General features: G+C 38.2%; 3 protein-coding genes across 5 annotated transcripts in view; 2 read left to right on the top strand and 1 right to left on the bottom strand.

Moving 5' to 3' along the window:
• The window catches only part of fkbp11 (FKBP prolyl isomerase 11), a 4,244-nt gene extending 685 nt beyond the window's left edge, over window positions 1-3,559 (bottom strand). The window contains exons 1-4 of the mRNA XM_052129774.1: window positions 3,140-3,559; window positions 2,841-2,903; window positions 892-979; window positions 103-136 (exon numbers count right to left, since the gene is read on the bottom strand). Coding sequence (XP_051985734.1) covers window positions 103-136; window positions 892-979; window positions 2,841-2,903; window positions 3,140-3,253 — 299 coding nt within the window. The 5' untranslated portion in view covers window positions 3,254-3,559. The remainder of the gene's footprint in view (window positions 1-102; window positions 137-891; window positions 980-2,840; window positions 2,904-3,139) is intronic.
• Window positions 3,560-4,294: 735 nt separating this feature from the next.
• arf3b (ADP-ribosylation factor 3b) lies at window positions 4,295-16,307 on the top strand. Of its 3 annotated transcripts, XM_052129776.1 has the most exons (6): window positions 4,369-4,399; window positions 5,253-5,304; window positions 8,809-9,096; window positions 10,949-11,059; window positions 11,361-11,485; window positions 12,766-16,307. In XM_052129776.1, exons 3-6 carry the CDS (start codon window positions 8,949-8,951, stop codon window positions 12,925-12,927), a joined length of 546 nt encoding a protein of 181 aa, XP_051985736.1. In that variant the 5' UTR covers window positions 4,369-4,399; window positions 5,253-5,304; window positions 8,809-8,948; the 3' UTR covers window positions 12,928-16,307. The 3 variants fall into 3 exon arrangements, with proteins under 3 accessions (XP_051985735.1, XP_051985736.1, XP_051985737.1); XM_052129775.1 differs by lacking the exon at window positions 5,253-5,304 and having other exon boundaries at window positions 4,295-4,399; XM_052129777.1 differs by lacking the exons at window positions 4,369-4,399; window positions 5,253-5,304 and adding an exon at window positions 5,787-5,968.
• Window positions 16,308-30,334: 14,027 nt separating this feature from the next.
• Window positions 30,335-70,078, top strand: erbb3a (erb-b2 receptor tyrosine kinase 3a). Its single transcript, XM_052129745.1, has 29 exons — window positions 30,335-30,854; window positions 45,097-45,254; window positions 46,699-46,885; window positions 51,216-51,341; window positions 51,713-51,775; window positions 52,843-52,961; window positions 53,067-53,208; window positions 54,157-54,270; window positions 54,711-54,828; window positions 55,301-55,374; window positions 57,086-57,176; window positions 57,371-57,388; window positions 57,711-57,922; window positions 62,009-62,141; window positions 62,261-62,354; window positions 62,441-62,598; window positions 62,884-62,937; window positions 63,023-63,164; window positions 63,253-63,372; window positions 63,505-63,603; window positions 64,532-64,717; window positions 64,957-65,112; window positions 65,302-65,377; window positions 65,469-65,615; window positions 65,775-65,872; window positions 65,979-66,146; window positions 66,259-66,327; window positions 67,449-67,701; window positions 67,838-70,078. Exons 1-29 carry the CDS (start codon window positions 30,788-30,790, stop codon window positions 68,680-68,682), a joined length of 4,287 nt encoding a protein of 1,428 aa, XP_051985705.1. The 5' UTR covers window positions 30,335-30,787; the 3' UTR covers window positions 68,683-70,078.
• The last annotated feature ends 2,011 nt before the right edge of the window (window positions 70,079-72,089 follow it).

Below are 72,089 nucleotides of genomic sequence, written 5' to 3'. Positions count from 1 at the left end.
TCTTGAACATTCAGTATTTTCCAAAATATGTGCTTTCATCTCTGCCTACATACATTGCCACAATTGTGCATTCTGAAAGGGAAGACATTCACTTCAACTTACCCTTCACATACTCCAACCAGGGCTTGCTCTAGGCCTGCAAAATAAATAATAATAAAAAATGTTTTAAATATGTATTTTGTTTAATTGTTTGAATAGTTAATTATTACAGTTTATAACATTGTTATAACGAGATAAACATCTAAAATGAAAACATGGCCCAAAAAACAGATGACCCAAACTCTGGTGCATGGTATATCAATCTTTTTAAACACTTAATAAAACATACCAAAGTGTCATAAAGGTAATTCCAGGTAGCTTGTGTGTCATATACCAAGTCATCTGTAGGCATACAATTGCTTTGTATGATGACTAGACCATAAATGAATGTGTTATTCGCTCTCAAATAAAATCGAATCATTAATAAAGTCCATAAACAGTGCTGAAATCCAGAGATCCAACAAATGAGGGTCCAACAAGGAATTTATTCACAAGACACATAAGAACAAATAAGATTTGATGTTATCAACGTAGCTGCCATATTGGATTTCAGCACTGTTTATTGAATTTTGTATGATTTCACAAGTGTATAACACCTTAAATTATGGTCTGTTGCCTTCAGAAACTTGGAATTCAATGCACAAGTTGCATGGACTACTTCCTTTTGTGTTCTGCTGAAGAAAGTCAAACACGTTTGGAGCGACATTGAGGTGAGAAAATAATAACAGAATGATCATTTTTGGGTGAACTATTCCTAGTAATATAGGATAGGGTTCATATTGGGGCCAGTTGGGTCAGTGGTAAATAAACCTGAAGCTGCACTGGTTCCATTTTAGTGACTGAGCCCCATACCTGTGATGACAGACCTCTTCCCCAGCTCTACGACCAGAGGCTCACGAGACAGAGAGGTGTCAATCACCTTCCCGTCCATTAATCGACCCTGTTGAGCACCCAAAAGAGAGAAATAAATTCTGTGGAAATTTCAAATCCAAACGCATTACAGGTTAGATGCAGTAACACCCAAATAGGAACATTCTCTCATCATTTACTGACCCTCTTGCCATCTCTGAAGTGTACGACTCACTATTTTTTCAGCTGAACACAAACAAAGATTTTTAGAAGTATATCTCGGCTCTTTTGGTCTATACAATGCAAGTGAATGGATATCAAAATGTTTAAGCTTTAAAAAGCATACAAAGGGAGCATAAAAGTAATCCATACGACTCCAGTGGTTAAATCTATACCTTCACAAGCAATATGATAGGTTTTGGTAAGAAACAGATACATATTTAAGTCCTTTTTTTTACTATAAATTCTCCACCCTGCCCAGTAGGTGGCAATATGCACAAACAATGTGAAATGGCAAAAATAAAAGAAGAAGAAAGTGAATATGAAAGTGGATATTTATGGTAAAAAAGGACTTAACTATTGATCTGTTTCTCACCCACAACTATTATATCACTTCTGAAGACATGGATTAAACCACAGAAGTCCTATGGATTCTTTTATTCTGCCTCTATATGCTTTTTGGACCTTCAAAGTTCTGGCCACCATTCACTTTCATTGTATGGACCTACAGAGCGGAGATATTTTTCTAAAAATCTTTGTGTTCAGCAGAAGAAAAAAAGAAAAAGCACTTCTGGGATGGCATGAGGGAGAGTAAATGATGAGAGAATTTTCATTTTTGGGTGAACAATTACTATAACCTAAAAATGTGCTTTATGTGGTAAAATCTAAATGAACTGGCTTAAGTGAAGTATTACTTAACATGTCTGAATAAACCTAAATCCTTCAGATTACACCAACAAACTATTTTTAAGGGTTAGATCAGGTAGAAATTGCTTGATACAGTAACAATGGCAGGTCACCTCTTTTACAGTGTAACGACATTATTAATTACATGATGTACTTCATTTTGGATCACTAACAAAATTAAAATGTTCAGTTTTTAATGGAGAACTTTGTGCAAGTGACTAAATACACTCAAAAGAGGTAACCTGCAATTGTTACCTCAAGGATTACTTTCGTTTGGTGAAACCTAATTTGTCAGGTAATTAAATAAAAAAAAATTTATAAATAAAATTTAAAAAAAACACAACAACAAAAAACTGTTTAAACTAATTAAGATGTCACAATTTATAGCACATTAGTGCTTTATTGGTTACCTGACAAAACATTTTCTGTAAAAAAAATATATATATATTTCTTGTCATCTAAATGAACTGGTTTTGTTCGAGTCAAAGATATTAACATAACTGAATCCATAAGGTAACATCAACAAAATTAATTGTAAGTGTCAGATCAGGTAGATATAGCTGTTACCACTTTTTAGTGAATATTTAAAAAAAACTTTGCTACACACAAACTAGCATGCGCGCCCACGCGTTTCCTCGTGTATTCTTTCTGCAGCTGCTCGTGTCCGCGACTGACTCAACTGCTGACGTGTTGCTCCGCCTCCTCCAGTGACAGTACAACATTTGGTTTCGCTTAAAACTAAACCACCATTTAAATGAACTGCCTTACCAAACAAAGAATTGACTCAGTGATGCACTTTCGTGTTATTTGTACTTTAAAAGCAGATGTTAAATCTCCCGGAAAGCCGTGTCTTCTTTTACACACATCGAGGAGCATACACTCTATTTTCTATCATGTCTGACGTGTCCAGATGTCAGATTGAGTCTGCCACATCGCTGAGAGTCGATTTAATGTGCAAAAATGGCTGAAGAGTCACATATTCACACAATGTAATAACATAATTTGTGCGAGGAAAAAAATATTTAAAGGCGCGTTTTATGTATTACCGTGTAGTGGATTTGAAGGGTGTCTCCCATCGTTGATGTAATCGTGCATGTGTCCGGCATCACCTATAAAATGGTCAAACGGCATATTAATCAGAGATAATACAGAACAATCATCGTACATCAAAGGAGATGAAATGCGCATATTGTATCAAATACGACGCGACACTGTAAATATGCCCAATGTGATTTGTGTTATTATAAATGTGTGAAAAATGCATGCAGTATGCAGCTACGTGGACTGTAGTAGTAGTAGTAGTAGTAGTCACTCTAGCCAAAAGTAGTAAAACTTGACAACTTACCAATGTCTCCACAACCAACTGTTCGATCACACTTTCTTGGCTTTCTTCGTTCTCGGCTGCCACAATTGCAAATGCTACGAGACAAATCAAACCGATGCTCGTCCGAATCCCCATTGTGTCTCACGTTATAGCACTAATAATAACCACAGAAAGGACAAACTACTCTAACAGACTCACTTCCGTCAAGAGAGTCTCCACACTGCTGCATGCAGCGTTAAGGGAAGCAATGAATACTCGAAAGCTAAATGTAAGCCCCTCAAGCCGAGACGCCAGTTAAAACTGATTATAGCTTTAGTTAATATAGCAAAGAAGAGATAACGGACGGGTTACACGACCCTCGAACACTGGACCAACACCTGGGTCACTGGAATCCCCGCCTCACATTCCGCCAGCATCCCAGAAGTCTCTCCCAATGGCCTGTAGCTGCTGTTGGAGATCTTCACCACTAGTTAGCGCACGACATTCGGAGCTTGAGAGATCGGATTCGATTAAGAAAAACACTTGCAACATACAGTAATTGATTTACCTCTTTTAACTCATTTACAGATATTTAAAACATCGTTCATGACCTAGGAATAGACCTTAAGTAATGAGGAATGTAATTACATGTTAATAGTAAACCAATATCGCCTGTTCTAAACTTGTTATAAATCTCATGTAAGCAGTGTGAAGGAAATTGACTTATATTTATGGTTTTAAGGACTGAGTAAATTCTTATTTAATTTTTAATTACAGTACCAAAAGTTTGGACACACCTACATATTCTTTATTAATGCCATTTTCCAACATTAGTAATTAAATCTATGAAATAACACAAATGGAAGTATTATGTGGTAACCTAAACTGTTAAACAAATCAAAACTATCATATATTTGATTTTCAAAGTCAGGGCATTTTCTTTATCTAACTTTATGAAGGATCCACCTGCTGCACTAAAAACAAGGAATTTCATGTTTATAGTCTACATACAGTATTCCTATTATATATATATATATATATATATATATATATATATATATATATATATATATATATATATATATATATATATATATATAAATTATTATTATTTTTTATTTATTTATTTATTTATTTTTTTGGTAAGGCCAAGCATTTCCTTGACGTGTCATTTATGACTACCTGGAATGACAGGACGCAGTCTCGAGATGCGAAAGCCAATCATCGCGAGACGAGTATTAAGAAGACTTATGCTGTCGGCGTGAACTCTCGTGAGATCTCCTCTCTGTGTCAGCTCGCAAGGTAAAACAAATATGTATAATTGTTTGATTTTTACAGATCGAAATGGGTCTGAATGGTAAAAAAAAAATATGCTTCTTTTACACTTAGTAGAATTGGACAGAGCGTCTTATATCGCTGCTGGAAAGGGAGAGGCGACAGGCTGTCCGTGGGGCGAACGGGCACGTAGCGTCTCTTTAAATGAATGGAGGAAGATGATATTACAACTTACGCCTCTTTATACATTATGACTGCATTACACTCGGGTTGTGATTGAGAACGATTTGCTTTTGCATTTATATAGGTGATTATGCATAATTGTACAATTTTCACCCATCTGCTCTTCGTGGAGAAGCTGCGATCTTTGTATCCTACGCCGACATTGTGAAAGGGTCGTAGGCCTTTTTGAGATCCAAATTGTTCTGACTGACCGGAAATAACTGTATTTATGTCCATATTAATGTTTTTGAAAAGGACCATCGTATCAAATCAAATAGACATCCGTCCAGGGCTGTATTTCGACGTGAGGCGAGATTTGGGGTTTGGGGAAAAATCATGGGCTTTTTGAATCGTTTAGAGACAAGAAAGCGTTTACAAAACGATGAAGTTTGTTATAAAATAAGTGTGAAAAATTATTCCTGGTGGGCAGCGTGGTTCAGCGGAGTGTGTTTTTTGGAGGTGGGTAGGGGCTTCAGCACCATGGACAGCGCAGTCTGAGCAAGACCCCCTGCAGCTTCCGTAGATCATCATCAGATTATTAATAATCCAGACGAGAGTCTCTAATGACAATCTTCGTGAACAGAGTGTAGATGAAGCAAAGTTTATGACTGGTTGTGAACCTCAAATTGTTATTGCCTTTTGTCTTGGTTTTATGTAGGCTAGTCCGGGGCATGTTGTCACAGTTTTTACTTCAGTGAATATTTCTCAGGGTATGTATATTTTTGAAACTCAATTTCCTTGTAATCATACACCCCAAAGTCGAGGCTACAAAAAGGCATTGAGTGTTTCCACCGTTATTGCACAGGGAGAAAGATACAGTTAATTTAACACACATTGATGCTTTGAGACAACATGTCCCACTCTATGGGTCACAGTGGAAACTTGGCTTTATATAGCCTGTTATAAGCTTTTCAGCTAGATTCAATCATGAAAAATAATTTTAAAACACAGAAAAATTCATGGAACAGCAAGAATGTAAGAATGTTTTTTTTTTTCTCCCCTTTTGTCCCTAATTTGGAATGCCCAATACCCAACGTGCTCTAAGTCCTCGTGGTGGCGTAGTGACTCGCCTCAATCCAGGTGGTGGAGGACGAATCTCAGTTGCCTCCGTGTCTGAGACGTCAATCCGCGCATCTTATCACGCGGCTTGTTGAGCGCGTTACTGCAGAGACCTAGTGCGTGTGGAGGCCCACGCTATTTTCCACGGCATCCACACACAACTCACCACGCACCCTGGGCCGGAGTGGTAATCTGGCATACCGGGCATTTCGACGCACTTTTGGGCCGATCAGGGTCGGACTGGCCATCGGGAGAACCGTCAACAACTTTTGACACCCCACTGAGAGCGAACCACATTATAGCAACCACGAGGAGGTTAGCCCATGTGACTCTACCGTCCCTAGCAACCAGGCCAATTTGGTTGCGTAGAAGACATGGCTGGAGTCACTCAGCACACCCTGGATTCGAACTCGCGACTCCAGGGGTGGTAGTCAGTATATTGAGCTGCACAGGCCCTCTCACATTCGACAGAAATTTTGATTACCACAAAAAATTATTTTGACTCGTCGTAGGTCACAGTGAGACACTTACAATGGAAGTGAATGGGGCCAATGTTTGGAGTGTTTAAAGTCAGAAATGTGAAGCTTATAATTTCATAAAAGCACATACATGAATTCTTCTGTTAAAACTCATGTGTTATTTGAGATGTAAAGTTGTTTAAATACATTTGTACAGTCATTTTAGGGTTTTACAGTTTGTTGATATTACATTGCCATGGCAACGAAGTTGTAAATTGGCTATAAGTTTACACAGAAAGGTTAAGTAATCAATTTTATCACACTAAAATGTTATCACGCATATTGTTTATGTGTTGTGGTTATAATTTTGAAAAAGTGAGTATTTTAACGTTTAGGGATTGGCCCTGTTTACTTCCATTGTAAGTGCCTTACTATTACCCAGATTAGCCTTTTAAAAGAAAACGAGCGGCAAGTCAAAATAAATTATGCCACACATGCATAATGCATTCATCAGCATAACTTTATTGAACCCGGAATATTCCTTGAAGATGAATCGCTTATGTTGTATTCTTCTGCATTTTTTAAGTCACTTTGGATAAAAGAGTCTGCTAAATGAATATGTAAATGCAATCAATTGTATACAATTTACAAATTTAAAACACAAATACCTCGTCTTAAATTTTGTGTTTAATTTTATAGTTTACACATGCCTTAATATATGCTATCGCTGTTTTATTGTGTTCACTCACTTACTCAACAGCAATTACAATAATATGATGAAACTGGTGAAAAGATTCTCAAAAATGATAATAATTCAAGGAAAGTGTTTGAAACCAAGATACAAAACCACTGCTAAAAAACAAGCATTTGATTAATTAGATTCTGAGTCAAAACCTACGTTAAATACATCAATAAACTCTTGTGGCCAATTTCCTTTGTGACAACTAGCCCCTATACAACAGCTCATGTCAGGTATATACTGTATTTAATTGCTATGTACCACAGACAGAACAATATGTTTAATATCAGTTATGAGCTTTATACTTTGACATTAATGAATTAGAATGGCATGATGAAATGATAATGTGTGTGCTGTGAAGGAGGGGTATAGAGAGATTAATGAACAGATTGCAGTACAGCCTGAAGAAATGGCAGACCCATAGTTCTTCAGCTTTATATATATATGTGTGTGTGTGTGTGTGTGTGTGTGTGTGTGTTTTGTATGTTCATTACTATTCATTCGTAACACATACAGTACACACTCATATTCTCATTACTATTCATTCGTAAGTGTGGTTCTAGAACATGTACATTTCTGTATGTTTGGATAGACACTGAAATGTACAATATTAACTTATTAAAAGTATATACAATTTAAACCTTTTATACTGGATCAACATTAGGAATGTACTTATGTTTACAAATCATTTGAGGGTCATAGAATATTTAATTTATATTCCGGGTTCAATACAAGTTAAGCTCAATCAACATCATTTGTGGCATAATGTAGATTACCACAGAAAACTATTTCGACTCGTCCCTCCTTTTCTTTGAAAAAAAGCAAAAATGGAGGTTACAGTGAGGCACTTATAATGGTGACAATTTTTCGAGGGTTTAAACACAGAAATGTGAAGCTTATCATTTTATAAAAGCACTTACATTCCCTCTTATGTTAAAACTCATGTGTTATTTGAGCTGTAAATTTGTTTAAATCATCATTGTTGTATTTTTTTAATTTTAGTGTTTACTGCTTTATGTCATCATGACAACAAAGTTGTAAAATTGTCTGTAACTGTACACAGAAAAGGTTAGTAAGTGATTTATCAAACTAAGATCATGTTAACACGCATATTGTTTATGTCATGTGGCTATACTTTTAAAACGGTGAGTATTTTAATGTTTACTGATTGGCCGCATTCACTTCCATTGTAAGTGCTCACTGTAGCTGCCATTTTTTATTTTTTAAAGAATTTTTTTTTTTTGCTAATCAACATTATGCCACACATGCTGTCAAATGAGCTTCACTTGTATTGAACCCAGAATATTCCTTTAATTATGCAGTAACCTTTATGTAACACAGCTGACACATGTACAATGTAACGGTTTAATGCTTTTCTGTGTGATTTCTGCAGACTTGTTGGAACCACTGTTTTACACCGCAACATCAACAGTGTTTAACTTATATTTATACTTGTTTAACTTTAATGATGATTCAATTTAGCCATACAAAGAGAGCAAATAACTTTACTTCTATTTCAAATCCCATCTGGATTTTATTTTTACATACATTTGCTGTTTAAAAAGGTCTTTCTCAAACAAAGTTTCTCCATCATTAAATGATAAATGAGAGTTACGCTGTGGGATTGTGTCTGAGCATTGAACTCAAGTCAACTGCGGCGAACGGTACCCACACAAAGGTTTTAACAATTTCACTCTTGAGTAATCACCATATTATATTCACCATATTATACAAATCTGAATATACAGTACGTAAAGGGATTTACTTTGATTTTTATACCTTTTTTACTATCCAAACGTACAAACATGCACATGTGCGCTTTACGCACCTATAAATACGAACTGCATCACCCTGTTCTGGCATCTTACTAAGGATAAGAAATGTATATACAGTACATGTTGTACACATTGTGATTTCGAGTGAGAGTTATATTTTCATATTGTTTTTTCCTTATACAGGATTCCAGACTCTTTCTCAGTTATATAGCCTAACGCTTTTTTCGCAAGACATTCAGTCTATTACCTCAGTGGATTATTCCACACAACAGACTCACAGCTTTCTGGATTGTGATTGGCTAGACGAAGCAAAACACTGAATCATGGGGAATATTTTTGGCAACCTGCTGAAGAGTCTGATAGGAAAGAAAGAGATGAGGATTCTGATGGTCGGATTAGATGCTGCTGGTAAAACCACCATCCTGTATAAACTGAAACTGGGAGAGATCGTAACCACTATCCCAACCATTGGTAAAGTGCTTCTCGTCAACTGTTATTATTGTTGTTGTTGTTGTTGTTGATGTTGTTATGATTGTAATCTAAACAAGAATTTGTACATCTCCAAGCACACTGCAAGGTCTAAAACAAAATTAAACCATCTGTTTCCATAGTGAGAGAGCTGCTCTAAAATGATTCAGATTTTGTTTGAGATACAGGAGATATACTACCAACACATACTACATTACATTATAAATAAATACAGGACATATAAGGGAGAATGGAGATGGGCAATTCATATTTTTCAAAGTGATATATCTTCGTAGTATATATATATTGAGATCTAATTTATTCTTTGAGTGTCCAGTACTTTTCTTGAGCTGTCTAAAGGTTTGATTGAAGTTTGGACATTGGGAGCAACTGTAGCAACATTTACGATATTATATGAACATTATTGAATCTTTAAAATATTTAATGAACACTATTTAAAGTATCTAGTTGAAGACAGTTAAATTCTCATCAGATGATCAATATATTTAACTATTTTCAAATAATTATTATCTACATTTTAAATTTATGCATTTGGCAGACGCTTTTATCCAAAGCAACTTACAGTGCAATTATTACAGGGACAATCCCCTGAAGCAACCTGGAGTTAAGTGCCTTGCTCAAGGACACAATGGTGGTGGCCGTGGGGTTCAAACCAACGACCTACTGATTAACAGCCCTGTGCTTTAGCCACTACGCCACCACCAAAAACATAATTTGTTATTAATTTGAGGTGAACTCTTATTTATGGTACAGAGGGTTAATAAAACCTTACAGTTTGCCCCTGTTATGGTTGCGATCGTAACACTCTGACTTTATCTTTTTAACTTTTGTATTAAATTAAATATTACGATCTAGTCTTTCTTAAAGGGATAGTTCACCCAAAAATGAAAATTCCCTCATCATTTACTCACCCTCATGCCATCCCAGATGTGTAGGAGTTTCTTCTGCTGAACACAAAGATTTTTAGAAGAATATGAATCGTGAATGGTGGCCAGAAACTTGAAGCTCTATAAATGCAGTATAAAAGTAATCCATATGATTCCACTGGTTAAATCCATATCGTCAGAAGCGAGAAAATATGTTTTTTTTTTTACTAGAAATCTTCACTTTCACATTTCTTTTAATTTGGCAATTTGCATTCTTCATGCATATCGCCACCTACTGGGCAGGGAGGAGAATTTATAGTATAAAAGAACTTAAATATTGATATGTTTCACACCCATACCTATCATATCGCTAGTTGACGATATGGAATTAACCACTGGAGTCTTATGTGCTTTTTGGCTCTTCAAAGGCCTGAACACCATTCACTTGCATTGTATGGACCTACAGAGATGAGATATTCTTCTAAAAATCTTTGTTTGTGTTCAGTAGAAAAAAGAAAGTCATACACATCTGGGATTGCATGCAGTTGACATTTTTGGGTGAACTATCCCTTTAATGTAGATATATTCAAGGTACTATTACTGTTGGCACGTGTGTGTGTGTTTGTGTGTGTGTGTGTGGGGGGTCATTATACTAAAAGTTATGAAGAAAAGTAAATAATGTTACAATCCCTACATATATCTGAAAGCATTCATTTTTGCAGTTGATATTGTTTATTGTAGTTTGTATGTAATTGAATAGAAAAAAAAACAGCAAGAGTACCTGACCACCAAAACTTTTTTCTCAAACAAACACTTTCATGCTCTCAATTGCATGGGCAAAAGTAAACCCTGTTCACAAATCATTCATTGACTGCATTCTAAGACTACTTTGACATGCTAACACTCACTTGTAAAATAGTATCATCTGAAATAGCAAAATTATGTTGTGTTTTTTATGTTTGTTTCAGGGTTTAATGTTGAGACTGTTGAATATAAGAACATCAGCTTCACTGTATGGGATGTGGGCGGTCAGGATAAGATCAGACCACTCTGGAGACATTACTTTCAAAATACACAGGGTGAGATACACATACACTCGAGTTGAATTAAGCTGTGTGTAATTCAGTGGTCCTGTGTAGCTTGCATCAATTGCAGCTGCAAACACACACTGCTGCTGTCGCTGTGCAGAACAAAGCGTAGAGCCATCTTTCAAACGTGTATATGTACAAAATAACTCAAATTATGACACAATATTCATTTAAAAACATTTTCAGTTTATAGAAAAATAGTGTATAGCAGAAAACAACCCCTTTATTTTTACATGTTGTGTGTGATAAAGATTGTTAAGTCTTTTTTCTATATCTCTGCTCCCATTTTTAGGGCTTATCTTTGTGGTTGACAGTAATGATCGGGAGAGAGTTAACGAGGCAAGGGAGGAGTTAATGAGGATGCTTGCAGAGGACGAATTGCGTGATGCCGTTCTTCTGGTTTTCGCTAACAAACAGGTGCTCCACCTTTTCTTGAGCTGAAGTTTTTAAATTGTGCCAGCATCCAAGTATCGACAACCACTTGAAGAATCCTTTTGCGCATTTGTGTTAGCTGACGTGTCCAGCCTGATCTGATGAAAAATAGGTGACTGTAGCTACATTTTTGCTAAATGATATTACATGGTTCCATACACATATCACAACAGTTCCAAGGTGAAATGCCCACTGTGTGGTGCTGAAATTTAATTACATTTCTCCTAAAAAGGGCTTTAAGGCTCTATCAAGTTTTAAATCAGCAATACTTAAAACAACGTGGATGAAAAGGGCAATTGATAGAGCAACTACGTCATTCTGTGGTGCTTCTTTGACACTTCCAACTCGTGTGACGACTTAACCTTATGTATTGACTGTAATACATTAGGCACTGTATCATGAACTAACAGTGAACAATTTATATATATTTTTTTTTTTTTTTTTTTTTACAGAATTTATTTATCTTTGTTGATGTTAGTTAATAAAAATACAATTGTTCATTGTTATTTCTTGTTGTTCAACCAAACATTTGGCTGAACATATATATTTTAGAAGAATATCTCACCTCTGTATGTCCATACAATGACCTTTAAAGCTCCAAAAATTACATAAAGGTAGCATAAAAGTAATCCATACGACTTCAGTGGTTAAATACATATCTTCAAAAGTGATATGATAAGTGTAGGTGAGAAACAGATCAATATTTAACTCCTTTTTTACTATAAATCTCCACTTTCACATTCTGAAAGTGAAAGTGGAGATTTATAGTAAACAATTATTGAAATATTGATCTGTTTCTCACCCAAAGTGATTGCATCCCTTCTGAAGAAATATATTAAACCACTGGAGCCTTATGGATTACTTTAACTGAGACTTTTTGGAGCTCTAAAGTTCTGGTCACCATTCACTTGCATTGTATGGCCCTACAGAGCTGAAATATTCTCATAAAAAGTTTAATTTGTGTTCTGCAGAAGAAAGAAAGTCAAACACATCTGGGATGGCATATATTTTACTATAGGTTAAAATTAACATTAACCAATATTAATAAATGTTGTAAAATTATTGTTCAGTGTTAGTTCTTGTTAACTAATGTTAACAAATGGAACCTTATTCTAAAGTGTTACCAAATTTACTAATTCTGTCAATAATTCTGCTGCCTGAAATTAATTCGGAAATGAGTAGGGAATGGTCCAGATTAAAGGCAAATATTCAGTTTCGCAAAACATTGAATGTAATAAACTTATCCTATTCTGCTTTGATAATAGGATCTGCCAAACGCCATGAATGCTGCTGAGATCACAGATAAACTCGGACTCCACTCGCTCCGCCATCGCAACTGGTATATTCAGGCGACCTGTGCGACCAGCGGCGATGGTTTGTATGAAGGGCTTGACTGGCTCGCCAATCAGCTCAAGAATAAGAAATGAAGGGTGGGATTTCCATTATGTGGGCGTATCTCACATTGGGAAAGGGGTGGGACTAATTTGGCCTTTGGAATCGGTTTCTTTATTTTTTCTTTGTTTATGTTTTGTATTATTTTGGCAAATATGTGGTTTATAGAGCCTTCTATACTCTGTATATATCCACACACAGTTACAAACACACATGCACACCAACGTGTGTCTGATTTCTTTTGTTGACTTTTCCATTTTCACTGTATAATGAACCGTCTGATAGTACAGTGTCAAAAACTAGCATCAATGTTTGGTCAATATCTCTCTCTCCCTTCCTTCCTCACTCACTCTCTTTCTGTATTTACAATCGGCAATCAGTGTTTTCCTTGACTGCCATGCAAAGATTGCTATGCGACTGACCATGCTCATGTATAATGTAATATGCTGATACGTTTCCTCGTATTGTCAAAATAACCTCTCTACACTCTATTTTCAGTAAATGCAACAATAATGTAGTTTGCCTCCTCACGAATACAATAATCTGTGGTCTGTGATCAGGTTAGGTACCCTGCTGTGCATGGCTCTTTCGCTCAGTGTTGTGATTAAGTATTAGAGGATAGAACTGCATGTGTGTCACAAAAGAGCTACTCGGTGTTGCATGCTGCTTTGCGGCTGAGCTGTAATAAAATGGATAAAGTGACTGGACACTGTAGAATGAATGTAGAGTCTTGAGCTTGTCTTTAATCTGTTTCTGCTGATATCCCTTGGGGTTATTGTGTGAAGAATGTACATGTTTCCATTGATAATTTGTTTAAATATTGGGTGGGGGGGGTTGTACTTGCTTATTTTGATAATTGGAATCTACACCACTGGTTATTTCGCTGTAAATAATGCTTATGTTTCCAACCAAGTGCCCAATTGTTTAGATATAGAATTGACTTGGCTAATTGTTGCATGGGTAAAACGGTATTGTTGAGTTAAACTAACATTGTGTGCATGGCTTGCATGCTGTTCTGTTAGTCCAATAGAGAGAGATAGATAGATAGATAGATAGATAGATAGATAGATAGATAGATAGATAGATAGATAGATAGATAGATAGATAGATAGATAGATAGATAGATAGATAGATAGATAGATAGATAGATAGATAGATAGATAGATAGATAGATAGATAGATAGATAGATAGATAGATAGATAGATAGATAGATAGATAGATAGATAGATAGATGCTACCACTAATTTGCCACTGATATTAGATTATTATGAGACAAATTGTTGTTTTTTGCTTTTGCACTGTGAGAATAAAACAGAAAGTATACAGTAGAAAAGCAGCACGCACACTTGTACACGAAACTCGGGCATATCAGTGGCCTACGGCAAACTGCATTATTATTCATCTCTTTCTGTTTTCTTTGTATTGCATGATGCTTTGCAGTGTTTTATGGTCGTAACGTGATGTTTTGTGGGTTCAGACTAACATAACACACACATACCTAACCCTAACCCCATTGAATGTAAATCTTATTTTTATCTGGTGTGCTGACATATTTTGGCTTTATTTATGCTATTTTTGATTAGTAGATTTCAGAGAATGTACACTCACTGAGCACTTTAATTGGACTACACTATGATCCTAATAAAGTTCCCGACGTGGTCTTCTGCTGTTGTAGCCCATCCGCCCCAAGATTCGACATGTTGTGCATGAGATGCTATTCTGCTTATTACAATTATACAGAGCGGTTATCTGAGTTACCATAGCCTTTCTGTCAGCTCAATCCAGTCTGGACATTCTCCATTGACCTCTCTCATCAACAAGGTGTTTCCGTAACTGCCGCTCACTGGATGTTTTTTGTTTTCGGCACCATTCTGAGTAAACTCTAGAGACTGCTCTGTGTGAAAATCCCAGGAGATCAGCATTTACAGAAATACTCAAACCAGCCTGTCTGGCATCAACAATCATGCCACGCTCCAAAACACTGAGATCTCATTTTTTCCATATTATGAAGCGCCTGACCCGTATCTGCATGATTTTATCCATTGCACTGCTGCTACATGATTGGCAGATTAGATAATCGCATTAATTAGTAGGTGTACAGGTGTTCCTAATAAAGTGTTCAGTGAGTTTATATGAATATTATATTTTTGTCATGCTGCTTTTTCCATTAATGTTGGATACTCTTATTCCATTCACATACCAACATTTCAGGTTGCATGAAACATCACTAACACAGCCTGTATGTGTTACTATAATACATACAGTATATCATGGATAATTGGAAAATCAAATGCTAACATATTTTACCATAGTAGCTCGTGTAAATACAACAAACGCATTTATCCTGCATTGTGTAATTGTTAAAAATGATTTTTCACACAAATCTAATACTAACACTGTATGTGTTTTGTTTCTTGTTTGTTCTGTGGGTATAGCATCGGTCTTGCATTGCTTTGCATATTATTTCAAGCTAAAACTACCTACCACAATCTAAAGTGTGTATATATGACAATTCAGACCAGTTTGAAGGTTCAGTTATGTAGAGTGTGGGTGATGCACGAATGAGAGAGTTACCAAGACAATTGTGCTATTGAGCAAAATGCTTAACATCTAATTGTTCAGTTTTTCTATGGTACATAAGCATAGTTAGCTTAAAACACCCTACAGTTCATCAACCAATAGTGGTTCAGCATCTAATGTAAATATCACATGGCTATTTATACACAAACCTCTGAGTCTACAGTGTGAATTGCCCAGTCTGTTAAGTTTTGTGGCCTTATCTTCTTACAAAAGTATGTTTTCACAAGGTTATTTATTAACTAAGTTATTGGGTCACTAAGTTACTTATTAGTTTTGTGTTGATATGGGAACAATAGGGGGTTAAAATCTCAAATACATTGTTTTGCTTGAATTTAAGGCTGGGGGGTATTTATTCTTTGCATTAGATTGTGTGCATATTGAATAGCTATAGGACTGATCTTTTAGAACGTTTAAAAGTCAATATTATATTTTATTAATGTATTTATTTTGGTGAGTGTTCTGGTGAATGTGTTTTTACCTCTGTGTGCTTATGGTTTTTCTTGATTATTTAACATGTTGGGTAAATAATTTTGATGGCTTACAGTGTCTGTGAACATAATCAATGCAGGGGAAAACAACTTCTCATTGAATTATTAAATGAAAAAATAGAACTCTTAGAAATCATGGAAGAAATGTGTAACCGTCTGTTATAGTAGATGAAGAAAGATTATTGTGATTATTATGATGTAGACACCAATCTTTCTCTCTCTACAATCCTTTGACTGTAACACTACACTCAAATAAATACTTGGAAATTACCATCCTGTTGTGTCTATTATTTTCTTTAGCATCTATATTCTTCTTTTCAATATTTTTTACATAAGTTTTTCGGTGTTCAGCTGAGCAATATTGGTGGTGATACAAACATACACTCACCTAAAGGATTATTAGGAACACCTGTTCAATTTCTCATTAATGCAATTATCTAATCAACCAATCACATGGCAGTTGCTTCAATGCATTTAGGGGTGTGGTCCTGGTCAAGACAATCTCCTGAACTCCAAACTGAATGTCAGAATGGGAAAGAAAGGTGATTTAAGCAATTTTGAGCGTGGCATGGTTGTTGGTGCCAGACAGGCCGGTCTGAGTATTTCACAATCTGCTCAGTTACTGGGATTTTCACGCACAACCATTTCTAGGGTTTACAAAGAATGGTGTGAAAAGGAAAAACATCCAGTATGCGGCAGTCCTGTGGGCTGAAAATGCCTTGTTGATGCTAGAGGTCAGAGGAGAATGGGCCGACTGATTCAAGCTGATAGAACAGCAACTTTGCCTGAAATAACCACTCGCTTACAACCGAGGTATGCAGCAAAGCATTTGTGAAGCCACAACACGCACAACCTTGAGGCGGATGGGCTACAACAGCAGAAGACCCCACCGGGTACCACTCATCTCCACTACAAATAGGAAAAAGAGGCTACAATTTGCAAGAGCTCACCAAAATTGGACAGTTGAAGACTGGAAAAATGTTGCCTGGTCTGATGAGTCTCGATTTCTGTTGAGACATTGAGATGGTAGAGTCAGAATTTGGCGTAAACAGAATGAGAACATGGATCCATCATGCCTTGTTACCACTGTGCAGGCTGGTGGTGGTGGTGTAATGGTGTGGGGAGGTTTTCTTGGCACACTTTAGGCCCCTTAGGGCCAATTGGGCATCGTTTAAATGCCACGGCCTACCTGAGCATTGTTTCTGACCATGTCCATCCCTTTATGGCCACCATGTACCCATCCTCTGATGGCTACTTCCAGCAGGATAATGCACCATGTCACAAAGCTCGAATCATTTCAAATTGGTTTCTTGAACATGACAATGAGTTCACTGTACTAAAATGGCCCCCACAGTCACCAGATCTCAACCCAATAGAGCATCTTTGGGATGTGGTGGAACGGGAGCTTCGTGCCCTGGATGTGCATCCCACAAATCTCCATCAACTGCAAGATGCTATCCTATCAATATGGGCCAACATTTCTAAAGAATTGTTGAAAACCTTGTTGAATCAATGCCACGTAGAATTAAGGCAGTTCTGAAGGTGAAAGGGGGTCAAACACAGGTATATATATGAGTGAGTGTATATATATATGCATTTCCTTCCACGCTGCAGTTTCTGTTGTTTGCCATAAGATGGAAGCACTTCAGACAAGTTGCACTTTAGAAACGAAAAAAAGGAGTGTCCAATAACAAACAAGTGCTTTGATAGCTCTTTTTCTGGCCATTTTCTCAGAAATACTAGATTCATCACAAAATACTGTATATAATATAATCTAATTTATATGATTTATCTTATCAAAATCCCTCAACCTGTTCAGATGAAAGAGAGAGAGAGAGAGAGCAGGGAGTGTTCTGGCCTGTAGTGCTGTTTGCTGGTGAGGTATTAACAAACCGGGAATGTGCCCCAAAACCATAAAAGACCTTGTTATTGTCCAGCGCATGGCTGTCTGGGAAAACAAAATCAGGTTCATCAGAGCATTCGATATAGAGCATAAAAAGATTTCTTTGGGCCTTGTTGAGTGTGAATGCATCTGTCTGTCTGACTTCCTGTCTGTATGACTGTCTGTGTACTGTTTGTTCAATCTGTGCCTCACACAGACCGGTGGTGCAGGAAGAGCTGGTCTGAAAAACCCGTTTCCCAACTGTAACTACTACACTCAAGCGCTGAATGGAGAAAAACAAGGGAAAAATTGTTCAAAGTGTACCAACACTAACTCTTTATGTATATGTATTTGCTGTGAATGGTGAAAATACTCACATCACGTTTTCATTTAGTATAAAATAAAGACGTAAATAAAAAAAACACTTTGTATATTGTTGACATTATTTTGACAGTAAGCCACACTATAAATGCCATTTCATTAGACAACAAAATATCAAACTAATTCCCAATTGTGTCAGCTACAAGCTCACTTTTTTAGCAAATAATTTCTCTAAAGAACTTTGTTAGATTAAAACGTTAGGACAAAAAGTATTTGGAACTTTCTGATTGTCAAACTTAGTGGAACGCAGTGAATAAAATGATTTTGTGGTGAAGTAAATATAGCAGAAAAGATGAAGTACTCACTACAATGAATAAGTTAAAGCGTGAACTTGAAAATATTTAGTAAATTCTACATTTATCCTCCATTTCAACATGTAAATATTACTGCTTGCATGGTTTACAAGTTTATTTATACTGTCTTTATTGTTGATTTTGTTGTTACGTTTGGTAACGTCTTGTTTTGTGTCTGAAGCTCAAAATTACCCATTCATGATAAAAAACTAATTAATAATTTATTTATTTTTAAATCATTGTGTTATTTTATTTTATTGTGTATATTTTTGTTTCTATTGCCAGTAATGCAAGGTAATGTTGTCTAATTGTCTACATAGCATGCATAAAGCTTTCCTGCAGATGACTTCCATATGTCATGTGATACATGACTTAATGTGTTTATAAGGAAAGTTATACAAAACATGAAATATTCCAAGAAAATATTCATTTACATTTAGTAAATTTAGTAAAAGTACCATCTAGATCTAATTTTTAAGTAAAAGTTACTGTAATAACTGAAATTTTAAGTTACATTTACTCACCCTCTCAATTTAATCAATATTATATCATGAAGTTAAGTAGATTTGACATAATTTTACCATTAAAAGTTGCTTTAAAACAGAAAAACTGTGTGCAAAAACATAAAAGTAACATTAACATTAAGTAAATCTTACAGGTCACTGTTTTCAGTGCATGTCTATATTAATGTGATTAAATACTCCTGTGGTTTCTCCAATGAGACACCTTGGTGATTTTGAGGGGAAATTACATATGATCCACTAAAAAAGATTTTTGCAAAGAAGAAAAGATTTTTACTCTGTGAAAAGGTCTAGAATCATTTGCAAAATGCTTTGATATATTGTTATCTAAAAATCATGTTAACACACATATTGTTTGTCATGTGGCTATATTTTTGAAACAGTGAGTATTTTAACATTTACTGATTGGCCCCATTCACTTCCATTGTAAGTGCCTTACTGTAACTCATATAAAGTTTTTATTCGTGTATAGTAGCTATTCACTGTTGGGGCATTTATAGTTTGAGAAATTACTGGTACACTAGGCTATTATAGTATTTATAAATTTTTTACATTTTCTCCCCTATTCTCCCTAATTTGGAATGCCCAATTCCCAATGTGCTCTTAGTCCTCGTGGTGGCATAGTGACTCGCCTCAATCCGGGTGGTGGAGGAAATCTCAGTTGCTTCCACATCTGAGACCATCAATCTGCGCATCTTATTACGTTGCTTGTTGAGAGCGTTACTGCAGAGACATAGCATGCATGGAGGCTTCACGATATTCTCTACGGCATCCACGCACAACTCACCACACACCCCACCGAGAGCAAGAACCACATTATAGAAACCACAAGGAGGTTACCCCATGTGACTCTACCCTCCCTAGCAACCGGGCCAATTTGGTTGCTTAGGAGACCTGGTTGGAGTCACTCGGTATGCCCTGGGATTCAAACTAGTGAACTTGCGAACTACATGGGTGGTAGCCAGCATCTTTTACCTCTGAGCTACCCAGGCCCCCTCGAGGAAACATTTAAATAAATGCCCTAATTAAATACTCTGGACACTTTTGTCCATACCGAGTGCAAATGTGAAATAACCTTTTAGTTTAATAGAAAGGCTTTGCAATGGTGAAATGGGGCAAAAACTTCCTGTTCAATACAAAACCAGGGAGGGGCTCTCTCAGGTGGAAGTGACCAATGAGCCAAATGTTTGAGACTGAATGCATAATAATATAACTAAATCTTGGGTAGGCCTAGCCCACCTTTGTCAATTGGCCTCTGTAACTTGTTGAAATGTAATCTAGGACGTTTACATTTGCCAATAAAGGACTTCACTATGCTTGAAATAAGTGCGGGGGACATCCACAGGGAGAGATTGTAACAGGTAGTTGAATTTTGGAATACAATTAATTTTAATAACGTGAACCTTCCCAATCATAGATAAATGTAATGAAGCCCACCTGCCTACATCACCCAAAAACCTTTTTATTAAGGTGTCAAAATAACTCAATTAACTGCTAGGAATAAAATGCCCAAATACTCTTAATGCCCTGTTTGGGCCAGTTAAAGGCACCCAGCTAAAAAGCTGTTACTGGGCAGTATGCTGTCAGAGCCAAAGCTTCAGATTTAGACAAATTGACTCTGTATTATGAGAATTTAGAAAAGGAAAGAATAATTATGTGTAGGCAAGTCATAGATCTAGTTGGGTCAGACACAAATAATAAAATATAATCTGTGTATATGTAACCCATATATTTCCAAATAAGATAATCTTATTCTACCATATCAAACGCCTTTTCGGTGTCAAGTGAGATGGCAGCGATCGGAGTCTGATTATTTACACCTGACCACATGATATTGATGAAACGCTTAATGCTATCAGAAGAGCTGCGGCCCCGAATTAACCCCATCTGATCTATAGGTATAAGAGATTTCATAACTTTACTTAATCGTTTAGCCCAAATTTTTGACAATATTTTAACGTCTAGCTGGATCAGGGAAATTGGATGGTAACTCTTGATGGTAACACTCGCTTGGATCTTTGTCTATTTTAAGAATCAGTCTGATCCAGCTTATGTCATGGTTGGCAGAAGCTTTCCATTCTTTTATGATTCCGTATAAACTTCTAACAAAATTGGAGCCAGTTCATAGTGTAAGATCTAAAAAATTCAGCTGCAAAGCCATCTGGCCCCGGAGCCTTGCCTGTAAGCAAGGCATTAATTACCTCGCAAAACTCCTCCAAGTTTAACTTTCGGTGCTTCAGCTCTGCCTCGGTACTTTTAATATTCCCTTCCAACTCCACAAGTTCTCGCACCTTTAATTTTTTGGTGAATGAGGCATACTGTATGATCCGACCCCTAAGAACCACCTAAAGTGTCTCCCAAGCCACACCCACAGAGGATACTGAGGACCAGTTGGTCTCCATATAAACATTGATTTCAGCCTTTAACATTTGTTGGAATTCAGGATTTTGCAAAAGGGATACATTAAAACTCCAACTGTATGATTGCTTTTTCTCTCTAAGTGGCAACACCTCTAAACTCACCAAGGCATGATCTGAGACTAAGATGTTTCCAATTGTCCAATCAACAACAGATGAAATTAGGGACTTAGATATTAAAAAAAAATCTATTCTAGAGTAAACCTTATGGACTGATGAAAAAAAATTATAGTCCCTACCAGATGGGTTCAAAAGTCTCCAAATATCTGTAAGATCAAGATTTGTACACATCCTGTGAAGCGTCAATGTTTCTCAAGGGCGCTTACACACTTTTGCTTCACTATGATCAAGGACTGAGTCCATAAATAGATTAAAGTCTCCTCCAAATATTATATCATGAGGGGTGACAGCGGATTGCATCATCCCTTCAAGATATATATAAAAAAGCCCTGATCATCAGTGTTAGGTGCGTTTATATTATCCAAAATAAGACTTTGTCCCTGAATTTCTGCTAAAACAATAATGACTTCTAATTTATCTTTAATCTGTTTGAGACATTTGAATTGTAGACATTTGAATTACGGTGATGGAAACAAAATTCTCTGAGTTGGTTACAAGAGTGACAGATGTTGAGAAGTGGATAGATTATCTGGAGTTATCAGCGAGGGAATTATCTGATAATCCGCCAGCGAACAAAGTTGATTTGGAACATGTTCTTGAAAAGCTTGAAGATCTTGAGAATAGGAGCTGCAGGAATAACATCTGAATTGTTGGAATTCCTGAGCATGAGGAGGGCAGAGAAATGGTGAAATTCCTAGACCAGCTCTTCATGAGTCTACTTGACATAACAGGCCATAAGATGGAAATTGAGCGAGCTCACAGAGTCCTGGCTTGCAGATCGTCTGAGGGAGACAGACACTGATCAATCCTGGCCTAATTCATGAGATCATCCGATAAAGATCTCGTGTTACACGAGGTGAGGTTTTTTCTGTTTGTTTTGTTCGGGGTGAAGTTTGTGGTTTATTGTTGCACTAATGTTGAAATGTAGTCTTTATCAATTTGTTTTGACTCACAATTTATTCTTTATATTATATCAAAATGTCAAATGTTAATACGAGTGGATTGTCTCTCTCCACATGGAATGTGAATGGGTTGGGGCACCCCACAAAAAGAAGGAAGGTTATTTATTTTCTTAAACGTAAGAAATATGATATTGAGTTAATTCAAAAACTCATCTTTGCCCACAGGAAGCTGGAAAATTTGGGAAGATATGGGGTAGACATGTTTTCTTTAGTGCTGGCTCAAGTAAGAGCAGAGGAGTCATTATATTGGTAATAAACATCTTATACAATTCAAATTTCTCAAACAGATTAAATAAATTAGGAAGAGTCATTATTGTTTTAGCAGAAATTCAGGGGCAAAGGTTGATTTTAGCTAATCGTTACCCATCTGATGATCAGGGCTTTTATATAGATCTTGAATGGATGTTGTAAACCATTGGCACCCCTCATGATATAATAATGGGAGGAGACTTTAATCTGTTGATGGCCTCAGTCCTTGATCATAGTGAAGCAAAAGTGTGAAAGCCCCCTAATGCAACATTGACGTTTCACAGGATGTGTAAAATGTCTTGGTCTTACATGATACTTTTGAACCCATCTGGTAGGGACTATACATTTTTTTCATCAGTCCATAAGATTTATTATAGAATATAGATTTTTTTATACGTATATCTAAATCCCTCATTTCATCTGTTGTTGATTGCTCAATTGGAAACATTTTAGTCTCAGATCATGCCCTGGTGAGTTTAGAGGTGTTGCCATATATGGAGAAAAAGAAATCATATATTTGGCGCATTAATGTATCCCTTTTGCAAAATCCTGATTTTCAACAAAGGTTAAAGGCTGAAATCACTTAGAGGTTATTACAGTATGCCTCATTCATCAAAAAATTTGCACGAGAACTTGTGGAGTTGGAAGGAAATACTAAAAGTGTTTAATATTTAAAATTCCATCAGTGAAATATGCTGGTGGTGAAATATTTACCTCGGTCACTGATATTAATAATCCCTTGAATGATTTCCATCTTGATCTTTATAGTTCCACATCTTCGTCTACTGATGAACATTTTAGAAAATTTGTGGACCCATTGACGACTAAATTGACGACTAAGCAAAAAATTATTTATTCTGAGATAACCTTGGAGGAGTTTGACAAGGTAATTAAGGCCTTACCTACCTACAGACAAGGCTCCGGGGCCAGATGGTTTTGCCGCTGAATTATTTAGATCTTATGCTGCAGAATTGGCTCCAGTTTATAGTTTATACGGAATCATTAAAGAATGGAAAGCTTCCCCCAACCATGACACAAGCCCGGATCATTCTGATTCTTAAAAAGGACAAAGATCCAAGTGAGTGTAAATGTTACCATCCAATTTCCCTGATCTAGATAGATGTACAAATTTTGTCAAAAATTCTGGCTAACCGATTAAGTAAAGTTATGACATCTCTAATACGTATAGATCAGGTGGGGGTTATTCAGGGCTGCAACTCTTCTGATAATATTAGGCGTTTCATCAATATCATGTGGTGAATGATCAGACTCCGGTTGCTGCTATCGCACTTGATGCAGAAAAGACATTTGATACGGTTCAATGGGAATATCTTTTTAAGATTTTGAAAATATATGGGTTCGGAAATACTTTTATTGGATGGATTAAGCTACTTTTTAGACACCCTGTAGCGGCGATTCAAACAAATTGATTAATCTCAGATTATATTACTCTGGATAGGTGTTTCCCTCTTTCGCCATAATTGTTTTGTCTTGACCTGGAACCATTAACAGCCGTGATAAGAAAGGAGGATGATTTTCCAGAGGTGGTGGCGGGAGATATGGCGCATAAGCTTTTGCTTTACGCAGATGATATTTAATTATTAGTCTTCAACCATACTAGATATATGCCTTGCCTCCACAGAATTATCAGTTCATTTTCTAAATTTTAGGGATACAGAGTTAATTGGTCTAAATCCGAAGCTTTGGCTCTAACAGCATACTGCCCAGTAACAGCTTTTCAGCTGGGCGGCTTTCAATGGCCCAAACAGGGCATTAAGTATTTGGGTATTTTATTCCCAGCAAACTTATGTGATTTATTTTAAACAATTTGATAGTATAGCTAAATCTTTTATCTGGAATTGTAAGAGTCCTCGAATGCATTCTAACAAGTTACACAGGCCAATTGACAAAGGTGGGTTGGGTCTCTCCAAGATTATGTTTTACTATTATGCTTTTGGTCTCAGACATTTCCCGCATTGATCGTTTCCACCTGAAAGAGCTCCTCCCTGGCTCTTTATTGAATAGGAGGTCCTTGCTCCTATTTTGCCATTGCAAAGTCTTTCTACCAAGCTGCCTGGAGAAGTAAAGTCACGATATCTCACATATGCAGTTAGTGTGGACAAAAGTTTCCCGTGTGCTAAATTTAGACATTTACCTGAATGTTGTCGCAAGTATTTGGTTAAACCATAAATTGTGTATTAACATGTCCCCCCTTTTCTGGACAGAATGATTGAGAAGGGAGTTGCTACGCTGGGTGACCTGTATGAAAATGCAGCGTTAAGATCCTTTAAAAATCATCATCTGCTTTGTGCCACCTTTGGGTGTTGTACGCAGCCCCCTAAAGCTGAAGACACTCTTGAGATGGTACTAGCGGCTTTTGGAAAGGGTCACAAGGCTTCCGAGTACTATTCCTGGCTAATTCAGAGTCTAGGGCACAGGGTTTTGACATCTCTTAAGAATTGATTGAACTCCCTCTAGATTGCATAGGCTTGGACCCACCTGCTGGCGATGCCAATCAGATCATGTGGACATAGCCCACATTTCTTGGTATTGTATTAAGATTCCAGAGTTTTGGTCGAGGGTTCAGAGTTATGTCTGTGAGATCCTCACACTCAGATATACCACACTCAGATTTCACTCTGCCCCAGACTTTGTATTTTTGGTGATAATGTAGGGAATAAACACATTAAAAACTGGGTATTTACCAGTGTGATGATCGGCTGGAAAGTGATCCTTGGGGGATGGAAGTCAGATGGTGAGCTCTGATTTTATGAGTGGTGCACTGAATTGGGAAGAGTTGCAACCTTTGAAAAAATTAGGCATAGATGGCTGGGCTTCTTGGGAGCCTTTGACAAGAAGTGGGACACTTATTTGGCCTTCTTAGAGGGTTGCCAGGGAGGAACAGTAGAGAGGGACAGTTTAAATGTTGTGTATGTAATGGATTGATGTGTGGAACCCTTTTTATAAAAAAATTTTGTTGGGCAATTTTTGTGGGTTTTTTATGTCAGTAAGTATTTTCTTGGACCGTCTGCTTTTGTGTGTGTCTGTGTGGAGCGGAGGGGGGCGGGGCCGGTCGGAATATCGCGCGCCCGGTCCCCAATTGGCCTGATGAGGCGCGCGAGGGATAAAGGCGGCCGGTGACGATGGTTCGAGAGAGAGAGAATTACGGGCATGTCTGTCATGTGTGTGTTTGTGTATGCTTTTGGTTTAAGTTCTCATTAAATATCATTTATGTTGACAAGCCGGTTCTCGCCTCCTCCTTGCCCATCCTTTAACGGTGTTACATTGGTGTCGAACCCCGGGAAGGAGGAGGGATGCCCGTCGCAGAGTCCTCGACACTGTCGTCCACCCAGGGGAGCGCCGATGCCATCTTCCGGGTGACGGAGTAGCCCGACCGCCCGGATGCGGGGAACGGCCGTCGTCCACGGGGCAAATGGGGACTGGATAACCCGACTGCCTGGAGCGAGGGAGCCGCTATCGGGGGCGGAGGAGTGCCCTGCTGTCCGTAGAAATGCGGAGGGGTCGAGGGAGACCGCCGTCCGCGAGGGGAGGAGGGAAGAAACTCTCTGACCGCCCGGAGCGGTAGAGCCGCTGCCAGGGGCGGAGGAGTGTCCCCATTTGCTGCCAGAAAAGCGGAGGCGCATTCTGCCCGCTGGGGGTCAATGGTTTCACTCCGGTTCTCCCGGGTTGGAGCGGCTGTCGTCCGCCTGAGTGTGGAGGAGTGTTCGAGGACCACGTGATGGTACATCAGAGAACCGGTGAGTGAGCTTTTTCTCTCTCTCCTCTCTCTCTCTCTGTCGCACCGTGTTGGCCTTTTCCCTCGCCTATTTTGTTGTTGTTGTTGTCTTCCCCTCATGTCTCCTCCCAGGGCGAGGAAGGCGGGGATGACCACGCGGGACGCAAGATACACCCTGCCCCAGGGATAGGGGGGGTGTACGTCATGCCGGTGGCACCCCGGCCTGAGATAATGCCGGGAGGAGTGTGGAGCGGAGGGGGGCGGGGCCGGTCGGAATATCGCGCCTGATGAGGCGCGCGAGGGATAAAGGCGGCCGGTGACGTTGGTTCGAGAGAGAGAGAATTACGGGCATGTCCGTCATGTGTGTGTTTGTGTATGCTTTTGGTTTAAGTTCTCATTAAATATCATTTATGTTGACAAGCCAGTTCTCGCCTCCTCCTTGCCCATCCTTTAACGGTGTTACAGTCTGTTATTATTCAGTGTCTGACCACTGGGATGTGTGTTGGGTGGTGGGGGGGCATATTTTGATGAAAGTTGATTCTGTGTTTTCATGTGCTGATTGTGTTGATTTGAGTTTGAAATCCATAACAAATTTTTACAAAGATATATATATATATTTCTTACGCTTAAGAAGAGAAATAACCGTCCTTCTTTTTATGGGGTGCCCCAACCCATTCACATTCAATGTGGAAAGAGACAATCCACTCATATTATCATTTGACATTTTGACATATTAGAAAAAATGTATTGTGTAAAAACATTTTATTATAAAGACCACATTCCAAAATTAGTGCAACAAACAAACCCCAAACTTCCCCCAAACCAAACAAACAGAAAAAAGAAAAACGTGTGCATTAACCCCATGCATGACAGTGCCAACTGGCGTTGACCCTCTAAACTAAAAATAGGGCATGTTCGCCTACGCAATCCCCTGCGACATCTTTGCCCTCGGATTGCTCGAGTCCGGCGTTACTATACAAATTTTGTGAGACAGAATTACACAACAGAAGATAATCTATAAAACAAACTCCAGCCAATAGGCAGAATAAACACAAAGAACATGCAGATTCATCCACAACACTGTTACGAAGGAGTGTTACTACACAAATCAAACTCCAGCCGCTAAGCGGAACAAGCACAAAAAGAAACAAAAAGGGCACTCAGTTTCCTCGGACAGTTAAGTGAATGTTCAGTGAGTAGGTCCACTTGCTTCAATGCCACTCCATTGACTTTATGAAGTCTTTATTGCTTGCTGGGGACATGAAAATGATTTACGGCCATCCTTAGCATCTATTCTCAATTTGGTGGGAACATCAGTGCAAAAGTGTCCTTCCGTTGATGTAAGAGTTTCTTGCATTCTTGAATCGATCATGTTTCTCTCTTGTCGAATTTGCAAAGTTTGGGAACAAGAAAATGCTGTGGATCTTCCATGAAATCCTTCCTTTACTCCTCACGTAACACAAGATCGTTATCGGATGATCTCAGATATTTGGTCAGAATTTATCTGGGCCTGTCTCCCTCAGCTGAAACCCTGTGAGCTCAATCGATTTCCAGCTTGTGGCCTGTTATGTCGAGCAGACTCGGAAAGAGCCCATCTGGGAATTTCACCATATCCCGACCCCTGGGAGAGATACCCAGAGGAACGACGCTGAGCCATATGAAGAAGAAGCTGTCTGTCACGTTATTAAACCAAGAAGTGTGAGCGCAACAAACGGAAGACAGAATAGGGTATATTGGATTATTTTAGGAAAATATTTATGCCACAAACACAACTAATTTATGTGTTTGTCGTAGTTTATATTACACATACAGAGTGATTCTACGCAGTCAATCCATTTTGCTGTTCATGACACCCTTTCTTTGCTTGTATATCGCTGATTGCTGGTTTACAGTGTCAAAAGTGTAAGAGCGTTAAAAAAGTCAGAAGAATACAGACCAAATTTACTTTGTATTAATATGAAATGACAGATTATTATTAAAGTATTGCTAATATGTTTTTCTTTTGCTTGCAACTTGATTTATGCTTTCACAAATCTTACTCTGTGCATGCAAATCACGTTGCACTATTTTACCTTCATAAATGTGCCCTTTGTGAGACTGGAGTCCAGATCCATCAGAGAAACAGTGATAAACTAGTGGACGATACTGGCACACAATGGTGGTCTTGCCTTGGGCACAATGCGACCTCTCACTCCAAGATGACGTCATTATTGATACAGTGAAGCCCAGATCTGTGTGTATGAGTGTGTGTATGTGTGTGTGTGTATATAGTTGAAGTCAGAAGTTTACATACACTTAAGTTGTTGTCATTAAACCTAAATTTTTAACCACTCCACAGATATCATATTAGCAAACTATAGTTCTGGCAAGTAGCTTCTGATAGGCTAATTGGCTAATTTGAGTCAATAATAGGTGTACCTGTGGATGTATTTTAAAGCCTACCTTAAAACTCAGTGCTTCTTTGCTTGACATCATGGGAAAATAAATAGAAATCAGCCAAAACCTCAGAAAAAAAATGTGTGCACCACCACAAGTCTGGTTCATCCTTGGGAGCAATTTCCAAATGCCTGAAGGTCCCACGTTTGATGAAACAAAAATTTAACTGTTTGGCCATAATAACCATAGTTATGTTTGGAGGAAAAAGGGTGAGGCCATCCCAACCGTGAAGTATGTGGGTGGCAGCATCATATTGTGGGGGTGCTTTCCTGCAGGAGGGACTGGTGCAGTTCACAAAATAGATGGCATCATGAGGAAGAAACATTATGTAGATACAATGAAGCAACATCAGAAGACATCAGTCAGGAAGTTAAAACTTTGTCGCAAATGGGTCTTCCAAATGGACAATGACCCCAAGCATACCTCCAAAGCTGTTGCATACCTCCAAAGGACAACAAAGTCAAGGTATTGGGGTGGCCATCACAAAACCCTGACCTAAATCTGACAGAACATTTGTGGGCAGAACTGAAAAAGGGTGTGCGATCAAGGAGGCCTACAAACCGAACCAGTTACACCTGTTCTGTCTGGAGGAATGGGCCAAAATTCCAGCAACTTTTTTTGAGAAACTTGCGGAAGGCTATCCGAAATCCAAAAAACAAGTTTAAATGTATTTGGCTATTGTGTATGTAAACTTCTGACTTCAACTGTATGTGTTTGTTCAGATAAAGAGTGTGTGTGTGTGTGTGTGTGTGTGTGTGTGTGTGTGTGTGTGTGTGTGTGTGTGTGTGTGTGTGAGCGTGTATTTATCACTTTGTGGGGACCAAATGTCCCCATAAGGATAGTAAAACCCGAAATTTTTGACCTTGTGGGGACATTTTGTCGGTCCCCATGAGGAAAACAGCTTATAAATCATACTAAATTATGTTTTTTGAAAATGTAAAAATGCAGAAAGTTTTCTGTGAGGTTTAGGTTTAGGGGTAGGGTTAGGTTTAGGGGATAGAATATAAAGTTTGTACAGTATAAAAACCATTATGTCTATGGAAAGTCCCCATAAAACATGGAAACACAACATGTGTGTGTGTGTGTGTGTGTGTGTGTGTGTGTGTGTGAGAGAGAGAGAGAGAGAGAGAGAGAGAGAGAGAGAGAGAGAGAGAGAAATCTTGGCATGTTTGGCAAAATTTCAAAATCTCCTCAGTCTTTTTTGTGGAGGCTGCATCAGTTACAGCAGGAAAGACTACAGTGTGTTTACAACGTTCAGGAGTTGACTATCTAGCCTTAACGACTTGTTGTTAACCTGAGTGGTATAAATCAGTGCACGAGCTTTGGAATTACTAGGCCGACGTCACACCTTGATAACCCAATCAGCGGGCAGCAGTAGCATTTCTCACCTGCCGTCGTAAACAGCTAACAATCCTCAAGTCAACAGACGTCATATGTCTCATTAACCGCTTCTGTATTTCTCGCTCGCTTTTTTCTGAAACTTTTTATTGTGTAATTTCGTATTTTTAATAATTTAATCAATACGTTTGATGGAAACCGAAGGAATTTAACTTATACAAACTTTTCCGGAACAGACGAAGACATACTACTGGACTTCTTGATATTAATGTTTGTTAGACCTTGAATATCATATTTTTGAATATTTGGGAGTAAAAAAAAGGACAAAATTTGTAGAGGAATTGAAGACAAAAACGAAGAGAAGTTAACGCCAAAGTGAGGCGAGCGCCATCTCCTCCACTCTTCGCTATGGATATTTAACTGTTCAGTTTGACGGACTCTCTTCATACTGGAAATATTAAAAGACGAGGAAGATAAAGATAAAGACGAGGATGAAGGCTGCTGTGTGGCAGGTGTTCGTTCTATGTCTCGCGATTCGCGCACCTGCACGCGCTCAAGGTAAAGCATGATGCACCTGTCCTTTACTAGAGCAATATATGTGGGAACAGCAAAAACATTTTACATTTGGAATCTTTAGCACTTCCTAATCTTCTATAGTGACACGTCGTTCTTTCATGCAACCTGAGAAATTGTGCTTCACGTGGTAACATTTAGAACAATTATTGAAGTCAGAAACATTTTTAATATGACTTAATCAACTTTAGACACCAATTAGGTGAAGGTAAAGATCAGGTAGAAATTTGTATTTTTCCTAAAGTACATCAAAATGTAAATGTTGCACATATTGTATGTAAATAATTGTACTATAAAGGCCTATGCAATAGTAACAATTGGCTACTAACAAAGTGTATTTACAAGCAGCTCCACACAAAAAATGACACACTAAAAACCTAATATGTTGAATTTACACAATTGATTGAGTAAATTAATTCCCTCAAGTAAACTGAGTAATTGCATCTCCCAAAAGTGTGTAATTCAGTTCACTTAACTTGGTGTTCATATAGAAATAACATAACTATTTAAGTTAAGGTAACTAGATGCAAGTAGGCTAAACTCATATTTACTATTTAAGTGTTGTTTCAACTTAATAATTTGAATTAAACTGACTCGTACTTATTGTATGATCTAAATTTAGATCATACAATAACACAGCTCAGATAAAGTAGATTACAACTTATTCTAGGTGAATCATAAAATAAACTTGCATATACACTCATCTAAAGGATTATTAGGAACACCATACTAATACTGTGTTTGACCCATTTTCGCCTTCAGAACTGCCTTAATTCTACGTGGCATTGATTCAATAAGGTGCTGAAAGCATTCTTTAGAAATGTTGGCCCATATTGATAGGATAGCATCTTGCAGTTGATGGAGATTTGTGGGATGCACATCCAGGGCACGAAGCTCCCATTCCACCACATCCCAAAGATGCCCTATTGGGTTGAGATCTGGTGACTGTGGGGGCCATTTTAGTACAGTGAACTCATTGTCGTGTTCAAGAAACCAATTTGAAATGATTCGAGCTTTGTGACATGGTGCATTATCCTGCTGGAAGTAGCCATCAGAGGATGGGTACATGGTGGCCATAAAGGGATGGACATGGTCAGAAACAAGGCTCAGGTAGGCCGTGGCATTTAAACGATGCCCAATTGGCACTAAGGGGCCTAAAGTGTGCCAAGAAAACATCCCCCACACCATTACACCACCACCACCACCAGCCTGCACAGTGGTAACAAGGCATGATGGATCCATGTTCTCATTCTGTTTACACCAAATTCTGACTCTACCATCTGAATGTCTCAACAGAAATCGAGACTCATCATACCAGGCAACATTTTTCCAGTCTTCAACCGTCCAATTTTGGTTAGCTCTTGCAAATTGTAGCCTCTTTTTCCTATTTGTAGTGGTGATGAGTGGTACCCGGTGGGGTCTTCTGCTGTTGTAGCCCATCCGCCTCAAGGTTGTGCGTGTAGTGGCTTCACAAATGCTTTGCTGCATACCTCGGTTGTAACGAGTGGTTATTTCAGGCAAAGTTGCTCTTCTATCAGCTTGAATCAGTAGGCCCATTCTCCTCTGACCTCTAGCATCAACAAGGCATTTTCGCCCACAGGACTGCCGTATACTGGATGTTTTTCCCTTTTCACACCATTCTTTGTAAACCCTAGAAATGGTTGTGCGTGAAAATCCCAGTAACTGAGCAGATTGTGAAATACTCAGACCGGCCCGTCTGGCACCAACAACCATGCCACGCTCAAAATTGCTTAAATCACCTTTCTTTCCCATTCTGACATTCAGTTTGGATTTCAGGAGATTGCCTTGACCAGGACCACACCCCTAAATGCATTGAAGCAACTGCCATGTGATTGGTTGATTACATAATTGCATTAATGAGAAATTGAACAGGTGTTCCTAATAATCCTTTAGGTGAGTGTACTGTATGGCTGTAATTAGTTGCACATGCACAAGGGGAACTGAGATAGAGATAACAGGGTCCAACTTGACCAATGGGGACACAAATCACCCTAATGGTGACAACTATTTGCAACAAAACAACATACGTAAATAATTCTACAAAAGAGCTAAAACAACTATGAAATCTATTTTTTCCCCTCTCCTTTTCTCCCCAATTTGGAATGCCCAATTCCCATTGCGCTCTAAGCCCTCGTGGTGGTGTAGTGACTCGCCTCAATACGGGTGGCGGAGGACAAATCTCAGTTGCCTCCGTGTCTGAGACCGTCAATCCATGCATTTTATCATGTGGCTTGTTGAGCGCATTAAAACGGAGACGTAGCACTTGTGGAGGCTTCATGCTATTCTCCACGCACAACTCACCATGCGCCCCACCAAGAGCGAGAACCACATTATACTGACCACAATGAGGTTACCCCATGTGACTCTACCCTAGCAACCAGGCCAATTTGGTTGCTAAGGAGGCCTGGCTGGAGTCACTCAGCACACCCTGGATTCGAACTCGCGACTCCAGGGGTGGTAGTCAGGGTCAATACTCTTTAACAACGCTTTAAATGCCTCTAAGTTCCCTTTGATCAGGGTAACATAATGGATTTTTTCAAGGTCAAGGGATTATGGGCATTCAACAATTGTTTCTCAATCGTTTGATTTATTAACACTTAAAAACAAATACTATGGATTTTTAAGAAAAATAAGTTCAAGGAGCTTATATATTTGAGTTAAGTAATGTTTAATTAAGACAACTTGATTTTTCCAGTAATGGCAACATTAGGGTGATCAGTGTTCATTTGATAATTTGTATTACTCAATACTTACTCGTGTAATTACTATGTAACATAATGTGTTTTTAAAAATCCTCCCCAAAATTAGCTCATTATTGCTATTTCCAAACATGTGTTTGTACAGGAAGACAAGCTTTAAAAGGAGGTTTTATGTGTGAAGAAGCCTTTCTGAGCAAGATTTTTTTGTTTATTTTAGATTATACGTTTAGAAGAGGGAATTGGTTTCTGTACTAAATCAGTGCTCGGTTTAAATAACAAGTGCCTAAACCAGTAGATTTTGTCAAACCTGTTTCTCAACGGCTTTCCTCAGAAAAGAAAGATTTGCAGCAGTGTTTGAACTTGTGATGCCAACTGCTTCACTGTTCCTCTTCTATCACATCTCATATCTAGCCATCGATGTGTGCTTTCTTGTATGTGTGTTAGTTTGTTTTGGGTTTTTTTGGGTTTTTTTAGGGGTAGTGGAAAGGGATCAAAGTCGGATGGGATAGCATTCAAATCTTTGGATAAACATGTTTTAGAATGTTTGTGTAGATGCAATACTTTATCATAACTTTATTGCATCCAATAAAGAGGAAAGCATATACACAACACAAGTGACACAAACAAACACACATGTAAACAGAGAAAGGAGAGAGAGAGAAATTGAACTGTGATTTCAGGCATTGGTTGATCTTTGGCCTGTGCAATAGTGTTGACTAAGAAGGGTGGAGCACAGTGGCATGAACAACAACAGGTGTGTAGTCCAGGTGTTCTCTCAGTAAACAAGTGAAACTACTGGACAGAGCCACTTACTCACATGTCATTGCTCAGACCAAACTTGTTTGACTACAACCACTTGCATGCAACAACAGACCCTCTTACAAAATATGCAAAATGCAAATTTGTCATTTAAATACCAATTAAAAGTTAAAGCATTTAATTAAGGGAAAATCATCATTACGTTTTGTTTATAAAGCATTGCAACCTAATCAGTTATGAAAAGCACACACATTTTCTATATTGAAAAATTTGGCAATGTTATATTGAACAACACAATGCAATCTTTTAGAGGCGTTAGAGGAGTTATGTTGGAATGTTGAAAGGTGTTCCAGAGCACATAATATGTACAGATTTGTTTTGAGTACTATGGTGACAAAACAGAACATTCTAGAATGTCACTCTGAGTCTGAATAATAATCTAATGTTCAGTGGCTTTACAAAAATGTGTTGACAGTATTCATTACACTCAAACAAACACAGCATTTTGGCTGTAAAATTTAGACCTGGCAACGGATTCACAAAAATCTTTATACGAAAACAATTCTTAGTATAAAAGTTCTTAGGATCAATTATATGAACACTGTAAACATTTTTAGTCATTTTAACGGTAAAAGAATCTAAAAATGCCACTGTAAAAAAAAACTTGAAACATGTATGATAAAAAAATATAATATATATTTTTATTATATAATATAATATACAAGACCATATGTGTAATTTTATGGTAAAATATTGTAAAAAATACAATTTGTAGATTTTTTAGATGTAAAAATTGTAACATTTAATTACCGGTAAAAATGTATATTAAGTTTAACTAGAGAAAACATGTACTTATAATGGTAAACTGTTGTTAAAATTACAGTGAAAACAATAATTGGTTGTTCGCAGAAGTCCCTGCATATCCATCACATTTCATTATTTTATGGGAATAGTTATCTTTCTTCTTATTTTTAAGATCAGTTATGTACATTGGGGTATTCTGTGTTATATTAAATGTAGTTTAGTCAATGTTTATTGATATGGATAATTTTTTTGTCACATGTTACACTGATGTATTTTTTGTGTGTTTGTATAATACTGCGCTGTCTATACATGTGTATTAATTATCGCTTCCAAAAGGGCCAGTCTTGATTAACTTTTAAGTCATCATGCGGCCTTTTGTAGTTAATACGGTGATTATAGTGATACGATGGTATATAAAATTTATATAATTTATTCATAGAAATGATAGCGAACAATAAAATATACAGGGATCCATATTATATCCCTTAAAGCCTGAAACATGGTCACTAAAATTTTTACAGTAAATGTCTGGCAACCACAGCTGACTACATTTTACTGTAAATTTAACAGATTTTTTTTACAGTGAAGTTTGTAAGGTGGTATCTAGCTATAAATGTTGACTCCTGGTTATAGAGCTTTCATACAGTATGGTACATGCCTTATTTCACTGATATGCAACCGTGGCCTTTCCAGAATACATATTTTTCAGTTGACCTGCACACTTGAATTGTGCACACAGAATTTTTTTCAAATGTCCCAAGAAGATAAGGGCAGTCATGGACCTTTTGCCATTGTTTAAGTATTCTGGGTTGAATATTAGGACGTCAATGTGAGTGGAACTGTGTGTGTGAGACTCCCACACACAAACGAAATGCTGCTGCTCTGAGTGTTCATTCACAGGACAGTGTGTGTACCCTCTTTGTTTCTGCTGTCGCCTCCACATTGATTAAACATTCATTTATGGACACACTCAGTTTTGAAGACTGCCAAACACTGTATGAGTGTCTTGTTTACGTCAAAGGGTTGTTTTAAAAACTACAATCGTTATAATAGCCTCAAGATGTGTTTGGACAATTAAAGACTTTATGAAATAAAAAATAGAGTTTTGTAGCTTTTAGTCCATGTCTATTAGCTTGGAGGTCATCTACACTCACTGAACACATGGACACCATCTAATCAGTCAATCGAGTGGCAACAGTGCATTGCATAAAATAATCCAGATATAGGTCTGGTGCTTCAGTTAATGTTCACATCAACCATCAGAATGGGGAAAAATATGATCTCAGTGATTTGGAGCATGGCATTATTGTTGGTGCCAGACGGGCTGGTTTGAGTATTTCTGTAACTGCTGATCTCCTGGGATTCTCGCAAACAACTGTCCCTAGTATTTACTCAGAATGGTGCCAGAAACAAAAAATATCCAGCGAGTGGCAGTTCTGTGGACAGAAAGTCCTTGTTGATGAGAGAGGTCAACAGAGAATGTCCAGACTGGTTCGAACTGACAGAAAGTCTACAGTAACTCAGATAACCACTCTGTACAATTGTAGTGAGCAGAAGAGCATCTCGGCATGCACAACACGTCGAACCTTGAGGCGGATAGGCTATAACAGCAGAAGACCACATTGGGCACTTTGTTAGGACCATTCCTAAAAAGTGCTAAGTGATATGCCTAATATACTCCTGAATTTAAAAAAAATGCTTTTAGCTTATGTAGATTTAACATTAAATAGCAACAGTCTTCTGGGACAATGGGCCAAAAACAAGGTTTCATATTGCACTTGGGGGCATATTCATATTAAAAGGGTTCCTAGGCTGAAAATATTCCCTCCCCCCGATGCTAACCAATAGCAAGTAGCATATAACTAGTCACGTAAACTAAAGACTACGGGCTATTTTAAAAAAGGGGCAAGTTCTTCAATATGTTCACCAACATCCTGTTTACTGTAAATTGGATCAGCACTTTTCAAGCTAAATATTTCACACAAAAATTTTTTTTGGTTTTAATGGTAAAACAATTTACATATATACAAATAGATATACTGTTTAAAACATTATTCTAAAAGCGTACGACACGGCCATTTATACATAAAGGTATGGACATTTCTTCCCATAGAGACCAACCAATCAATAAACAGAATTTCAAATCGATACACTAAAGAAATGAAACTTTAGCTAGCCTTCTATCTGACACGCTATTTTAAGAAAGGAAACATCTGAGAACAAATTTGTTTACTCATTCCATATTATTTATTCAATAATAATGATGTACTGCATGTCAATAACCTTTAATATAATTCCCTCATCTCATTCCAAACCCTGAAGCTTTCTTTCTTGCGTGGTACACAAAACTTTTATTTTTCTATAAAAAATCATGTTGGGGTTTAGGTTTGGGGCTAGGGTTCTGGGTTAAACTTAGGAAAAATCGTAAGAACACTCGTTTAAAACCCCAATGTTATTTCCCAGTAATAGTGTAATTTTGCTGAATTTGTGAAGGTTTTCATTGTGAAGTAGCCATTTGAATTATTTTGCATTAATTAGTTTAAGCAGGACTTAGGAATGTTTAGTTTAGTCTCTGTTTAACTGCTACTGCCACTCAGCGAGAATAAGTTATTTTAGCGATGGAAAGGTTATTTCCCACCAGCGCTCTTTAGAATTTAACATAATTGAATATTATAATTTGCTTGCTTTGCCTACTAGGGAGTCAGATCATTATCACGTGTGTTTGAAATAGTGAGTGTGAAATGCTGCTCAGTGCATCAAGGATTGCATGGACACATACTTGCATAAACCTACAAATGTCTTATAATCAGAATAATGCAACCACACCTTCTCAAACTGGAGAAACCTGTAACTTTAAATGGATTTTAGGTGCAAAACAAAGTCATTAAGCTAGGCATGGTTTCTGTGTGTGTGCATGCCTATGTGTTGTGTGTTGTTTGACCAACAACAATTGAATCAGGAATTAACATGTAGATGTGTATTTGTGGGCATGAGAACCAACCTGTCAGGTTTGCATAATCTCTTTGTGTCCATGGCCAAGTTTCTGTTTACCAGCTTTAGACCTCCCCTTGCCTTTTTTTCTTACCTGTATCTCTCCCAATCTTTCTCTTTCTTTTTATCTCTCCTTGTGATGTAAACCTGATAGTTAAACCAAACATGTGTATTTTGTGTGTGTTTGTTTGAGTTTTGGCGGCTACATACACCTGTTTTCGCGCTCTTGTTGAATAGGGGCATTGTATCATTGTCTGCAGGTTTTTGACATTCGGCCAATGCACACTTAGATATTCTCCTTTCATTCTTGTTCTCACCTTTCCTTTCATTCTCATTAAATTGGTTTGATTGGAAGTTTTGAAAAGCTTAATAAAATTCATGTTGAGTTTGTTTTTGTGGATCTTTTGTGCTCTGGTTAGAAGCTGTAAAAGAAGAATGCACTGTTGCTGCCTCCATTTAATGACTTCTGTGAACTTTGTAATAAGCCAAGAAGAAAATGTTATTGCTCAAAGTCAAAGGTTGCTATTGTATAGCTCAGGAAACTTTATGCAGCTCTCAATTAAGGATCAACATTGTCTCTAAAATTTCTTTAAAAATAAAAATAAAATTAAAAGAGTTCAATAAAATGACAATTGTTGATGGGTAGTTGTAGCATGTCCATGAGCTTTGTTTTTTGTCCATGAGAAAAGTGCAATGCATAAAATCATGCAGATATGGGTCAGGAGCTTCAGTTAAAGTTTACAACAACCATCAGAATGGGGACAAACTGTGTTCTCAGTGATTTCAACTGTGGCATGATTGTTGGTGCCAGATGGGCTGGTTTGAGTATTTCTGTAACTGCTGATTTTCACACACAGTCTCTAGAGTTTACACAGAATGGTCTCAAAAACAAAAAACATCCATTGAGCTGCAGTTCTGCAGATGGAAACACCTTGTTGATGAGAGAGGTCAATGACTGGTTTGAGCTCAAGAAAAGGCTACAGGAACTCAGATAACCACTCTGTACTATTGTAGTGAGAAGTATAGCATCTCAGAATGCACAACACGTCAAAATTTGAGGCGGATGGGCTACAGCAGCAGAAGACCACGTCGGGCACTTTATTAGTACCATAGTGGTTCTAATAAAGTGCTCAGTGAGGGTACAAGGGAGAGTTTTTTATTTAGGTGCTGTGATTGGTCACAATTTCTTTTAAGTTTTTCATATTTTTTATACTATTTTTGCCTTCACTAGTTCACCTTGAATGTGGTGTGAAAAATTTATATTTTAAATTACAAATATTCTATATAGAATCTCAAGTATAATATGAGGTTAGAAAAATGCATACAGTTAGCAAATAATTAGCAAATATTCTGTAAAGTAATTTTAGTAAGACTTTGGTAGCTTGGCAAATCTGAACACAGTTTGTTAACCATCAATACGTCTTGGTCAGTTTAACGGATTCAGTAACTGTGCAACCTTCTGGTTTGGCTGAGTTTTTCCGATGTCACCGGACTTAACTGTGCATTTGCTGACCATAGCACCCTGAAGTCTGATCGCTCACTCACGATCTTATCCATTTCAAGTAACCATGAAAACTGAGTATGTGTTAAAGGCAAGACCATATTTGTTTAAGTATGTGTGTTTTTAGTGTTTACTGTAAGGGGAAAGAGTAAAAAAAAATTACAAATAGACAATTTGGAGAAGTACTCCTTAATGTTCTATGAATAATATTTGCACTGTGTGATTAAGTGTGTTTTGTACGTGTGTATATGCGTATGTTGAGCGTTCAGTGTGTTTGATAAGTCCTCAAGGTGTTCCTTTGGCAACACATTGTCTGACCCAAATCACATTGTCTACTCAGATGTGTTTATTGGTGACACTGGAGAGAACGCATGTTTATACAGATTTTTTAAGATTGGGCCAGTTCACTGTTTATGAACTTATAGCATTTTTTAGCAAGTATCTGTGTTTTTCAGCTCTTGTTGCCATTCTTGAGCAGGAAATAAAGAGATATATTGCTTTATTGGTCCCATGCTCTGCTATCCTATTAACCTCAATTGTCCTGCTTTCCATCCAGGACTGAAGATTATCAGTTCTTTGGTTGTAAACATTTGCTATCTACAGTAACTGAACATGAGACCACTTGTGTGCATCAGGTGTTTATCTTTAAAGTTCAATTTCCAAAACTAAAGTCTGCACATGTCAGGACATATAAAAATATATAAAAAAAGTTAAGTGTTCACCAGTCTTGGTCATTGGTCAATGATCGTAAACTAAGAACAGTGTCTTAAATACAATTTTACAAGATACAGTAATGTTAGCCATAGCAGATTTTTATCAGAATATTTCAATGTTGAAGACAAGTAGAGCTGCTGGATTAGATGCTTTCAAGGGGACATATAGTAGATGTGGACCCACTATATTAGGTGTCATTGATAAAATGAACTTATTATGTATATACGTTTGTTATGTTTTTACATAATTATATATACAAAATGTTATTAAATACAATTAGATAATATATTTGTACAAATCTCACTATTTTTATATCATTATTATATGAATATATCCTCCAATTAATATGTTTTATTGAAACATATAACAAATAAAAAACATAACATATATACATTGAGTCAACATATAACACCCACTATTACAACTCACCAATCACCAACCCCACCTCGAACCCCAACGAACACCTCTGTGTTCACAAATAGAATACACACAAAAATATCCCCCAATATATATATAGGTATATAACTTAAACATCTTCTCCACATCCCCTCCCCGAGAGTCCTCCAAAAACACTAAATACCTGCCCCACTTCCTAGCAACCAAATCTCGAACCCCCAGCCCTCTGCTCGACATCTCCTCAAAATCCACCACCCTCCCCAGCTCTGCACACCACTTCTGAAATAAGGGATCCCCATCTGATTTACATCCCCTTAAAATAATCTGGCTGGCAATCCTAATACTGGTCAGGACCCAATTTTTTATGTGTTTGTCCCCCAAATTTATGACCGCCCCATTGCCCAGAATACAGAGTCTGGGGCAAAATGAAATTTGAGTGCCCAAAACATCATATATTACACTCTAAACCTTCAACCAAAACTCTTGGATCTTAACACCCTCCCAAAAAAAATAAAAATCTTGAATTGCATAAGGCGGACCCTGACCACAACATTTTTTAAATGGAGATTTCAATGGAAATTCTTGAAAATCTTGTTAATAATCTAATCCTGTCAACCACAACATTCCTCACTCCTGTGACAATTCTTCTGGCATTCCTTTACCAAGTCAAGTCCTAGAGCCCTTCCATTGCAGACCACAAGCCAAATCGGTTTAACATTTCTCAATCTTAATGTATAAATAAACATTTGAAGTAGTGAAATATGTTATTTATGAACTTTTTCCCTTTCATTAATAGAACAATAGAGGTTATATATTGGCTTAGAATCGATGCCTTTTTTATGCAGCGATAATCGGAAGATTTTCCTGATGATTATCAATATATATATCAGGATTTTTCAGACATAAATAGGGCTACCAGTTGCACAATATTCTTTGTCTTTTCAAACATATTTCTCAACGCAACTTTAGTCAAGTGTGAGCGGCAGGTTAATTTATAGGGGTTGCACTCAGGACTCGTCTGCTGGACGACCAGCTGTATTCTAAAATGTAAATTATTTTCTATTAAGCTACACACACACTCTGACACCGCTGCTCCGGAGAGGGCCTCCGGAGGCTGTCAGAAATTCTGCAGCGCCACAGAATTTAACTTGCATAATTTTCCATTAAATTAGACTCAAATCATTATCAAAAGTAGAGGTGTGTATCTTCACTAGCCTCACGATTCAATTTGATTACAACTGAATGGGTAACGAATCGATTATAAAAAGATTCTCGATGCATCACGATGCATCTTGTCCTTCAATATCTTTCTTTTTTCAGTTTTTTCAAAATTTTTTACTCTATTTTTTCCCTTTCAGCTTTTTATTTAACAGCTGTTTTAAAAATAAGAATGAGTCACATTACATATACTGACCTTTTACATTCAGTATGAGCTGTGAACAAAACTAGGAAAATCCACAAGGTTAAATAAATGGTTCTATAATTTAAGAGTATCTCAGTTTTTAGAAAAAATATCTAAAAAGCACAAAAAATTCTCCATCAAAACACACTAAATAATATTATTTCAACTGATTATATTATTATTAAAATTTTTAAACATTGTAAATCATTTAATAGTATTTCATTATTATTTAATAATAATTAAATGAAAACATCATCAACATCTCCCGAACCGCTGCCTCGTCATTATTTTCTTCTGTGTTTTCCCCCGTTGTGTGCAAATCAGTGCAATTATCAGTGCAAGCTTGTCATGTTGTTTGTTGGCTTCTAATCACGAATAAACTCTCCCATTGCTATGTGCCTGGGTTTGTGAAAGAATGTCGGGATCGTAAATTAATTCAGGCACAAATGGTCATGTGTTTGATACAGCTGGTCTGCAAACAGTTGTGTTTGTGCACTTGACTTTAGTGTATGCACTTAACTTGTGTCTTTGTTTCCACATCTGTCTTTGGTGTGCACCACTGCTCTGCTGTGATTTAGACTGAACTCAGAATCCATTCTGATTCTTTTGAGCATCGATTCAGATTCATTTGAGTATGAATCGCTATGCATCGCTGAAACTATTTTTTCCAACAGCTCTAATCAAAAGACATCAATTATTTACTCTAGCCCTCGCTGGATGATATATTGTGTATATGTATCTTTCATATTGCCTACATAATGTATTTTCAGTTACAAGTATGTCTTTTTGTGGTTTGACAGCTTGAATGAAACCCCTTCAAAGCTACATACAGAGAAATTGCATAATAATTTATAATCGTTCAGTTTGCACAGTTAAACCTGTTTCATACACTAAACTGTAAACTCATCAACGTGACTTTAGTTTATTCTTGAAGTACAAAAACCTTCATAACTTTTGTGTGTATGTGTCCTGTGCAAGGAGCTCTAAAATACCGGTCCTGTGTTGTGATGCCTGTGACTTTTGACCTGCTTTAGTAAATGTTTTATCACCCCTTGTGGTCTCCCAATGCTATTACACCAGACATTAAACAGAAGCCCAACTGAGTGAATTAGAAAGCACAGAATTAGGCTTCTAATTTAATTTGTCATATATCAATTCCTCAAAAATATATTGATAAAATAACGTGCTGATCAATAATCGATATATCGATATTTTATGACATGCCTATTTATATAGTAATTGAGCATTTACATCAAGTTATTTGACTTGAAATATGTTCCAAGAAGACCTCTGCGTTTTAATCTGTAAAGCGTCCCGGGGCCATTTCTGATTACCACTCAGTGTATTGGCAGGAATATTTTTCCATGATTCTGCCCCTGACTAATGACTTGTTTTGACCATGGTAGATTTGAACCAAGGGCAAAATTTGAAATGCAAAGTAGATCCTATCAAACTTTCTCTCACTCACATCTACACTAAATGGACAACGATGTAAACAAAGTGTCATTGAACAGAGATGCTGTATCATATCATCATCTGATGCACATTACAGCAGAAGCAATAGCAATAAGTTATGGATCACGTACACTAATCTGGTCATTATTGCAAAAAAACCTCACTTCATAGCCTTGATCCTGATTCCTGACTACATTATCCCTCTTATTACATGCCTACTTAAATAACTAGACATTAAATATTAATTCAATTATTTTATGACAGAAGAGACCGCAGTCATAAAACTAGTACCCCTAAATCAGTTTCCTGGGACAACAGTCAATTATATATTTAACTATGATTATGTAATGAATGCAGAATGCAGTGACTGACCAATCAGAATCAAGTATTCAGGAGACCCATGTAAATAGTCAGGATAATAATTAAAATGTAGTTTTTTTTATTATTTTACATTTTACATTATGTGGTTGATTATGTGGTTTTATAAAAACAACATATTCACAATTTAGCATAGCGTCTCGTACCTTTATTGCTTAAATCTGACATTTTTAAAGATTTGTTTTTAATACCATCCCAGCTTGTAGGCCAGTTGTCAGTTGTAGTTGCCATTTGTAAAACTTAAAACTGTTAACAATGCCTCTGTGGTGCTATAAATATTGATCTGCTTGATTGAGTGGCTTGACACAGTAACAGAAAAAATAAAGGGGTTTGAATACTTTCTGAATACACTTTTCGTTTGATGGCAGTTTTGAAGCCTACTCTTGATTCGTCAGGTTTTTAAGTTAGTTTAGAAGACCGCATTCTGTAAATAGGCTAAAATCTGTGCTTTTGAGAAAAAAATAATAGCTAGATTTGCCAGAGTTTGCGAGTGTACTGGCTCATGACTTAAAGTTTGCAAATTCCTCGAGCACATCTGTATACATTTGTTTTAAGGGTTATACTGTTTATGTTAATATTGGGTACTTACTGCATCTGGATTGACCAACTCAACACAGTTTCTAATATCTCACCAATACAGGCCTTTTAACCATTCAGACTCTATTGACACAGCCGCATTCAAGAGTTCTGTTCTTGCATACACGCACATGAGTGCTAGAAAGCAGCTGCCCAACAAGACGTGGGTACTGAATTGAGTCGGTATTTGGCATTATCGATACTGTAATATAAAAATATTTAAGTTTAGTGTCAGCTACAAGATGATAAAAAAATTCGGGGCGTTACTGAAAACATTCGGGGCTTAAGCCCCAGTAGCCTACCCCTAGCGCCGCCCATCGGCGGGATTATCTGTTTGGCAGGCGGGGGAGAATTTAGGAAAGCTTTTTAAAAATATTGTTTATTTTTGCAATAACATTTGGTGGCACTAGTAGCGCTGGAATTATTCACTTCATCTTTAATTAAATGCCGCTAAGGAACATCTGCAACATAATTCACAACAAATTATTTTTGGGCAGTAAATTCACTCTTTCTTCCTGTCTGTCTTTGCAGTAACAGTGTGTACAGGGACTCAGAACTTGTTGAGTGTTACTGGAAGCTCTGAGGTTCAGTACAAGCTCATGAAGGAGATGTACACGGGCTGCCAGATCGTCATAGGAAACCTGGAGATCACACAGATGGAAAACAGCCGGGACTTCTCTTTCTTACAGGTTGGAAAAATTCAGCAGTGAGCTCTTTTTTTGATAAATTCTTCTGTACATGATGCTACATTGGTCACATACACGCTGCAACTGATTGCACGGTGAATTGAGTGACAGTAGGTCAACAGTTGTGCTGCTAAAATCGATATGGGCTTACAAAAATTCAAACCACTGCCCCAGTGGCCGAAGCTGAAAGTGTTGTTGAATGCATGGGCATGTGTGAGCTCCAGTTTTCGGAGTGGAAAGTAAATGATGCAATATAGTCCAAAGGGTATTTTATGAACTCAATACCTTAACCCAAACTACTACCCTAAACCTAACCATCAGTGGAGTAAAAAAAGTGAGTGAAAATGCAAACGGGCATTCACTCCGGCATTTAATGTGGTTGTCTGTTCCAAAACTTTGCAGGCTATTGTTTTCTACAATGTACATCTCTGCAATGTGTTAGCAGGAACTAACTTTTCCCACTAGTTTTAAAGCATTTTGTGAAACATCCTAAAGCTTCATTCACACCGCCAGCGACATCGCTCTAGAAAGGAACTCCATCCCCTTCATTTTCAATGAGAGTACAGTGACTTCCGGTGACACAAGCTGTAAACTTTACGCAAATGATGAGCGACGTTAGTGAGCGACTACCAATGAAAGTGAAGACAGAGGTGCTTATGTCATAAGTCTCCAGGCAGGGTGAGTGTGAGATACTGGAGTCGACTCGAGTGCAGGCAAGACGGAAGAGAAATTAAAAGTTTCTGTGAGTGTTTTCACTGTTCTTTATCATTTGTCAGTAACCACATACATAGTTATGGCCTAATAAAATGATGTGTGGAAAACCGTGTCGGCATTCTGAGTGACTTTGATTAATATATTTATATAACGTTTGTCTTGTTTAACGATATGATGCATTAAGCACTGCTGCATGTTATATAAAACACTGTATACACTATAAAATAACTGATTCCTTGTCAAATTAGAATGATATCTTAGTTTTATCGGCAGTATAATCTGTAAACAGCATTTCAAACACTACTATTTCCAGTTGTGTCTACCGATAATGTTAGAGTGGCGTCAGCATTAGGAAAGCCCACCAGTGACACAGATCGCAAATTCTAGCGACATGCCATCCACAGTGTGAACGGGGCTCTAGAATCTCATCTGTTTAGTAACCATGGCAATTTCAGTTAGGAAACTGGAACTTGTCAGATCTTAACTTAAGATTTAAGATGGGAACATTCTGTAATACAGCCCCAGGTTTGTATGCTTTAGAAGAGGTAATAATAGATCTACTATGACAGGCCACTTTTGAATAAAGCAGCGTACAGCAGTCAAACCAGATTTGATTGTGTGTGGATGTTTGCGAGTGTGTCTCATACTCTTGTGGTTTAAATTGAGTAAGTATGTTATATTTTGTTTTCTGAACATGTAACCCAATGCCCCTTCACCCTTTCTATCTCTGCAGTCTATCCGTGAGGTAACAGGCTACATCCTCATAGCTATAAACCAGTTTAGACATTTACCACTGGAACAACTTCGAGTCATCCGAGGGACATCTCTGTATGAGGATAGATTTGCTCTCGCCATCCTCGTCAACTATCAGAAAGATGGAGTGCATGGACTGAAGGAGCTAGGCCTCACACACTTGACAGGTGCGTTAGCACATACATGACTGGTGACACATACATGCCTGTAGAGGCACGTACTGTCAAAATGCCCACGCAGTTTTCATGGTAACAAGACTCAGCAAGGTGTGGTATAGAGGAGTGAGTCAACGGACAGAAAATATTTGATATGTATGTGTGTGTGTCAGTGTTTCCTACAGAACTGAGCTCTTACAGTGGGAGGTCAGTAAATGGTCTGCACTTATATAGCACCTTTTTAACCTTAGCGGTATTCAAAAATGCTTTTACACTGCGTCTCATTCACCCATTCACTCGCACATTCACACACCAATGATGGCAGAGCTGCCATGCAAGTCACTAGCCTGCCATTGGAAGTAACTTGGGGTTCAGTGTCTTGCCCAAGGACACTTCGGCATGTGGAATCATGAGTGCCAGGAATCGAACCGCCAACCCTGCGATTAGTGGACAACCCGCTCTACCACCCGAGCCACATATTCTATTATTTATATTTATACATATATATGTGTGTGTGTGTGTGTGTGTGTGTGTATATATATATATATATATATATATATATATTATTATTTGTTTTTATTATTATTTCTTTATTTAATTTCAAAAAGTTGTATTGCAAAAGTATATTTAATTAGCTACACATTGTCATTTGAACATTGAACTATTAGTAAGATCTTTCAGTCAAGGATTCATCAGACTGTGCACTGACACACTTTTCAATCGATTACATTTTTTATCAAATATATTACATTGTATATATATATATTAGGGCTGTCGAGTTAACGCGTTAATTAAGTGCGATTAATTTGATTAAAAATAAAGATTCCTGAGAAATGCAAGCTTGTAGTACCACCTGTTTACTCCAGAGGGCAGTAATTGAAATTTCAGCTGTGTAGCAACACGCAGTTTATACAGTGAAGAAAACAACCATCCAGCAGACAGAACAACATAGACATGCGTTACGTTCTTGCATTCAAAACACTTGATGGAGCGCAAATTTGGGACCTCAATATGTGTTCTAAGTATTAAAATATGTTTAACTTGACACAGTGACCTAAAAATGTTATGTTTATGATGCAACGCACCCGAGACGCTACACAAGCATGTCTGATGCTTGTTGAAATTGGTCCTTAAACAAGTCCTCATAATAATTCTTGAACAGATTGACAAATTCACTTTCGAAATGGATTGCTGTGAACTGTATGCCAATGATAGGCTTATGTTCAATAATATGGTAGTAAACAATGATTAACTCTTCTGCCACAAGAATGTAATGGATTTTAATTATCTGAATATATATATATATATATATATATATATATATATATATATATATGATTATTTCATCATTATATATTGAATTATTGTTATATGAGGGGCTTTCTCAGCAAATATTTGTATATGCGATTAATCGCGATTAATTAATTGGGACATTATGTAATTAATTCGATACCTTTTATTTATCCATTGACAGCCCTAATATATATATATATATATATAATTATTCAGGTATTTAAAATACATTACATTATTGTGGCAGACAAGTGAAGAATTGATAAGACAATACAAACATTAGCTTTAGAAGGCAATATATTGTTTAATTCCATATTATTGAACATAAACCCATTGGCCTAAAGTACACAGCAATCCATTTGATCCGAATCAACATTCAACAAGACTTTAATTATAACATAACATCAAACTGGAACAGAATAACAGACATTGACCACAAACACACACACACACACACACACACACACACACACACACACACACACACGCTCTGCTCTCTCTCTCTCTCTCTCTCTCTCTCTGGCATCCCTGGCTCCTCCTCTTATCTCTCTCTCCGGCTGATTGGGCTACTCAGCGCCAGGCATGCACCCTCACGGCCCGGCACGCCCTCCTCCTCGTAACACAATTTTTCAATTGAATTTCTCAATCTGTCTGAAAATGATTTATTATAAGGGTTGTCTAAGGACACATCAGTGTCATCTGCATCAGACAGACACTTTTGGAGCATCTAACTTTGGTAGCATTGCGTCATTAACATACCATTTTTAGGTCGCTGTGCCAAGTTAAATCTTGAGATCCTTGCGTTTGGATTTGTGGAGCTCCATCAAGCTCATCTTGTGCTGTCTACTGTTGGTAAATGTGGTTTGTTTTCTGAATAAGCTTCTCGTGCATTGCCTATACAGCTGGGGTTTCGCTTACTGCCCCCTGGAGAAAACAGGTGGTACTTCAATCTTGAATTGGTCTGATGGTAGTAATATTCCTTATACGGTTTGGGGACATAATTAATTGTGTTAATTTTTTAACATTATTTTTTATAATAATTAATCGTACTGAATTAAAGCATTAAATCGACAGCCCTAATTACTATATTAAGAAATTACAGAAATATATAAAAATTGTATTATAATAACTATTATTATTATTATTATACTAGTAATATTTCTATAATAATTTCTAAACCTGTACGCACCATTGCAATGGGATCTGGTTAAACCCTTGAGCCTTCATTTTGGCGAAAACTGCAGGAAGACCTTTCTGTGTGAAGTTGCGTTAACAATAGTCTTTGAATGAGCGCCTTATTCCAAATATGGTAACATGCTCTCAGGTCCTCTTCTGTCTACAAAAACCTGGTGTTATTGGGTTATTTTAAATTTGTGTAACTTGAAGCAGTCAATTAATGTGAAATTGGAGCGCTGTAAATTTAGTCGCTCAGTGCACAACCAAATCGAAAGCAGCACATCTGGTATTTTAGGCATAAAATGAAATTTGTGGAGCGAGCACAGAACCACTCTGAAACCACTGTAACATGAGCCTCACACATGCAGGGCCACATTAACGCACAGTCTTACCGGGGCTTAAACCGGGCCTGTTCGCAGCTTCTCCCATTCTATTCTTCCCAGCAGCATTAGCGGGAGGAGCGCATGTGAACTCGTTCAACAGGAGACATAATATAAACACGGATACAATGCGCAGCAGTGAAAGCCGTCTGTGTAGCACATTGTCATAGAGTAATGCCATTAATTTACCCAACCACCCCCGTAGGAAGACTGGCAAGGACCTCCCAGTACCTTAAAGGTGCTTTAAGCTATTTTAGCCTTTTAGAGTTGTTGGATTTGACATGCCACCTCTTTCCAAAACCCTGCACTTCAAAGATACCAAATTATCTTTATTGAGACTGGCATGAGCAGAAATGGTTGTCAAAAATAACAGCAGCAAAATAGCGCCCTCAGCTGATAACTGTTATGAACAAGATGGCATAAAAATGGTATTAAGCCTCAGTTATTCACTGAAACTTCAATATTACGAGAACCCGCAAAATGATTGACAGGCAGAAAGCTTCAGAGTGCTGTCACAGAAACAGGTGAGATATATCACAAAACAAATTTTATTGGAATCCTTCATGGAGTAGAAATTTTTTTGCTACCTTTCCATGAAAAAGTCACTTACAGCACCTTTATTACGGCCCTGAATAAACAATACTCGGATAAGGTCAGATTTTGATTTCGGCCCCACACAAAGCAATAGAAAGATGTTATTTTTGCGTTATTTTGCGTTATTTTGTGGAACGCACTCTTTTTTTATCTCCTCACATTCAATTCAGACTGCAAGCTCACAAAGCTTGCAAGTGTGTGTGTATGTATTTCATTTAACTTTTGCGCTATATTCCAAGTCTTCTGAAGACCTATGATAGCCTTTGATGCAAGGAACTGGGCAAAATATAAGTTGTTGACCATTTGTGTTTGGAACAACATGAGGGTGAATAAATGCTAACAGAATTAAAATTTTTGGGTGGTGAACTATTTCTTTAAGGATATATCTTTGTCCACCTAGAATGCTATTGGCACCACATAGTTTGCATTAAAATCTGAAATGTATTGCACTTCATGATAAATTCCCATTGACTGACGTTAGACAGTTACAGTTAAGATAGAACATGTCCTGACCTGCTTCGGCAAGCATGACACATCTAGTGAGAAATAGAACCTTGAAATGTTATCTTCCCATTGTATGTTTTGTTTGTGTGAATCAATGAACAACATGTCCTCCATTTAACCTGTCACTAATTCCATTGTGACACTTTTTAGGATCAATATAAAAGTTACCAATTTTAACTCTTAACTTTACCTAGAGAAAATGTGACTGTTTCTGTTCTTATTTTGCAGTTCATTTTAGAGTTTGAAAAGATGTTTCAAGTTTTACATAGAAAAATACAATGTGTCTTCGATGTTTGTTTTTGTGTTTTCTCGCAGTTATTGTTCATGTAAGATTGTGTGTGTGTGTGTGTGTGTGTGTGTGTGTGTGTGTGTGTGTGTGTGTGTGTGTGTTACAGAGATCCTGGAGGGTGGAGTACAGATCATTCAAAATAAATTCTTGAGCTATGCACCGCAGATTAATTGGCTAGATATTGTGAAGGACAGTAGCGCAGAAGTAAAAATTGAAGACAATGGACCTAAACGTAAGGAGATATTGCTGTTTTATATAGATCCTGCTAGTACTTTTATATAACTACCATATATACTATACCAGAATGATCATCATGCACAATGGACCCTACTCATGGTAGACAAAATATTTATTGTGTCAATCGTTCAACTGAGGAAACATTGAAAATACATCTTTCATTGAGACAATACAACCTGTAATCTGTATGCCTCACTGCCATGTTTTCATTCACATCATTGTAAATATAACGTTTACCCTGACTTAGGTCCATTGAAAAGTTATTTTAGCTAAAGTTCCATCAGCCAAATAGATAGATGGGAAAGAAGACTTGAGTTTCTGTGTTCTTATAGAAATCATGAGTTTTATTATGCATTTTCTGTTTAGTTCCATGCCATGAGTCTTGTGGGAGTCGTTGTTGGGGTCCAGGAAATGACACTTGCCAAATCTGTAAGTCTCTGAACAATTGACACGTTTGTTTATGTCACACCCACACTAATAACTTTTTACTGAGAAATGCATTGATTTTGCTACGTTTACACCTCTCATCCCCACTTGAATGATGTTTTTCTCCACCGAAAACTGAAACTTTCATTGGAAAGCAATGATATTAGAAAACTGTAAACTGAGTTTTGAAACTTGTTCTTGGTTTTAGCTACATAAATAAGGAAATACCAGCTAAGTCTATGACTACATAATGACTAAAGACTAACCCTAACACACCCTAATCCTACCTGTAAAAGAAAATCTTTTTGCAGTCTTATAATAAAAAATTAAAAAAAATAATTAACTTTATGATTCATTTATCCAATTTAGGACATCCATAAATGTCCATAAACGGAGGACATGTGCAGCTTTTGTCATATTCAGCTCACTTCTGGACACAATTTTATAAAACACAGATGTTTTATTTATATAGTGAGCAAATATTATAAGCCTACTATAACACAATATATTTAGATAGAAGCTTTTTGATAGCAAAATATCCAGGCTTGGCCCGCATGCCCCGAAGATTTTTTACATCTGGCCCACTTGTCGATGAAGTTGAGTAGCCCTGCCCTAAACCAACACCTAAACCTAAACGATAGTTTGGAAAAAGCAAATGTGACGTGAAAAGCAAATTTTCTTAAGCAACCATGTCATTTCGTGTAGCTTGTATGACACTTTCGACTGCCGAGTCAGCTTGCTTCTTTATCTGGGCCCGAGCTACCACGAGTCATTTTTGAAATGGTGAGTTTATAAAGTAAATAAGTGTTTATAAAGCCATAATCAGCTGTTGTACTTGTGATTTGTGTGACAGTGAATTAATAGCACAGTTGTGTCTCTTAAGTGCACAATTAAAGCCTCTTGTGTTCATTTATAATTATAGCGAAACGTAGAACGCTGAACGTTATAGTAACGTACATTCTGTGAGACTAGGTTGCATAAATGTACTTAATGCAGCTTGTGTGTCTTGTAAGTCTTCTGAAGTCATACATGCATTTCTCACACTTATCATGTTTCTTTCCCATTCTAAGTGACTAAGACAGTGTGTGCACCGCAATGCAACGGCCGGTGTTTTGGACGCAGTCCCAGTGAGTGCTGCCACATCGAGTGTGCCGGAGGCTGCACTGGACCTCTTGACACCAACTGCTTTGTGAGTTCAGCAAACACACAAATTATTGAAAGTATATAACAGTAATATAATGAATCAAGGATTGAAGCGTTGTTTGATTTGAGTCGGGTGTGTCTGTGTTCACAGGCCTGCAGAAATTTCAACAACTCTGGGTCATGCGTGCCGCAGTGTCCACAAGCTCTTCTCTATAATAAAGTGACGTTCAAACTGGAACCCAATCCTAATGCCAAATACCAGTTTGGCTCGATTTGTGTGTCACAGTGTCCTCGTGAGTGATAATTTGATTCCTTAGTTCACATCAGTGGTTACTCATAACACTGTTTTGATAACAGCTAAAGTGCACAATTACCTGCGGTACACTAGTCAACATGAGAAATTATTTCCTTAAAGAATATTCTGGGTTCAATACAAGTTAAGCTCATTCGACAGCATTTGTTGCATAATGTAGATTACCACAAAAATATATTTCGACTCAAATCGAGGCTACAGTGAGGCACTTATAATGGAAGTGAATGGGGAAACTTTTTTGGAGGGTTTAAAGGCAGAAAAGTGAAGCTTATCATTTTATAAAATCACTTACATTTCAGCTCAAATAATAAACTTTTAACAGAAGAATTAAAGTTTAAATCGTCATTTTACAGTCGTTTTAGGGATTGTTGACAAAATTAGATCTAACTTTACACAGAAAAGGTTAGTAAGTGATTTTTTCACACTTAAATCATGTTAACACACATATTGTTTATATCTTGTGGCTATGCTTTTGAAACTAAGTATTTTATCCGGAGCCTCGATTTTTGCCTTTTCTTTTTTTTTAAGAAAAGGAGGGACAAGTCTAAATGCATTTTTGTTGTAATGAATATTATGCCACAAATAGTGTCGATTTAGCTTAACTTGTATTAACTTGTACTGTATGTATTCCTTTACGAAGCTATTTCTACCTGATCTGACCTTTAAAATTTACTTTTGTTGGTGCAACCCAAGATAGTCTTTAATTACTTTGACTTGAATAACAGTAAGCGTTATAAACAGGGTTTTAAATTAATGCTGGTATTTCATAAGCAGAAAGCTAATAGAATTATGGTTTATTCTGAATTGGTACTGATTATCACTCTTAAGATGGGATCATCAAAAGATTAATTAAGGATTTATGTTGTAATTTAGAGTAATAGTTTGACCCCAGGCTTTTTTCCCTTCTTTGTTTTTTCATGTTTCTCAGCTAACTTTTTAGTAGATGGCAGTTCGTGTGTTAGCAGCTGTCCAGCAGACAAGATGGAGGTGGATAAAAAAGGGGTCAAAAGATGTGAGCCGTGTGGGGGTCTCTGTCCAAAAGGTAACACGCACATACTATACATACACCTACGTTTGGTCTCTATTGTGGTGGGGACTTTCCATTGACATCTGTTGTATTGTACTGAGCCAGTGATATTGGGTGATATATAAGGTTTTCACATTTAGACATTTGATATGTTTATTAAGCCATTTTCCTCATTGGTGATATCAGGTTTTACTATCCTTGTGGGGATATTTTTCACAAAGTCTGACAACCAAATAGAGTCCAAATATTGTTGTCTTCATTTTAAACCTAACAACCTAACAAAAGTCTTGAAAAACTACTTTGAAAAATGTTCTGCCTGGAAAGTATGCTTGTGCATGCTTTTTGTTATCTAATGCAATGACATTAATTCATAATTAAGAGTGGAATGATTGTCCTAACATCACTGTATGTGAATTTTTGTGTATCTTGAGCCAAAATTTTCTCTCTTTGTCCAGCATGTGTGGGCACTGGTACACCCTCCAGACAGACCGTGGACTCTCAGAACATCGACAGCTTCATAAACTGCACTAAGATTCAGGGCAGCCTGCACTTCCTTGTAACAGGAATAAAAGGGTATGTATAAAAACATTAGACAAGGAAACTGTTAAATTTAATTTTAGAACTTATTTTTGGACTTTGCTCTTCCGTGTTGTTTGTGAAACATTAGGAGAAACTGTCTTAACCACTTTTGTGTTAAGACAAATACAGATATAGCAAAATATGCTTAACATTTTGAAGGTCATACATATTAAGGACATCTTGCGCCTTGGTAAATAATTTGTAATGTGGTTGCAAATGACTCAAATCAGTATTATTCAAAAATAAAATATAAAATGCAACTCACTCCTATTTAACCTTAAAAAGAGGGGATTATTAAACAATTACAATCCAACTTTTTTGTGGATAAATATAAGTAAGTTGCATTTTTTTTCTTTTTAAATTATACTAACATTCTGAAAGTCAAAGGTTTTTCAAAACTTCACTGTACTGAAGGATTATTATATAACCAGGATTTATGCAATATGTTTCTCTCTCCTCTCTACAGAGATGAATATAATAATATTAGTGCACTTGATCCAAAGAAACTGAAGATCTTCAACACTGTCAGAGAAATTACAGGTGTGGAACTATGTATCTCTGCACATTTAGAGAAAACCAGTCTAGCCAGAATTATTCTAGTTTTTAATATTTAATTTAATTTATATTTAATTTATAAATGTGTCCTTACAATTCAATTTAATTGTTATTAGTTTGAACTAGAGCTGTCAGAAGTAGCGCGTTAATGCATGAGATTAATTTAAAACGGTTCACGCGTAAAAAAAATGTAATCGCTAATAACGCATTCATGGTTAATACAGCATAAACACTTGTGTGAAGGGCGGAACCTTTGTAATGTGTCCGCCCCCAGTCATTACACTGATGCACGCCACAGTGCCAGAGCCCTTCTACCAAGGAGAGCCTGCAAGCTTGGCATAAAAAAGTATAATGCGGTGGTCCCATAGACATTCTATATGCGTAACTGTCTTAACACGCTTAAATTGAGCATTAAGCTCTCACCTATGATAGAGCTGCAGAGGTTGTTATTTAATGAAATAAAATAATCTCTGACTGCGCTTCCCTTTCACTGATAAAATGATGGAGAAAGGAGCTCTTAGCACTATTTGTAGCTGTAAGCCCAGATGGGTCTATATGAGGCGCATGGTGAGTTCAAAGCGGCCCTTGACGCCGGTGTTGACGTTATGAAATTCATGTAATGTTTCTAGTTTTTTTATGTAATTATATTGCTACATATTGTTTTGTTTTTTCCTAAAATGGAAATAAATATATTTTGACAAGAAAAGAATTATATATTGTGTCAAATTTCAGCACTTTCAAAATATGTGATTAATCGCGATTAACTAAAAAATATATATGCGATTTAATTGTGATTTAAAAAAACATTATTGACTGACAGCGCTAGCTCAACCTTTATGATTTTTTTAGTATGTCTAGGTTTTATTTAATTTTAGTAATTTAGGGCTGCAAAAGTTTAAGGGATAGTTCACCCAAAAATGAAAATCCTTTCATCATTTACTCACCCTCATGCCATCCCAGATGTGTATGACTTTCTTTCATCTGCAGAACACAAAGAATATTTTTAGAAGAATATTTCAGCTCTGTAGGTCCACACAATGCAAGTAAATGGTGACCAGGCTCCAAAAATCACATAAAGTCAGCATAAAAGTAATCTGTAAGACTAGAGTGGTCATGTCTATGTTTCCAGAAGTGATATGAAAGGTGTGGGTGAGAAACAAAGTCCTTTTTTACTATAAATCTCCACTCTCACTTTCACATGCTTTCCACATTCTAAAAGAGAAAGTGGAGATTTATAGGAAAAAGGTCTTAAATATTGATCGATTTCTCACTCAAAGTGATTTCATTGCTTCAGAAGATATGTATGGAGCCACCACTCACTTGCATTGAAAGGACCTACAGAGTTGAGATATTCTTCAAAATAGCTTCATTTGTGTTCTGCAGAAGAAAGTCATACTAATCTGGGATGGCATGAGTGTGAGTAAATGATGAGAGAATACATTTTTTTGGGTGAACTATCCCTTTAATTTCTCAGGGCTGTCTAGTGTTATCTAGTGGCATTTTCATGTTTAATGAAGGTGGGTTGTAAAGGTGTCAAATTTTATTATATATGGTGTAACACAAACTTATTTATTTATATAGTTTTGGAGTCATGCAAATGTATTTTAGCTTAGTATTTTTTATTTTTTTTTAGTTTAGTTTAGTTTTTGTTTATAGATAATAACTGTATCTAGCTCACTTTTGTGTCCATGACTAGACATTCTAAGTATTCAGTCTTGGCCTGAAGAGATGGAAGATCTCTCTGTCTTCTCAAATCTTGCCACCATACAGGGAAGATCACTTTACAGGTGAAAATATTGCCCATACTTTGTTTGTTCAAAGAAATAATTTACCTGTCTCCCCATTTCTTAACACTTTAACACTTCAATGTAAACAGGGTATTTATTTTGTCATTTTTACAATACCATTGTTGTATACGATTTCTTCGAGTTGTGTAACATCCATTACTTAATCAGTCACTCCTTTCTTGTTCTCCCCCCAGAGGAATAAGTTCTAAGAGGTAGGATTATCTGTTCAGCCTTTAGCCTCATTGATTGATTGTGCTAAAGAATATATTCACATTTAAATCATTACAGTCTCAAATCTGCATGGGTTATAAATGCTTTACAATCAGCTTAGTGGTGTGGTGTTTCTAAGGCTTGGTGGTTTGAGATTATGTATGGGGAACATGGGACCTGGAATTGTTGATCACAATAAGCACCATTAGATCATAGAAACACTTCTACATCCACTTCATTCTCTCTAATGGGGGTTTCTTAAGATATTTTTTTTTATTGATAGATGGTTTAAGGTTAAATACATTTGCTCTCTCTGTCCCTCAGGGTTTACTCCCTTTTGGTGATGAGGATTCCTACGTTGAAGTCACTGGGTCTTCGATCTCTCAAGCGGATTGGTGACGGAGGCATATACATTACAGGAAACACACAGCTCTGCTATCACCATACTGTTAACTGGACTCGCCTGTTTGGCCCTCGGGCCCTGCGCCGCCCGAAAACCCTTGACATCAAAGAGAACCACCCACAAGAGCAATGCAGTGAGTGCATGTGTGCTTGTAGCAAAACTACATACACTTTTTACTTCAGTGAATATTTTTCAGGGTAGGTTTATTTTTGAAAGTCTATTTCTACATAGCTTAAAGTCTTGGCTACAAAAGTTGCCTAAAAGTTGGCTAAAGCACATAACTGGTAATCAGAAGGTCGCTGTCCTTTTCTGCATATTGTGGTGCCATTTTGTTTCCCATTCTGCATATCACGCCGGCTCATTTTTGCTTATCGCGGCCCATTGGGCAGGTTTCGTGGATGCACCACCGGCCCACTCGGTTCTCCCGCTGGCCAGTCCGCCCATGATCGGCCCCAAAGTGCAACGGCTAACCAGAAAAATGCCCAGTATGCCAGATTGCCAGTCCAGCCCTGATAAGAAGAAATAAATAAATAATACAACGAGGGGATGCATAATGAAGGAACAATAAATAACAGTTTATTTAAAATCAAGTAAATAATATAATAATATGGGTTTTTTTATAGCTCTTTTAGTCTATGATTTTTCTGACGAGAAGATAAAAGTCATACAAAGTTTTAAACAATACTCTTTATTACCAGATTCAATTGGATGGGAAAAAACATCATGACAGAAATATTAACAATGTTATGAATTGCAAGAAATAAAGAAGCTAAAATTAGTGACCAGAAACACCTTGTGTGACTGTAAGGGCAAAAATAAAGCATCTCAACTGCTTGTTGGGAGCATTAAGAAGTATTAAGTAACTTCTGTTTGCAATACAGAGACTTTGCAGCTGTCAGTGAACGACTTGCATCTGAAGACCGACTCGGGAGGTGAACTAATCAGTTCTGTTTCCTGTACAGAGCTGTCCCCATGCCAAACAAATGAAACACGAGCATTGATTTTAAACGTGTGGCTGTGACAAAATGATCGAATCACTGTCTGACACTACTCGTTCTTCTCTGTCATATAAACGATTTTTTCAATATGAACTAATCGTTCATGAACGACCCATCACTAGAAAGCAGCAAAGGATTTTGCCCAACAGCATGTCCTCTGATTTTATGACATGTATTCATACTTGTATCAAAGATTGATACCTGTAAAAATGTATCTAATTAACTTTTCCGCAGAAAACGTATGTAAATAATTAAAATAAACTTATTTGAGAATAAGTATAAAGTAAATATATTTACGATAATATTTTAATGTTTGTTTTAATGAACCATGTACCATGATTAATTGCAATTAATCACAGAAAACTGTGTGATTAATTACTTGTTATCGATTCACAGCCTTAAATTGAATACATGTTGACCTTTTGTGACAACTTGTGAAAATATACTTTATATGTTGTTACATTTTTATAATTTACTTGCATAATTTGTACTATTTGCAAGTATTTACACTGATATGTGGTTCACGTGCTTAATCGTTGCGGTCTCTTTAGGACTAGTGGCATCAGCCAGTAAGGGCATATAACAAGACAAGATGTGTTTAATTTCTTTAGCGTATCTGTCACGAATGTAAGGCAATGAAGGCAGACGAAGGTTGAGGATCCAAATGCAGCTTTCTTTATTATTAACAAAACACAAAGGAAAACCCTCAGTGGGGAAATAAACATGAATAGAGAACTCGGGCAGGGAACACAGACCAGGCTAACTACACTCACCAACATTCAACGATAGACCAGGACTGAACCAAAAACCAGGATATAAATACATGAACACAGGAACAGGGGACCAATGAACAGACAGAACTCCAACAAGATGACGAGGGAATAAACAGAGGCAAAAGGCAAGTTAACGAGGGACAGGTGAAAACAATGACAGAGAACACGAACGCTGACAAGGAGACTATGGAACAAAACAAGGGACAAAAGTGAAAACTATGGAATTACAAAAGTGACAGAACGTGACAAAACAAAGGGCAACGGAGAAACTAGACAAGGTAACCGTTACATAATCCCCCCTCAAAGGAGCGGATTCCAAACGCTCAAAAGTGACAAAACAAAAAACAGGAAGAACAAATGTCCATTGACTGGGGGGGGGAAGCTTGTGGTGGGCAGACAGACCAAGGGGAGCAACCAAGGGCAGACAGACAGTCCAGGGGGCAACGAGGGGCAGACAGGCAGTCCAGGGGGCAACGAGGGGCAGACAAGAAAAAGGGACCGGTTCGGGACCCCTGGGAGGTGGCCACAGGACAGGGACAGGTCGAGGAGGCCTGGGAGACGGCCACAAGACAGGGACGAGTCTAGGAGGCCTGGGAGGCGGCCTTCGGAGAGAGACAGGTCTTGGTGGTCTGGGAGGTGGCCGTAGAGCAGGGGCCGGTTCAGGGAGCCTGGGAGGAGGCCATCGGACAGGGACAGGTCCCGGAGGCTCGGGAGGCGGAGGAGGCTCGGGAGGCGGAGGCTCGGGAGGCGGAGCTGTAGGAGGCTCGGGAGGAGGCGGAGCTCTGGAAAGCTCGAGAGAAGCCCTGGAAGACTTGGTAGGCGAAGCTCTGGGAAGCTCGGAAGGCGGAGCTCTGGAAAGCTCGGAAGGCGGAGCTCTGGAAATCACGGAAGGCTCGGAAGGCGGAGCTCTGGAAAGCTCGAGAGAAGCCCTGGAAGACTCGGTAGGCGAAGCTCTGGGAAGCTCGGAAGGCGGAGCTCTGGGAAGCTCGGAAGGCGGAGCTCTGGGAAGCTCGGAAGGCGGAGCTCTGGAAAGCTTGGAAGGCGGAGCTCTGGAAAGCTCGGGAAGCTCGGATGACGCTGGTTCTGGGATGGTCGAGGCTACAGGCGCTGGCTCTTGGACGGTCATGGCTACTGGCTCTGGCTCTTGGACGGTCATGGCTACTGGCGCTGGCTCGGGGACGGTCGAGGCTACAGGCGCTGGCTCGGGGACGGTCGAGGCTACAGGCGCTGGCTCGGGGATGGTCGAGGCTACAGGCGCTCGCTCACGGTGACATGCGTAGGTGCAGGCTCGCTCACGGTGACATGCGTAGGTGCAGGCTCGCTCACGGTGACATGCGTAGGCTCGCTCACAGTGACATGCGTAGGCGCTGGCTCGCTCACCGTGACAGGCGTGGGCGCTGGCTCGCTCACCGTGACAGGCATGGGTGCTGGCTCGCTCACAGTGAAAGGTGTGGGCCGGAGGGCGGAAGCCCGTCTTCTCTCCCTCCTCCGGGCAGACGAAGAGGGTCGCGCTGGCTCGTGGAAGGCAACTGACATGAGGGTGACCTCGTTGACAGGTGGAGTTGGTGTTACAGGGGGTGTCGGGGGTGGCTGAAGAGACTCCACTGTGGACGGTGAGGAAGGGTCCTTCTGCGAGCGGTGAGTCGCACACCCGTAGGGTCGCCACCAGGAAGTCGCGGAGGGTCCAGTCAGGTGTCGCCGGTGGTAGCCGCTCCTTCAGTGCGGGGTGCAGATTGCCCCTGAAGAAGACCACTAGAGAGGAGTCCGGGAAATCCGAAATACTCACCAGCTTAAGGAAGTCGCGGATGTGGTCCTCTATAGGGCGGTCTTCTTGTTTCAGGCAGAGCAGGTGGAAGTTTGCTCGCTGAACCGCTGGATCCATAGTTGGTCTATCGTTCTGTTACGAATGTTAGGCAATGAAGGCAGACGAAGGTTGAGGATCCAAATGCAGCTTTCTTTATTATTAACAAAACACAAAGGAAAACCCTCAGTGGGGAAATAAACATGAATAGAGAACTCGGGCAGGGAACACAGACCAGGCTAACTACACTCACAAACATTCAACGATAGACCAGGACTGAACCAAAAACCAGGATATAAATACATGAACACAGGAACAGGGGACCAATGAACAGACAGAACTCCAACAAGATGACGAGGGAATAAAAGGAGGCAAAAGGCAAGTTAACGAGGGACAGGTGAAAACAATGACAGAGAACGCGAACACTGACAAGGAGACTATGGAACAAAACAAGGGACAAAAGTGAAAATTATGGAATTACAAAAGTGACAGAACGTGACAAACAAAGGTTAGAATGAAAATGTAGATAAACTCACTAGTTGGTTGGTGGACAATTAGTTGACTTGTTTACCTTCCTGACCTGTCTCTTACAGTAACATTTATTCAAAGTAATTAAACTGACATTGATTATTCCTGTGCGTGTGTAGTTGAGGAGGGGCATGCGTGTGATCCCCTGTGTTCATCTGAGGGCTGCTGGGGTCCAGGACCCGATCAGTGTCTGTCCTGCAAGAACTACAGCAGAGACGGAACATGCGTACCACACTGCAACTTCCTGTCAGGGTCAGTATGTGCAGTCAGTGTGCTTTTTATGTCTGTGAGTGTGTGTATGTAAGAAAAATTAACACTTTTTGTTATACACAAGTGTTGATAGAGAATATGATTTCACTGTCTCTCCATAGTGAACAACGAGAATTTGCAGGGCCGAAAGGAGAGTGTATGGTGTGTCACCAGGAGTGTGCGGTGCAGTGGAACAAACACACCTGCACAGGACTGGTAATCTTTTGCTCTTTGTTAGAATGGCACTCACTGATTCAATGGGTCATTCAATTTGTTAAATAATCACTGTCTTCTTTCTCCAGGGTGCTGACAAGTGTGAGGCGTGTAAAAATTTGCAGGATGGGCCATACTGCGTGTCCTCGTGTCCAGAGGGGGTTCAGGGGGAAAACGGACTCATCATTTACAAGTTCCCCAGTGCCAAATACAAATGTCAACCATGCCATGCCAACTGCACCCTGGGGTGAGGAAGCTCAGAATGTCTGTTCTAATATACTCAAATACATTCTTGATATGCATAAAATATGCATATTTGCACATGGTATTGCTTTTCAGTACTTCATTGCATTATTAGTTAGTGGTACTTGTTACGGCAAGACAATTAAAAAATCTACTTACGTTTTCAAACTCTCATTTATTTGATGTGGCCAGACTTTTCATCACAAGGATAAATGTATGGCATAATTATAATTCACATAACATCGCAAAATATTAATTAAAGAGGTGTTCTGTATGTTTTCTGTCTCAGATGTTTGGGTCCAGGCCAGAATGATTGTGTGGATTCCTCCAGGTCAACTGCTGGGTAAGAATCGCCCCCTTCTGGTCTCATGTATCACCTGCAGTTCCATGTCAGATTGTAATTGTGTATACATTGCTTTGTGTTGTAGGTTGCCAGTGACAGCAATAGTGCTGAGTGTTATATTTGGTGTGCTGGTCGCATTCTCAGTGTTTGTGCTAAGTGTTCTCTATCGCAGAAGTGTTGCCATTCGTAGAAAACGTGCCATGAGAAGATATCTGCAGAGTGGAGAGGTATGTGCATATACTGTATATACATGTGAGTGATCGGTGGTATGCATTAGCACAAAGTGTATGAAAACATGTTTGTAAATTTTTTCAGAGTTTTGAACCACTGGATCCTGGAGAAAAAGGACTGAAAGTTCATGTTCGGCTCCTGAGAGTTTCTGAGCTACGGAAGATCAAACCTCTCGGCTCTGGAGTGTTCGGCACTGTCCACAAGGTACTTACACCATTTAATTACATACACCAACAACGGACGATATCTGATGCATTACCTTAATATGTTCTCCTAACACCTTCTGTTCTCCTTTCTTATTTTTAACCCTCTATCTGTTCATTTCTGTCTTCCAAGGGAGTATGGATACCAGAGAGAGACACAGTGAAGATTCCAGTGGCTATCAAGACTATTCAAGACCGCACGGGTCGACAGACCTTCCATGAAGTGACAGATGTAAGATACACACACACATATACTTACAAAGTGCAAACAGCCAACTTTGTTGGCAAAGGCTGTTTCCATTTGCCTCACCCGCTGTTGCTCAGACAATTTACCTTAGTACAAATAGCATATTACCTCTATTTACACTTTTTGCACTTTTATACTTCTGCGTTGAACCTACTGCAAAGGCTCTGGTTTGCATTTATAGTTCTGCATTAGTGTGTCTGTTTCGTTCTTCGATTACACAGCCTAATATTAGTGTATTAAGAGAAAATGCTTTTATTTCTGAAATAATTATAGATTTTATGAATAAACAAAAGCAATATAATTAGTAAATTCAAAAGTATTTATAAACTAACTGTAGCATAAAAACCAGTTCATCAATGTATGTGAATATTTTGAGATTTAGGTAGATATTATTTATTATACATGTCACTTGCTTTGCAGAGAGAAACTTAATCAGGCATATACTGTATGGTTGCTCTTAAGTTGCTTAAATAATAGTAAATAAATATATTGGCGATTTTTGTTAGCATGTTAAAAAAAAAATCAAATTAACGATTCATTGATCTTAAAATAATCTTGTAGAAAATGCGAAGCTACTGCAGTTATCTTTTTAAACATCCTGGGGGACAGTCTTTGGTTACAAAGCGGACCAATCACAACTGTAGATGTGATGTGACATAGTTTCATTTTTGGAGAGATGCCCGTCAGGCTACTCCGAATCTGCTGTAGCATCGCTGTCTACAGGGTAGGTTCAAGAGCAGAAGTACTGTATATATCGGCTTTTAGTGTAAACAAGATGCTATTTGGTGCTATAAATGTATGTGTATTTATTAGTTTGCTTGAATTTTTATTATTTATTTAATGCCAGTTTTCTACCATAAAAACGAAATAAATAAAACGTATCAAAATTATCACAATTTCTTCCGTCTTGCAGCATATGTTGGCAATGGGGAGTCTGGACCATCCATATATTGTGCGACTCTTAGGTATCTGTCCAGGACCCAGTTTGCAACTGGTCACTCAGCTCAGCCCACAGGGGTCCTTACTGGAACACATCCGCCAGCGCAGAGAGAGCCTCAACCCTCAGAGACTACTTAACTGGTGTGTGCAGATTGCCAAGGTAAGTGGAAGAGAACATGTTTTGAGTTTCGAGGTATGCTGGTGGAAAAAAAGACAATTGTACATGGCTTAAATAGGACCATGACTTGCAGTTTACAAGATAAAATTATAATTATATGGAACTGATCATTGTAAGATTAAAGCCACTTGAACAACAAAAGTATGTTAAGATTTTGTCGTGTGCATGAATTACATGCTTATATGTTTTGCTATCTGTTATTTTCTTTTGCAACCTCCTAGGGTATGTACTATCTAGAAGAGCAGAGAATGGTCCACAGGAATCTCGCTGCCCGGAACATTCTGCTCAAGAGTGACTTTATAGTTCAAATAGCCGATTATGGCATTGCTGATCTACTCTACCCTGATGACAAGAAATACTTCTTCAATGAAATTAAGGTAAACCAGACCCTCAAAACAATAAGCTGGAAACCCATTCTCATGGATTCAATCTGTAGAGCTAAAAGTTCTACTTTAACTACCATAGTAGTGTTGGATACAACCATTTGCCGGCTGAGAGCAGTTCTAACCAGTCATTGCTACACTGAGCCTCTAACTTATTTTCTTATCTTTTGTATTTTCATATAGACACCAATTAAGTGGATGGCCCTTGAAAGCATTTTGTTCCGCAGATACACACACCAGAGTGATGTATGGAGCTATGGTGAGTGCATTTCGCAATATAAATTTGTACTGTAAGAGACTGTAGTTTGGAGCTGAACACACAGTACAATAAATTAGCTCTCTCTTTGTAGGTGTGACAGTCTGGGAAATGATGTCATATGGGGTGGAGCCTTACTCTGCTATGCGACCACAGGAAGTACCTGATCTGTTAGAGAAAGGGGAACGTCTCTCTCAACCTCAGATCTGCACCATAGATGTTTACATGGTCATGGTCAAATGTGAGTCTTGTTGCTGTCCATAATACAGACAAAGTGGGACCAATCTTTTGCTTCTGGGCATAATTTTTTTATATATACCATCTAGACCCTCTATATGTATAATAATATGAAGAAGAAAGCTTCTGCCAATATTGTAAATGCGTAAGTATGTTTTAACAGGTTGGATGATTGATGAAAATGTTCGGCCAACTTTCAAGGAGCTAGCCAATGAGTTCACGCGAATGGCCAGAGACCCTTCCCGGTATCTTGTCATCAAAGTAAGGCAAACTGACAGTGTACTTAATTCTTTACTTGCTACATCTTGCATGTCATACAAGAAAGTGAAGATGGAACTTTTTCAATGTTGTGATGTTCCACCACTAGGAGGAGTACTGCACTCCTGACTCAGCCTCAGATGAGTCACACCAGAGAGGCACTGAGATGAACATTCTAGGGGTGGCGCTGGAGGACCAGGAAGAAAATGCACTAGACACGCCACCCTACGTAACACCATCTAGAAGTTTCTCTAGATTGCGAATAGATTCTTATCGGGTGCGTTTTATACTGAAATTATGGCCATAATCAACAAACGTTACATAACAACATAACTTCATGACAATCAATTGTTGACCTCCAAACCCTTTTCTGTCTGTTGTCACTTCAGTCAAGTTTGACTCAGTCCAATGTTGCTGGATATTTGCCAATGACCCCTGGTCTGGAGAGCTCTGTACAGGTAAGTGTTGTACTTAAGCTGCCATCACATTGTACAACCATGACCAATGGTCCTTTCACTGTAAGGACTGTATTTTGTATTTTTCTATACAGTAATCTGGTGTAGTCAGACTTTTGATCACAGAGTGCAACAGTCTTTATTACTGTAAATTCCATAAAATGTTTCCATGGGTGAACTGATTTTTAACAATAACTTATAAAACTCTAAAGAGAGACCTACTATGAGCTCAGAGGTTGTTAATCAATGGTATATGCTTCAGTTGAAGCCATCAGTCCAAGTTAGTTGAAATTCATTTAAAAAAAATCATGTTTAGTATCTATATTCCAGGTGAAGATTTACTCTACACATGTTGGTGAAGAGAAAAGATCCACCAATCAGAGAATTGTGTCAAAAGAGCTGTGCAGCTGCCACCCACTTAAGCACAACAAATGACGCAACTGAGTTGGCGTCCCTACATTTTTAAACTACTTATACATTTGTATATATTTGAACATTTTGCAGTAAACTTAAAACATATTGATTCTATACTTATAATCAACAACTTTAAATCAATTCATTTTATATTTTTCCATGGTTTTTAATTTAATTACTTAATTCACAGTGCTTTATGGGATTGTAGTTCATGCCCTCGGAAAAAGTACAGTCACATTACCTTTGTCTTTTTGTCCAATTTTCAAATACTTAAATCAAAGGTTGGTTTGATTCATGGCTTAGAACTCTTTTATGAAGGATTTTATTTAATCCATATGGAAAAACTGAATGGGAAAAATATGTCTGAAACAAAGATGACTGAAAAAAGTGGGCGGGCACTGTTGCGCTCTGTTAGCATTAAGTCTTGTCCACTGTGCAGCTTATTCTGGCCAAGAACTGCCCACTTAGAAAGGAAGAGACATTCCCACATAGAAAGGAAGAGATCAACACATAAACTGTCACATGAAACCAACCAAAGTTATTTGTTATATGTGCAGTTCTGTCCTTCCAAAAGGACTCAGTGTGATTGCTTCATTCAAAAAATGAACACACAACTAACAGCAGACATTAAGTTGAAAATTGTTATCAATATTTGACTAATTACTGATAATACCACAGCTGAATATATTGTTTGCCTAATTTTGCTGTAGACGGCGTGGGCATCCCGATCCCGCCTGGACTCAGCCTGCACTGTTTCTGAGAGCTCGGAAGGGCGGGGGACTGCATTGGAAATAGAAATGAACGAGGACTTCTCATCGGTTGGCAGCATGAGGAGGGTAACACATCGTGAGGACAGTGCTTACATGTCTCAGCGGGACAGCTTATCAGGGCCTCCAGGGACACAAGGAGAAGAGGACCAAAACGGATACGTGTTGCCTGGATTCGGTGAAAGTCCAGAGAAAGGTGAGGATAGGAAAATTGAAGCCATGTATGTGTATGCAACAATAAACTTCAAAGATTTTTTAAATCACCTCGGAAAATAATACTGAAATATCAGTGCTCATTTTAATGAATGTTTTTTTATTGTTATTTTTTATAGAAACTCTTCTCTTCACATCACCACGTGCAACACTTTCTCAAAGAAAATTGTCAAGAGGTCATTCCGGCGACCTTTTAGAAGCCAGCAATGGGGCAAATGACGAGTACGAGTATATGAACAACCAGACCCTTTCTCTCGGACATATACCAGGGCAGCCTAAAGATTATAGTCTGCGTCCGACACGAAACCGTAGTGCTTCCTTTAATCCTGGGGGGATGTACAGCAATCGCAAATCTCCAGGCTCCAGCAGACCCAGTAAGAGATCATCAATTGAGGGCTCAGAGAGTAGCGGAGGTTTCTCGCTGTCCTCAACTGACCAAAGGAGTCACAGCGACGGTGATTTCCTTTCCAGTGAAGCAGAATACACAGATGCCGATTTGGATCCCCAAGAGGTTCAGTATGAGTACATGGACATTCGTGGTGGTGGGGGACCAGCAAACAACACGCTACTTAAACTCCACCTCCCAAGACCTTTTCCCCATCCTCATCTCAGTAAATTGCCACAAGATAATGAAGATGAGTATGTGGAGGAGGACTATCAGTACACTAACCGGCAGCCACGGCTGAGGAATTCGCTCCTGGTGCAGGGTTTAATGGAAGGGGAAGTGTGTGAGTATGAGGAAATGGACTCGTTGGCTATCGGTGGAGCTGTTGAATACCAAAACCTAGAAGGAGAGGTTGAGGAGAACATTGGGCCAAGGGATGGAGAATGGTCAGGCAAACCGCAGAAGCCAGAGCGAGAAGCATATGTGAAATTGCATGCTGGGATGGAACATAACGCTTTTGATAATCCTGACTACTGGCACAGCAGGTCATTTCATAAATCCAATGCTGTTCGCACATAAGAATAGAGAATGGGTTGAAGGAACTGTGGACATAAACTCAGGAGATGTTAGGAAGATGGAATATTTTGAACAAATGTAGGTTGAACTGTCTTGAATTATCAGTGTTTAAGATATAATTCAATTATGCACTTCTTACTGATTCATATCCAGAACAAAAACTGATACAACCTTGACACAATGTATTTTCATGGAAAAATGTGGCATTAAGTGGTTAAAATACTTTTTAAGACAGAATGATTTTTAAATGACTTTATTCTTCTTTTAATAAGTTGGAATTAACAGAATTAGCAGATGAGCTACACATTGAAAGCACTGATATTTACATCTAGATGTGAATGTATTTAAGTGTGTGATTACTTAAAATGGTCTGTGAACCCCCTGTTGAAAAGACCAGCACTGCTGGTCACCAGCAAACTGTATATAATGTGTTTTTGATAGTGGTGTCCCCACCAGGCTTCTTAACTACCTTTACTTTAACTACCTTGACCTTTTTGGTCAGTCACCAAAAACATTCCTGGACAAGCATGGGCATTCATGTTGGTCTAAGCTGGTCTTTTCCTCAGAATCATTAAGATAATTAAGTTTACTGTCTGTGCAGGTGTCATTCTAAAAGTACTGTTCTTAAATGTCTTGTGTTTTCATGAAGTGCCAAATTCAGTCAACAGCTGTTACTGCCATATCATGCATCTAATCAGATTGCACTCACATTATTTTCCAGTTTTAGTGTATTTTTAAAAAAATGTCAAAACTGATTCATTTATATTTTGCCAGTTTATGAAATGTAATTTAATGTGATAATGTCAGTTATAGCCTATAGCATATTGAATGAATTTGGGGAAAGAGTCCTTGTTTTTCTTTGAGAAGTATTCCCATGCCTTCTGAACAAATCATAATGAAGTACTTGTATTATACGTATGTTTAAAACGAAATGGCCAGTAAACAAGCTTTACTACAAAACTAGAGTTTTGTATAGACATATCAAACTATTTACCTAACTTTGTAATGGTTTGATCTCTTGGATAATGTATGTTTTGTTATAATGATGATTTTATTTTTTATTCACAATTTAGAAAATAATTTTATCTTACACTTTTAATAAAATGTTTCTATGTAAACCTGAACCATACCTTTTAAACATTACCCTCATACACATGCCCTCATTTTTCTCAGCTTTTTGTGTTTTGTTGAGGCGTCAGTGTCTCAAATACAGGTTTTAATATTATTTTATCCAACAGAGTGGAACTATAAATAAATAACAAATACTATGAAGAACAGTTGAGGGATAGATGTATCATCATGTAAGTCTCAAATGGTCGAAGGTGGTAATCAGGTTTTAATACTTACACAGGAGAGTACTGAATCCATGTAATTAAAATTTTTGGCTCATAAATTATAATTGCTTCGCCTGGTTCCCTTACGACTCATATGTGGAGTGCCTTCTTACACGACCTAGTTGAAACCTCTCTACAGTAACGCCAATATTCTAATATGTCGTTTGAGCCCTGCCTGTTTTGGCGCAAAACTGTCCGCTATAAAAACAGGTGCACAGACACCATTTGCTAAGAAATTATTTTCTCAAGACAGCAATCATCTCTTGACTAGAAGCCCTCTACCTTCGCTATCGATATACACTAGTCACTATCGATATACACTAGTCAGCAGGCATCACTGGTGAACGGGCCTCAGCATCCTGATTCCCCGCAGTGCTTCAGCATGGTTTGTGTATCCTTACAAAGCAATTGTATATTGTATATTTTGTTATATAAATATATATACATTTTAATATTTATATATCTAAAATAGTAATTTACGTGTTCGCATCTTTTTAAAGATGTCGTTCCATAAGTGTTCCTTGTGCGAGAGGCACATCCTGTGTCACTTCAGCATGAGAGCTGTGTTGCTGTCTGGGCTGCATCCACGCAGAGTCAGTGCTCATGGAGACAGATTGCCCTCACTGTGAGGGCATGAGTCTCAAGTCAATTCGCTCATGAATCACCCTCAATCTGAGGGACAATTCAGTCTCACGTGCCCTCCCACCCACCTCTTCTGTAATACCCGAAGATTCACTTCCACGCCGGGGCCGAGAGGTCGAGCAGGATGACTTTGAGGTGGTCCTCATGGTGGCACACGCCCCGTGAGCCCCTGAATCTCTCTGAAGTGCATGTTTTCCGATAAGCTATGTGCGAGACGAGCTCTGACCTTCTGAAAGAGCGGGCGGCCTCAACCATCCTGTTTAATGTGGATCACGGAGAAGAAAATGGTTATGCCCAATTACCCCCCCGTGGAGGAGGCAGTAGCAGCACACCTCTGCTCAGCAAGTAACAGAGTGTGGAAATCATGATCCATACATCCTTCCAAACTGTGTCGACAAACGTGCGCACCGGCGGGAAAAGCTTACTCAGCAGCAGGACAAGCTAGATCAGCACTCCATGCAATGTCGATGCTCCAGGTATTTCAAGCCAAGCTCCACAGGCAAATTGACTAGCACGGCTTAGATCCAGAGACATTGAAAGAGCTCCTCACCACTACAGACTTACCGCTGCATACCACGAAAGTCACTGCGCAGGCCATCGGCAAGTCTACGGGCAACCTGGCAGTTCTGGATCGACATGTATTGCTGGCCCTCAAAGAAATGAGTGATAAGGAAAAAGACACTCTTTTGGATGCTCCAGTGTCTCCAGCTGGCCTCTTTGGCAGCTTTGTAAATAAATCTGCTGAGCATCACGTATGGTTGTTATCCTTGAACAACAGGTGTATTCCTTTAAAATCAGGTGTATTCCTTTAAAATCCTTTAAAAACAGCATGTATTTCTGTTAATCAGCAGTATTCTGACATATATCCTTGATTTATTTCCTAGATATCCCTTATATGTTATGTTTCTGGCATGGTGTTTTGCCTTGATGAGTTAAATAGCTTTGGAGCTTGTATTTTCTTTCATTAATCAAATGATAATGTGAAGGAACAACAAGGCCGCGAAACAAACAAGGCCGCCTCATTGTAAGGGTTTGCTGAAATGGAGGTGAAAAGTAAAAGGTATGGTGAGGACAAGGCTGGTTTGTCTCTTACACAAATGTTTCTAAGTTGATGTGTTCTTACCACGAACTATGACATATGTCCAAAATATGTGGAGTTACCAGCTGATGTATGTTTTTAAAAAAATAGATAGGCGGGGGATTTTCCACCAATATTTAATGAATGAAGGAAATAAAACATTGGTGGCGAGGGAAAGAGACAAGGGCAATAATCCCATTGGTCAGAGATAGTGGGTAAAAGATAACAAAAGGTATATAACTGAGAACTTAGGAGGATAAAGTCAGGACAGACAGCTGACTGGACTCATGTTTGTTGGTTTTCAATATACTACAACTTTGGCATCTGGAACTCAAGACTACGAGAGTTTTCTTACA

The sequence above is a fragment of the Xyrauchen texanus genome, chromosome 7 (assembly GCF_025860055.1).
Source record: "Xyrauchen texanus isolate HMW12.3.18 chromosome 7, RBS_HiC_50CHRs, whole genome shotgun sequence".
In the NCBI taxonomy this organism is placed as follows: domain Eukaryota; kingdom Metazoa; phylum Chordata; class Actinopteri; order Cypriniformes; family Catostomidae; genus Xyrauchen; species Xyrauchen texanus.
Note: the sequence above shows the minus strand (reverse complement) of the source record. Positions and strands in the feature narration are given on the sequence as shown.

Bases quoted from the DNA above. Each gene is read 5' to 3' on its own strand.
- erbb3a (XM_052129745.1), top strand. From the start codon at position 30,788: ATGAAGGCTGCTGTGTGGCAGGTGTTCGTTCTATGTCTCGCGATTCGC. The intron at 65,113-65,301 runs GTAAACCAGACC...ATTTTCATATAG, and splicing joins ACTTCTTCAATGAAATTAAG to ACACCAATTAAGTGGATGGC. The intron at 65,616-65,774 runs GTGAGTCTTGTT...ATGTTTTAACAG, and splicing joins TTACATGGTCATGGTCAAAT to GTTGGATGATTGATGAAAAT.
- arf3b (XM_052129775.1), top strand. From the start codon at position 8,949: ATGGGGAATATTTTTGGCAACCTGCTGAAGAGTCTGATAGGAAAGAAA. The intron at 11,060-11,360 runs GTGAGATACACA...TCCCATTTTTAG, and splicing joins TTACTTTCAAAATACACAGG to GGCTTATCTTTGTGGTTGAC. The intron at 11,486-12,765 runs GTGCTCCACCTT...CTTTGATAATAG, and splicing joins TGGTTTTCGCTAACAAACAG to GATCTGCCAAACGCCATGAA.